General features: G+C 39.8%; 1 protein-coding gene across 1 annotated transcript; it reads right to left on the minus strand.

Annotated features, from left to right (window-relative positions):
- Positions 1 to 14,997: 14,997 nt before the first annotated feature.
- LOC130464789 (uncharacterized) lies at positions 14,998 to 57,373 on the minus strand. Its single transcript, XM_056834011.1, has 3 exons — positions 56,858 to 57,373; positions 55,609 to 55,866; positions 14,998 to 15,108 (listed from the first exon to the last, which is right to left on the minus strand). Exons 1-3 carry the CDS (start codon positions 57,371 to 57,373, stop codon positions 14,998 to 15,000), a joined length of 885 nt encoding a protein of 294 aa, XP_056689989.1.
- Between the last annotated feature and the right edge of the window lie 14,716 nt (positions 57,374 to 72,089).

A 72,089-nucleotide genomic window follows, 5' to 3' on the forward strand; every position in this document is an offset into this window, starting at 1 on the left:
ATATGAAATATCTACTTTGGAATGATCGAAGTCAATTAGTACTTGATTCGATCAATGATGAATCATAAAGACTTTTCCTATAATTTCTAAAACAAAATGTTCAACTACCACCAAACTAAACCAAATTCGTCAAAGCTATTGAAAAGTAATTTCAGAATATCTTTTCATAATTATATATCTAAAGAGTTGCTAAACTCAGTGGGAGCTTAATGTTTGTTATTCAACAAACTAAGGCCCAAGTATAGATGTATGTTTCATTGTGATTTATTCAAATGAGACACAAAGTTATTATTTCTACCACGAATTTTTGAGAACATAATGTTTGTTTGCTCGAAATGATGTCCTTTTGGAGATTCGTTTCCAAAATAACAAGTGGGAGAGAATAGACCTCGAAAGTCTTCGAGGCGAACAACAAACATAAACGGACATTCCGGAGGCTTTTCGAAGTTCTTCAGAAAATTCGAACACTTATCCTTTAAGGACTTTAGAAGTGGCTTTAAAGAATAGACATCTCTTAGAAGACTTTACAAGTGCTTCAAGGAGAACAGAATTCAAAGGACTTTCAAGTGGCTATTGATATTCTATTGTTTGATGTTCTATACCCAAGTAGGCATAGAGTTCAAATCACTGAAACTATAAGATTCTTCTATTAGATAGTGAAGAAAGATGGAGTTCAGGTCACTGAAGCTATGCGATTCTTCTATTAGATAGTGAAGAAACCTACAACTTGCAGTCAAACTATTATCATGTAGATTAATGAGTTTGTGACCTGTAAGAAAGCTATGAAGAAATCCAAATTCCCTAAAATGGTTAGAGGCCATATATAGACTCAAATGTTTTTAATGGTTAGAGGTCATAAAACATACTCAATGTTTTGATGACAAAATTGAAATTTTGTTGATTTGCAAGAATAGTTTCACACCTATTGGTTGCAAGTTTGTTTTAAGGATAAAAACCATCAAACATGGAATTGTGTTCACACACAAAGCTAGATTAGTTGCTAAAGGTTACAAGCAAATTCATGGCATGGATTTTGTTGAAACCTCATGCATAATCATAATGCTCAAGTCTATAAATCAAGCAATGATTTCATATTGGTACATATGGCAATTGGATGACAAAACGTATTCCTCAATCAAATGTTGGAATAAACTATGTACATGGTATGTCATAGGATTTGTGGATCCAAATAAATGCTTGAAAAGGAAAGCTAGCTTATGAAATCTAAGTACAGATTTAAGCAAGCAAGTGGGAATTGGAAATGTATTTTAGTGAAACTAATAAGTATTTCAGATTCATAAAATGTGCAGGATTCTTAAGATATATAAGAAGTTTAGTGGGAGTACGTAAAACTTAATTGGTCCTATGTGTATCACACACATATCTCTCTATTGTGAAATAACATTCAAATGCTAATGCCTTAGATTTGAAATTATTCATTAATGATGGACCATGGCGAAAATTAGTACATACTGGGTATTAAGATCTATTTACAAAGATCTTATAATATTGTTTTGGATTATGTAATGGCATTTACTAAATCAAAACACGAAATACTCTATTGGAGATATTCGACCCATGTGAATAAATCTAAGTAATGAATGTTTGAACTATGTATAAGCATTTACTAAGTTAAACATCAAAGGATCTAAGTGAGATTCTTAACCTGTATTATATGTCAAAGAATTTAGCTGGATTTAGTATCTACTGAAACTAGATGAGCTAAAGTTACCTGAATAGAATTCAATTGGGAATTATTCTGCAAAATAATTTATCATGTATAATATAATATGAGGATCGCCAAAAATGTATCGTATGGCTTTAGGCATGACGAACATATACCAATCTCTATTGATCTAAGTGAAGATCAACTAGATTGAGATCAAGGAAAACTTATGGTACTTGAAAAGGTACATAAGAGTAGTTCTTGATTCAAGGAAATAAAGATATGCTAAATATTGATGTTACATGCATAAACACTGGCAAAGGATCAAGCAAGATTCCTTTGGAGTTAACCATTGACAAGGATGAGCTAAAGATCATCGTGTTTTGAGATGGCAACATGGATTGGAGACCATGAGTTTTTGCATGGGAAATTAAATATTAATTTCTATGTTCTAAGATACAGCTGGAAAGTCTTCCACATATCTATGAACTGCTTGGATAAGTAAAATCCAAACAAAGCATCACTAGCAACCTAAACAGTTGAAGTAAAAGTACTTATTGCCTAAGAAGCAATAAACAGGGTTGTTTATGTTAAATAGTTCTTCTCTGAACTTGGGTGGATCACATGTCTGTTAGCTTAATGGTTTTTCATTGTGAAATGTGTAGAACCGCTCTTGTAGCAAGAAAGACTAGATCACAAAATAAACATACTCAAAAGATCTTATTATCCTATCTCGAAGAACATTCGATGAAAAGGATATTAAGATTGGCAAAGCATGATAACTAAACCTATGCAACATGTGAGAAACAACACTCACATTGTGGCACTGGAAATCAAGCATAGTCTTGAATTCCACTAATTGTTTTAAAGATGGGTTCGAGGCCCATGGTTGTAAAACATTGGGGTTGAACATTTATCATATATGAAATGTATTTTCATATTCCATTTAATCTTGGTTTAGTATTAAATGATGAGTCCCTTCAATTTGACGATATACATTCAAGATAGACTGTCGGGACCAGTCCTGTGACTAAGAAATGTCTATCAAGTGAACTTGAATGTCAAAAGTTGAAAATGGTCCCTGGTCGGAGTTTTCTATAAAGATGGACGCATAGAAAACGTCGGACGACTAGAATGCAAGATGACTAGTAGTTCTGTTTCTTGAACTATGTGGACGTGGCAATGTCATAATCATTTGCATAGATACTTACTTTGGGAAGACTAGTATCGGACAGACCTATGAAACTTTACTGTAAGAGATGAAAATCTTTCATAAGTAAATTTCATTAAAATTATTAGACACTAATCCTCAATACCTAAGTGATTAGAGATAACTTGTTTGAGAACTGCTTACTTTGACGTTGACCAACCGTCGCACCGTAAAAGGAGGCTATAAAGGCAACACTCAGGTAATCACCTATCAAACGAAGTCTAATCTCAAGATCGCAAGATTGGGATTGTCCTCCCATAAATCGGGATTAGATGCTTAAAAGTTGTACAAGGCCACTCGGAGAGCTAGAAACTGTGAAATGCATGGCCGTGCTCAGATGAATCATAGGCTATGATTATCTGTTTATTTGATCAGTTGAACTCTGAAACCGAGAAACACCTCTAGACGTAATAAGGATGACAACTCTTACCTTATGTTCGAGAGCAAGCATCGAGCGACGAAGGAATTAGGAAATGCACACTTGTCCCTAAGGACAAGTGGGAGAATGAAGGAAATAATGCCCTTGGTCCAAGTATGAATTTAATGTTAAGTCTAATAAATGCGGTTCAGTATTAATGAACAAGTTAATAATTCAGTGAGATCAAGTGAGCTGAATACCTAGCTAGAGGCCGCTTCAGTTCAATTGGAATTAATGATATTAATCCACAGCTTACTCTTGACTGAACCCGTAGGGTCACACAAATAGTACGTAAACGGATCAAGTATTTAATAGCATTAAACACTCCATCTATGGATATTCGTAATCGACGGATCTTGGTTTTAGTGGGAGCTGAGATCGTCAAAAGCAAGCAAGTGAATACTCCGGAAACGATGATATTGCCGGAAACGGAAATATGGATCGTATCGGAAATATAAATATTATCCAAGTCGTAGATGTTGCCGGAAATGGAAACATGGTACGTATCGGAAAATATTATTGGAAATGGAAATATTGCCGGAATCGGAAATATTGCAGGAAACAGGAAATATTGTCAGAATCGGAAATATTATCGAAATCCGAAAATAATTCCGGAAACGGAAATATTAAATATTTGTTCGAAACGGAAATTAATTCCGGAATCGGATATATTAAATATTGTTCGTATCGGAAATGAATTCCGGAATCGAGAATTTAATCGGAAGCGTATCGTACGAATTAGCATCAGACGAGGCCTGCAAGACGAAGGCCCAGCACGAAGCCGGGCCATCGCCCAGCAAGCCAAAGCGCAAACACACACCAAAGCCAAGACCAGGTCCAGCGCAAAGGCCAGGCCCAGCCAAGGCCTTGGGCGCGCGTCATCAAAGGCAGCGGCGAGCTGGGCCGTGCGCTGTGCGTGGGCCGTAAGGCCTGCGTGCGGTGCATTGTGCCACTCGTGTGTGTTACTCGGAATCCTAAGGCTACCGGGATTCGTAATATGATTAAGTCTAATCCTAATAGATAAAGTTTGTTTAATTAGAGTCCTAGTAGGATTATAATTAAATAGATTTGTATTCTAATAGGATTATAATTCCTTTCCATAAACTCTATAAATAGGTTCCTAGGGTCACATATTTAGATCGAGAATTGAAGAATTCAAAGTTAAGATTTTCAAGAAAAATCAGTCACCCTCTTGCCCCATAATAACCGATTTTCATACTACCTTAAGGGCGATTCTAGTTGGTCAAGCTTAAGGCGGATCCGGACGTGCTGTGGACTATCTACGGAGGGACGACACTTGGAGTCCTAAAGACTTGTTCTTGATCGGTTCGGGCGCAGCTAGGGAGGGCACGCTACAAAGTGTATGCACCGAAATTATGCTAAATGATTATGTGTAAATAATATGTTTCCTGGCATTAAGGTTTTCCGCATGATTTATGTTTTGTCATATGTATCATAACCTAACAGTCATAATGCCGGATTTTCGAGTCCAAATTTAAAATTCCAAATTCCAAGTTCAAAAATTCAACGGCGTCATAATGCCGGATTTTCGAGTCCAAATTCCAAATTCCAAGTTCAAAAATTCAATCCAACGGCGTCATAATGCCGGATTTTCGAGTCTAAATTCCAAGTTTCAAGTTCAAAATCCAAATCCAACGTCGTCAGAATGCCGGATTTTCAAATCCAAACTTCAAGTTTCAAAATTCAAATCCAACGGCGTCATAATGCCAGATTTTCTAGTCCAAATTTCGAGTTTCAAATTTCAAATTCAAAATTTTCTAGTCCAAAACCTCAATTTTCAAGTCCAATCCAACGGCGCCATAATGCCGGATTTTCTAAATCAAATTTCAAGTTTCAAGTTTCAAGTCAAGACTCAATCCAACGGCGTCATAATTCCAGATTTTAACTTCCATTTCCAAATTCAAGACTCAATCCAACGGCGTCATAATGCCGGATTTTCTAGTCAAAATTTCAAGTTCAAAACTCAAATCCAACGGAGTCATGCCGGATTTCCTATTTCAAACATTCAAGTCTTCAAACCTCAAACTCAAGTTGTCAATACCAATCTCAAAATCTCAAGTTCAAATGTCCAAACCCATACCGGCATAATGCCAACTTTCCAACTCGATCTTTCAAAATTTCAAACTTCAAGTGTCAAGTTCTAAATTCATGCCGTCGTAATGCCGACTTTTCTATTCTATATTTCAAACCTCAAGTTCGAAATTCTTAATTCAATCTCAAGTCCCATACTCCAAGATTCCAAGTCCACGGTGGCACAAGTCCGGACTTTCAAATTTTCAAATTCAATCCCTTAACTCCATGGCGGCATAATGTCGGAGTTTTCAAAATACAAAGCCTCATATTCTACATACGAAAGTGCACTCTTTCCATTTCAAAGTTCAAACTTCGAGTCAAATTCAAATTTCAAATTCATCTTCAAGCTACAAAAAAAGATCTTGCTTTCCATTGCTCCCCAGTACAAAATTCAAAACATTTCCATTGGGTTGAAAATCCCTTGAAATAATACAAGTTCCAATTTTCCAATGGGTTGAAAATCCCTTGAAATAATACAAGTTCCAATTTTCCAATGGGTTGAAAATCCCCTGAAATAATACAAATTCAAATTCCATATTCTATCTCTAGGTAGAAATTCCCCTAAAATACTTCGAAATCCAATTGGGTTGAAAATCCCCTAAAATATTCTACTTCCAACGGGTTGAAATTCCCTAAAATACTCCGAGTCCAATGGGTTGAAATCCCCCTAAAATATTGACGGGTTGAAATTCCCTTGAAATAATACAAAATCAATTCCCTTTCAATCGGGTTGAAATTCCCTTGAAATAATACAAAATCAATTCCCTTTCAATCGGGTTGAAATTCCCTTCAAATATTCCAAGTCCAACGGGTTGAAACTCCCCTAAAAAATTGACGGGTTGAAATTCCCTCGAAATAATACAAAATTCAATTTCCTAGTACAAGTCCAATTTCCAAATTCTCGAGCGGGTTGAAATTCCCTTAAAATAGTCCAATTTCCAATAGGTCGAAATATTCCTTTCTCGATATTTCAAGCTCTAGTACAAAGAGTCAACTTCCACAAAAGAATGAAGGCTACTCTCAAACATTTCCAACGGGTTGCAAGTCCCGGATACAAGTATAAACATCCAAAATTCTGAATCTTCGGAGTGGCACTTAGAGTCAAGTCTAGGTCTCATTCATTGCATGCATATCATATCATGTGTCGGGAAGTTCAAGTTCTAAAGTTCAAAATCATGTCCTAAATAGGTGCTCGGACTCCTCTCAAAATCCTATTCAAGATGACTTCACTAGCAGCAGCTGTAGCAGAGCTCTATGAACGTGTTGAGGAAGCGGAGGCTCGCATAAGGGCTCTCGAGGACAATCAAGAAACTCTTTTCTATGCTGTGGGCCCTTTCGAGGTAGAGGAAATATTTCACAACCAAAGGCATGTGCAACGCCTTGAGCAGCCAAGTGAAAACTCGAAATCTGGGTTACCTCAAGGAGACATTTGTGGGATCTGGGCCAGCGATGATGAAGACATATATTAGGATCCTTCTATTGAAAACATCTCTGAAGATGAATGCCGAGAAATCGTGAGCGCCGACTGGTACTTGGACCCTAAGGCAGAAAACAGTGTTCAAGTCATGACTAGGTCCGGTCGAATTCAAGAGCCAGCCAACAGAACGACACCGACAACTAAAGTTCCTCTACCCAGTGAAGAGAACCCTCTAATCAAGAAATTTAAGCGCACTAAGGCAGAGGTTAATATCTGGCAACTCATGGCTTCCTCTGTAGAGCACCACACTGCTCTTATCAATGCTCTTGTCAAGTTGATTGTCACCCCAGAAGTCACTCCTGACGAATTGATCGGGTTACTTACAAATCTGGAAGAAGGAATCACCTTTACCAATGAAGACCTCCCACCTAAGGGGGCAGGCCATCACAAGGCTCTCTATCTGACTGTTGAATACAAAGACAAGATCATCCCCATGACTCTAGTGGACAATGGATCAGCTATCAATGTGTGTCCTCTCCGCACTGCTGAAAATTTGGGTTTCACCCCTAGTGACTTTTCTAGTTCCTCCCAAGGTGTTCGTGTCTATGACAACACTCGCCGGGAAGCAATGGGAACTCTCACTCTACTACTCCGCACAGGGCCGATCGAGCGGGAAGTAAGCTTTCAAGTGCTCAACATCAAAGCAAGTTTCAATCTCCTACTGGGAAGACCTTGGATCCATGACCTCAAAGCAGTGCCATCTTCACTCCACCAGAAAGTCCGAATGGAGGTCCAAGGAAATGTCATTACCCTGCATGCGTCCTATCCAAGGACCAAGGTAGCCGACAAGGCTCTGATATTAATCGAACATGATGACAACGACGAAGACCTTTGGGGGTTCAGTGCTGAAGTTGGAGCCATCGAATCCAGAATGAATCCCATGGCAAAGCGCATGATGATCAAGCGTGGGCGCTTCTTGGGCACTACTCTGCCACCGCCCACTAAATCTCCTTTCAAGGCCCAAGGACAGACCAACTGTTGCGGCCTGGGATACAAGCGAACTTAGTTAGGTTCGATGACAAGCAGCAAGAGGCTAAGCTAAAGGCCCGTCGAGCTGGCAAAGATCAATTCAAGATACCTCCTCATCAACTCACGCTCAATGGGAAATTCGTGAAAGAAGGAGAGGATGACTTATACTTTGACTTCCCATAACCTTTCTATGACTCTTTAAAGGGGATCCTTTACCCTGGGTTCGAGATTTTTCAAGACGGTCATTTCCTAGAGGATGCTCCTCCAATACAAGACAAGGCTACCCCTGAATGCCTTGATTCATCAGCTTTAGGTCTATTGTTTGGCCAGGAAATAACCATGGTTCAAATGATCACTCAAATCAAAGATTTCGACCCATCTAAGCTAATTACTCCAAGCGAGAAGATGGTGAATGGCTGGAGAAAGTCTCTCAAGATATCTGCTCCAAATGGCAAAATGTTCAAGATTACTGTGGGCAAAGGATCTATGATGAGCGAGTCCGAGTCGGAGGATGAGTCTGGATCTGAGTCTAGCAATGAGTCTAAGTGTCTACAACTAGAGTCTTGCATCAATCAAGAGCCTCTAAAGGCTGAGCTTCAAGTCAAAACAGTCGATGTAATGATTGCTGATTTCAATAACACTTCAATTTCTACTTACTCTTCGAGTCCTAATTCAAAACACAATCCTAATCCAAACAACTTTGCTTCAAAAGAAACTGACTTTGAATTTCTAAAAGCTATCGAAAATCACGAAAACAGGACGCCCATAATTGAGGAAACAGAAAAAATCAACCTTTGTAACAACAGTGATTCAAAACTAGTTCAGATTGGTTTGACTCTTTCTCAAGCAGAGCGGAACGATCTTATCAAGCTACTTTCAGAGTATGTAGACGTCTTCGCATGGTCCTATCATGATATGCCAGGGGTTGATCCAAGCATCGGTCAGCATACAATTCCCCTTATTCCAGGTTCAAAACCCATCAAGCAGAAACTCCGTCGCATGAAACCGGATGTTTCCCTCAAAATTCAAGAAGAGGTCTCCAAGCAGCTAGAGGCCGGGTTTATTCGAGAAGCAAAATATCCAGAATGGATCGCAAATGTCGTCCCAGTTCCAAAGAAAGATGGCAAAGTACGAATGTGTGTCGACTACAGAGATCTTAACAGGGCCAGCCCTAAAGACGGTTTTCCATTGCCTCACATCGACATCTTGGTCGACAACACCGCAAATCATGCCTTACTCTCTTTTATGGACGGGTACGCAGGCTACAATCAGATTGCCATGGAAGAGGAGGGCATGGAGAAGACAACCTTCATCACTTAGTGAGGCACATATTGCTATACAGTTATGCCGTTCGGAATAAAGAACGCAAGGGCATCTTATCAAAGAACAGCCACAACCATCATGAGCGATATGATTCACGGGGAAATTGAGGTATATGTCGACGACATGATCATCAAATCCAAAGAGCGGCACGAGCATACCTATGTGTGCATTCGGGGTAACGTCAGGCAAACTACTCGGATATGTCATCAGCTCTCGGGGGATAGAGGTTGATCCTTCAAAAATCAAAGAAATTCTCGAGATGCAACCACCAACGAATGAAAAGGAAATTCGGGGTTTTCTCGGCAGACTACAATATGTCAGCAGGTTCATTTCAAGACTCACAATGATATGTGAACCGGTATTTTGAAAGCTCCGAAAAATCGAGCCCAAAGTGTGGGATGACGACTGTCAGCATGCGTTCGATACGATCAAGAGCTACCTTTCCAACCCACCAGTACTAAAGCCAGCCATGCCAGGGATTCCCCTCAAGCTCTACCTCACAACGACAGATTCAGCAGTGGGGGCTATGCCTGCCCAAGAAATTGAAGGCAAGGAGAACGTCGTATACTACATAAGCAAAAAGCTGATCGAGTACGAGATCAACTACACTCAGCTCGAGAAACTCAGCATCGCCTTGGTTTGGGCCACAAAGAAACTACGACACTACATGCTCTCCATACAGTACATGTGATCAGCAAAGCGGATCCTCTCAAGTATCTATTCGAAAAACCAGCACTCAACGGACGATTGTCCAGATGGTTGGTCATGCTAGCAGAATTCGACCTCAAATACATTCCACAGAAGTCTATAAAGGGTTCAGCAGTCTCAAATTTCCTAGCCGACTGTCCTGTCGAGGCAGAAGAGGAAGATTACGAATTACCCGACGAGCAAATCTTAATGACCTGTGATGACAGTTGGTCAATGCATTTCGACGGTGCTTCCAATCAGAACGGATGTGGTGTTGGAGTAATTCTCGTGGCCCCTGACGAAACTCACATTCCTATATCAGCAAAACTGCAATTCAACGTCACAAACAATGCGGTAGAATATGAAGCATGCATAATGGGCCTGGAAGCCGCCTTAGCATTGGGTGTCCAGAAATATCGAGTATATAGGGATTCCTCCCTCATCATCAATCAAATTTCTAGCAAATGGAAAGTAAGAAGCGAGAGCTTGGCCCCATACCAGTCCTATCTCGAGCACCTGCCTGAACAAGTAGAAGAGCTTCGCTATACATACCTCCCAAGAGAGGAGAATCAATTCGCCGATGCACTGGCAAAACTGGCCTCAATGATGAACATCCCAGGCGGCATGGCCGAAATGCCGCTTACAATTGAAACACGTCAAGAAGCAGCATATGTCCATGCTATTGACGATGTCGAGCAAGACAAAGATAAACCTTGGTTTACAGAAATTCAAAGGTATCTACAAAATCCAGAGTATCCCCCACACTTTTCAAGCAAGAATCAAAGGGCTCTACGATTACAATCAGCCAACTTCGTCATAGAAGGCGGTATTCTATACAAAAGTTCCCTTGGCGGTCCTAACCTCCGATGTGTTGACAAGACGAAGCTCAAAGAGACATGGACAACATACATGCTGGAGTCTGTGGCACTCACACGAATGGGAAGATGCTAGCCCTCAAGATCACCAGGGCCCGATATTACTGGACTACCCTCGAACGGGATTGCTACTGCTTTGTCAAAAATGTCCCACATGTCAAAAGTGTGCGAATCTGAAGCACGTTCCTCCATCATTGCTATACTCTCAGTCATCACCGTGGCCATTCTCAGCCTGGGGTATCGAGGTCATTGGCAAAGTCACTCCAACAGGCACCGGGGGTCATGAGTTCATACTGGTCGCCATCGACTATTTCACCAAATGGGTTGAGGCCAGGTCATTCAAAGTGTTGGGTTCCAAGCAAGTGGCCCAGTTCATACAAGAAAACATCATATGCAGATACGACGTTCCTCACGAGTTCATCAGTGATCAGGGAACCCATTTTCAAGGAGAGTGTGAAGATCTATTCACCGAGTACAAGATTCAACATCATCGCTCCTCACCTTATCGCCCACAAACCAATGGGGCAGTTGAAGCAGCCAACAAGAATGTCAAGACCATCATCATGAAAATGACTACCAACTACAAGGACTGGCCCCAAAAGATGCATTTCGCATTGTGGGGATATCGAACTTCAATTCGCACTTCAACTGGTGCAACTCCGTTCTCATTGGTCTATGGAATGGAAGCAGTACAACCTATCGAGCTGGAGATACCTTCTCTAAGGATAGTCCTCGAAAGAAAAATCCTAGAAGCTGCATGGGTACAAGCAAGATATGACGAGCTAGTCATGCTCGATGAGCGTCGGCTTCAGGCCGCTCCCCATGTACAAGTCTATCAGCGCCGAGTGGCCAGACATTTCAACAAAAGGGTCAGAACCCGAATCATCAAGGAAGGTGAGCTTGTCCTGAAAGCCCTTCGCAAAAGCACCATGGACCCAAGGGGAAAATTCAAACCCAACTGAGCAGGCCCATACATTGTCAAGAAGATCCTCTTCGGGGGAGCAGTCGAACTAACAGACATCGATGGAACAGAATTCAGATCTCTGACCAACCTCGATCAACTCAAGAAGTTATATGTCTAAGTTCCATGTTCAAATTCAAGAATCCAATTCAAAGTCCTGTAAGGTAGTCAGAACTACGTCCAGCCTGATTCCCTAACGGGACACGTAGACAACCTCATTTCGACGCCCGACCACTTTAATACAAAAAAAATGCAAAATTTCCTCAATTAAGGGCATCCTAAAAATCAAATCAAATTTCAAAAAAATTGTTGTTGTCTTTATTCCAAATGTGCCAATTCAAAGCAAAGCATGTTCAAGCGAAATTTAACACAATAACTCATTATTTGGCCCTAAGGCCTTCAAAGCCAATTCAAATACGAAGTCAGGATCAAGTGAAGCAAAGTTCAAAAGCCTTTTCCAAACACAATAACACATTTTCCAAACACTTCTTCCAAACACATTACAAACACAATTCATTCCAATACAATTTCAAACACATTTAGCCTACAAAGATCTAGGGTCAGTCGACTATGCTCTCGAGTCTTGGCACCTTAAGTACTATCCCTTGGCTCCTCCCGCAATCAATCATCAATCTTCCCCTTGCCCAAGCGGCGGGAGAAGGAACTTGCAAGCCTTCCAAGACGGGTGGACGACGAACCTCCTTTGGACTTCGAACGGTCAAGCACCGGACGGGCCACACTCCCGTTCCCTTCCTCATAGTCAGTTGATGCAGGACGTCTAGCTCTAGAACCTCGGACTCTAGCTGGTCCAGAGAAAGAAATGTCCCTCTGGCTTAGACCTCTCATCCATACAATGTACCCCGCAGACAGAGTAATTGGCTTAGGTGGGAACTGGATACTCAAGAATGGTTTGGCGACCCAATACCGCCTCCAAACTTCAAGTCAATTTGCATTCATCACAACAGGTTTCGGGTTCTCTTCATTACAGTCCAGGATCTCCTGTTTCAAGCCATACTGTCTCATCACTCGAGCTGGCGAGTAGAAGACCAGCATAGTGAGGCTTGGCACCCTCAAAGCAGTAGAACAAGGGGCATGTCTCATAGCAGCAATTCCCCACCAAGGAACTACCAACCTTATACAAGTTTCAATTCCAGTGAGTGCGCATCGCCACTCATCCAATGAAAGACGGCCATACAACATGGGCCGCACAGTGAATCCCTTCCTATTATAGCTCTCCATGTTCTCCGGTGGTGCCACCAGCATGAGCCTTTCCATAAGCCAAACCTTGGAAGGTACACAAGAAAGTGCATTTCAAAATTCAACATTCAAAATTCAAATACAAGTACAAATTCAAAATACAAGAAGGCTCTAGATCCTTACTTGGAGTAATACCGGACTTCCCGACGGCAGAGAAGAGGGGTCCGACTTCAGCATGTCAAGGCCCATCAATGTTTCGCCAATCACGAGCGGCATTGGGTCCCGACCATTAGCAAACTGCTCTACAATCTCTATTAGGGAGGCATCACCATTGCCAAACCCTTGCTTCGAAAAGAGGAAGCGAGCAAATATGCAGAAACTCAAGGCTCTTAGGCGGAAAACTTTGGGAACATCAAGCCCAGCAAAGTAGGTGACAAAGAGGGACAAATCCACCCCTCTGCCATATACAACAACACTCAAAAGTGGGGGTTTCAAGCCCAAATACCTTTCAAAACTCAAGAAAAAGTGTTCTTCAACACTGGACATGCATGACTCCAGCATAATAGGCCACCCTAATATGACACTAAATTGCTCAGGGAGGGGACATACCTCATTATTTCCAAAGCGGAAGACATGATGATTTGGGTCCCAAGCCTCCAGAGCAGCAAGAATGAAGTCCAAATCCAATTTTACAAACCGGAAAGAGACGAGCATCCCAAGATGCATGCCATCAAGCTCCCTTTTCTCCAATTTGCCTAGCGAACCAAGCCACAAGTTCAAGGCATTTTCAAACGACACAGCCATATTCTCTTTTTCTTCGTGAGGAAGCAGTATGCAATGATAGCAGGAAAGGGTTGATGCAAGAAGTGATCCAACAACCTCCCTATTTATACAAAAGTCGGCTTGCACGATAGCCCACAGGCGCCAAGCCTACGCCAGGCGCAGGGGCCTACACCAAAGGACGAGGCCACCGTCCTCTCTTATGGCTCCGAGTACACACTCTTTAGTGTTTCGGACAAGCAAAGTACAACCTCCATTATTCAAGATTCCAAAGCCGCAAGCCGCGCAATTTCAAGCAGTCTGGATCAACGCTTCGGGCAGATTTCGGGTCCATTTTTTCAAAGATTCAGCATTCTAGTCCTAGATCGGCGTCCCAAGTCGAGTCTGCATATGCACAAACAAAAGTTGAATATACTTTGACTTGCGCTTTTCCTAACCAAAAAACCTCAGTCAAAGTGGGGGCTTATAGTGGGTATATACACCCGAAAAAATGGGTAAATTTTTTCAAATTTTTTGCAAAATTATCATGCATGCATAGACCTGGCAAACAGGTCGTTTGGATCGGATTCGGGTAGGGTCCATTCCGGTCGGGTCATTTCGGGATATTTTTCTTGCGGGTCGGTTTCGGGTACGGGTCGGGTCCATTCGGGTTTCGGGTAACTTTGGTTTTTCATAATTGAGTCGGGTCTGGTTTCGGGTCAGAATTTCGGATCAATATCGGATCGGTCATATCGGATCGGGTCATAACGGATCGGGTCATATCGGATCGGGTTTTTCGGGTTATAATAATAAGAGTAATATAAATAAAATAATAATAATAATATGATAAGGTAAAAAAAACTTGTATTTTAAACTAATTGGTAAATTTAAGTTGCTAGGTTGATTTTCGGTTCGGATCGGTTCGGGTTGATTTAAATTTTACGGTTATTTTCGGTTCAGGTTAATTCGGTTTCGGGTGAATATCGGTTCGGGTATTTTGGGTCGGGTCGTTCGGGTATCGGGTCAATTCAGGTCAAATCTCTTTCCGGTCGGTTTCGGTTACGGGTCGGTTGTGTTTGGTTTTCGGGTTAATTTCGGGTCGTCGTTTCGGATCGATTTCGGGTTACGGGTCGGATCAATCGGGTCGGTTTTTCGGGTCCGGGTCAATTTTCAAGGCACACACAACGCATACAATTCCAAGCATTCAAACATACAAAAGTCAATCTTCAAAAATTTCAAGCCAATTCAAGTTCAAAGCCATAAAACCATACAAAAATTCAAGTTTCAATCCATACAAATACAATACAACCCAGCCTATACAAAATCTACCCAGGCAAGCTGGAACTCGCTACCATGCAGGGTCAGTCTGAGTCATCATCAACAGTGACATCAACCAAAGGCGCCTTGTCCTTGTTCCGCCTCCTAAGGCGCTCCAGCTCTTGATCCAACTCCATCCCAGGGGTACTAGGATCCTGCTCTGAGATACGAAGTGTGCTAGGAGAGGGATGAACTCCCTGCTGAGGAGAGGAATACTGATAAGGCGGAGGCATCGCCATATACTGGTACGACGCAAACATCTGAGCATGGCGCATCCTCTCATCTCCGCATAGTAAGCCCATGAATCTGCACCCCAAGGCTGAGGACCACTCCCTCCGAAGTACTAACCAGGGGAAGAAACAAGGGGCCGTGAGCTGCCTGCACCTCCAAACGAATGCCTGGTAGAATCCACATGTACAAAAGGGGAAGCTCCCCGCTCAGCATCAGAATGCCTCTGATGGGCATGAGCACCGGACCCCTGTCCCAGCTCCAAGCTCGGCCCCTCCTGCCTCAAGGACGTCTCCACCTGGGGCTCCCTATCAACGGACCCTCTACGGTCTCGACAACGCTCCTATACAAAATACAAGTTCAAGAATCAACATCCAAGTTCGAACTTCCAGAATACAAATTTCAAGATCAAGTAAGGCACCTCTCTGTTCCGGCAGAAAGCTTCCGGTTCAGCTTAGCACACTGCCTCTTCCAGGAATCAATCAAGAGCATCTAGCGACGCACTCTCGCCCGAGGGGCCTGCATACAAAATTCAAGATCAATTCCCACATACAAGATTACAAACAATTTCAAGGAAATGCAACAGTACTTACAGCGGCATAATGCTCAGGTATGGCATCATATGATTTCCGGTGCGGAGGAGAAGCTACAGGGATGGTCTCCACCACCTCTTCCCCGTCCGAGTTCTCATAGCGGAGGATCCTATCAGCATGGGGAATGTCCTCAGGATCAACCTCCTCCTCCTACATACAATCATGCAATCAATACAAGAATACAAGAATACAAGAATACAAGATACAAGGTTCAAAGCTCACCGGCAGTACGAAGCGTACTCGTAGAGCCAGCCTCCTCAAGAAGTCGTCATAGCTACCCTTCCTATATACAAAATCCCTCGAAGAACGGCAGACAACATCGCCCCTAGCCTCCGCATAGAGTCGGGCAAGCTCTTAATCCGACGCCAGCATGGACCCCGGTGGGTCCTTGAGGAGAAGTCTATCCCCCGAATTGTGCTGAAGGTACACTCGCTCCCCTAGATACCACATGTGGCGGTACACCCCTGGAAGAAAAACCCGCCGCCCAGACAGGAAATGGGCACGAGCAGCCGAGGCAGGTACAAGCGCGTTGGCAAAAGGACGCCATATCACTTGCAAAGCAGACAACTCAGGCAACAATACAAATACAAATACAAGAGAGCAAAACAGTACAAAAGATTGACTCGGTAGTAGGTAGAAATCTCCAAGCTCTGCGAGAGGCCGCCAGAGGCACCCTAGCACGCACCGCTCCTATCCAAGAGGCAGCATACGGGTAAGCCGCATCTCTAGTACGCTCCGGCGCTAAAGTCGGAAAGTGCTCATATATCCAAATCTTTCAAGAAGCAAGCAAAACATCAGTCAAGTTCAAATACAAACATACAAATACAACATACAAAGTACATGGAGTCTTAAATACCTCCAGCACACTCCACAAAGCAGCCATGCTCGGGTCCCTCCCCGGCGCAGTCCGGGAGGCCTGCTTCATCTCATACAAGAGGTGGTTATATGCCAAACCACCCCAGTTGCAGCTCGAAACAGCTCTCAAGTCCCGCAGAACGGACAAGAATTTGATATGCACCCAACTGTTCCTACTCGGGGCCATCACTCTGCTCACCAAAGCTAGGAGGAAGAGCCTAACCCTCTGCTCCGCAGACACACACACACCGCAGATAGCATCCACGATCACCGTCACAGAAGCATGGGTTTCGTCCTCCGACAAGTTAACAACAGGGCCGAGCAAGTCCCTCGCAGCGGCCGAGCGCCACGTCAGCTCTGGATCAAAGGTCACATTCCTCTCAGAAAAAGGAAGACTCGTAATCATAGCAAACTCAAAGGGGGTAATGGTGATCTCCCCCCCATGCCATGTGGAAAGTGTTGGTGGTATCCCACCATCTCTCCAACAAAGCCCACAGCCGGGATTTGATCCCCGTTCTCTTCGGAGTACCTCCCATGGTACGCCAGAAGTCAGCCAGGCCAGTCTGTGACCAAATCTCCATGGCCTCCTCATCAGCACGAAGAGCTTTAAAGGCCCTCTGAACCTCCGTCAAGGACCAGAAAGTACAAACGGCTTCCCATCAGCCTACAGGTGAACGAGTTAGCTCAAAGCCTATACTGAAGGAAATAATGCCCTTGGTCCAAGTATGCATTCTATGTTAAGTTTAATAAATGCGGTTCAGTATTAATTAACAAGTTAACAATTCAGTGAGATCAAGTGAGCTGAATGCCTAACTAGAGGCCGCTTCAGTTCAAGTGGAATTAATGATATTAATCCACAGCTTACTCTTGACTGAACCCGTAGGGTCACACAAATAGTACGTAAACGGATCAAGTATTTAATGACATTAAATACTCTATCTATGGATATTCGGAATCGACGGATCTTGGTTTCAGTGGGATCTGAGATCGTCACAAGCAAGAAATGAATACTCCGGAAACGATGATATTGCCGGAAACGGAAATATGGATCGTATCGGAAATATAAATATTATCCAAGTCGTAGATGTTGCCGGAAACGGAAACATGGTACGTATCGGAAAATATTTTCGGAAATGGAAATATTGCCGGAATCGGAAATATTGCCGGAAACGGAAATATTGTCAGAATCGGAAATATTATCGGAATCGGAAAATAATTCCGGAAACGGAAATATTAAATATTTGTTTGAAACAGAAATTAATTCCTGAATCGGAAATATTAAATATTGTTCGTATCGGAAATGAATTCCGGAATCGGGAATTTAATCGGAAGCGTATCGTACGAATTAGCATCGGACGAAGGCCCGCTAGACGAAGGCCCAGCACGAAGCCAGGCCATCGCCCAGCGAGCCGCACGCACCAACGCACGCCTCTGTTAGGTTATGATACATATGACAATTCATAAATCATGCGGAAAAAACCATAAAGCCAGGAAAGCATATTATTTACACATAATCATTTAGCATAGTTTAGATGCATACACTTTGTTGCGTGCCTTCCCTAGCTGCGCCCGAACCGAACAAGAACAAGTCTTTAGGACTCCAAGTGTCGTCCCTCCGTAGATAGTCCACAGCACGTCCGGATCCGCCTTAAGCTTGAGCAACTAGGATCGCCCTTAAGGTACTTAGAATTTTCGGCTAATGTAGGCAATTGTATGACTGGATTTTTGCTCTCAAAAATCACTTTGAATACTTGAATACTCTATAAAAAATAATGACCCTAGGCCTTTATTTATAGAGGTGGAAAGAGAATTGTAATCCTATTAGGATACGAATTAATTAAACTAGAATCCTAATAGAATTCTTATTTAATTAATTCATCCTTTTAGGTTTAGGAATTTAATCATATGTCGAAACCTTATAGCTTTAGGATTCGTATAGCACAAAAACACACACACGCACGCACATCAGCCCACGAGGGGCGCCATGCGCGCGCGCGCAGCCCGCGAGCTCGCAGCCCATTGCCACGAGGCCCACACGCTGCCGCAGCGTTGGCGCGCGCTGGGCCTGCCTTGCGGTGGGCCTGGCGCAGCCTTGGCTGGTGCGTTGTGGCGCGCTGGCTTGCTGGGCGATGGCCCGGCTTCGTGCTGGGCCTTCGTCTGGCAGGCCTCGTCCGATGCTAATTCGTACGATACGCTTCCGATTAATTTCCCGATTCCGGAATTCATTTCCGATACGAACAATATTTAATATTTACGATTCCGGAATTATTTTCCGTTTCGAACAAAATTTAATATTTCCGTTTCAAGAATTTTTTTCCGATTCCGATAATATTTCCGATTCTGACAATATTTCCGTTTCCGGCAATATTTCCATTTCCGATAATATTTTCCGATACGTACCATGTTTCCGTTTCCGGCAACATCTACGACTTGGATAATATTTATATTTCCGATACGATCCATATTTCCATTTCCGGAGCATTCATTTCTTGCCTGTGACGATCTCAGCTCCCACTGAAACCAAGATCCGTCGATTCCGAATATCCATAGATGGAGTATTTAATGCCATTAAATACTTGATCCGTTTACGTACTATTTGTGTGACCCTACGGGTTCAGTCAAGAGTAAGCTGTGGATTAATATCATTAATTCCACTTGAACTGAAGCGGCCTCTAGCTAGGCATTCAGCTCACTTGATCTCACTGAATTATTAACTTGTTAATTAATACTGAACCGCACTTATTAGACTTAACATAGAATGCATACTTGGACCAAGGGCATTATTTCTTTCAGTCTCCCACTTGTCCTTAGGGACAAGTGTGCATTTCCTAATTCCTTTGTCGCTCGATGCTTGCTCTTGAACATAAGGTAAGAGTTGTCATCCTTATTATGTCCAGAGGTGTTCCTCGGTTTCAGAGTTCAACTGATCAAATAGACAGATAATCATAGCCTATGATTCATCCGAGCACGGCCATGCATTTCACAGTTTCTAGCTCTCCGAGTGGCCTTGTACAACTTTTAAGCATCTCATCCCGATTTATGGGAGGACAATCCCAATCTTGCGATCTTGAGATTAGACTTCGTTTGATAGGTGATTACCTGAGCGTTGCCTTTATAGCCTCCTTTTACGGTACGACGATTGGTCAACGTCAAAGCAACCAGTTCTCAAACAAGTAATCTCAAATCACTCAGGTATTGAGGATTTAGTGTCTAATAATTTTAATGAAATTTACTTATGACAGATTTTCATCTCTTACAGTAAAGTTTCATAGGTCTTGTCCGATACTAGTCTTCCCAAAGTAAGTATCTATGCAAATGATTATGACATTGCCATGTCCACATAGTTCAAGAAACAGAACTACTAGTCATCTTGCATTCTAATCGTCTAACGTTTTCTATGCGTCCAATTTTATAGAAAACTTCGACTAAGGACCATTTTCAACCTTTAACATTCAAGTTCACTTGATAGACATTTCTTAGTCACAAGACTGGTCCTGACAGTCTATCTTGAATATATCGTCAAATTGAAGGGACTCATCATTTAATAAACCACAAATTAAATGGAAAAATGAATTTTTTTCATTTGTTGTGAATGATTAACCAATAATGTTTTACAAAGATTTAAACTCTAAAACTTTAAAACATTAAATAGGGATATCAAAGCCATTCTCCAATATGCTTGATTCCCATAGCTGCAGTGTGCGAGTTGTGCTTCGCCTGCGGCAGAGGTTTAGTCAATGGATCTGATATGTTGTCATCAATTCCAATCTTGTTTATCTCGACTTCTTTTCTTTCAACGAACTCTCGTAGAAGGTGAAATCTACGAAGTACATGCTTGACTCTCTGGTGGTGTCTAGGCTCCTTTGCCTGTGCAATAGCTCCGTTATTATCACAATACAGGGCTATTGGTCCTTTAATGGAGGGGACTACACCAAGTTCACCTATGAACTTCCTTAGCCATATAGCTTCCTTTGCTGCTTCATGTGCAGCAATGTACTCCGCTTCAGTTGTAGAATCCGCAATGGTGCTTTTCTTAGCACTTTTTCAGCTTACTGCACCTCCGTTGAGGCAGAAGACAAACCCAGACTGTGATCTGAAATCATCTTTGTCGGTTTGGAAACTTGCGTCTGTATAGCCTTTAACAATTAATTCATCATCTCCACCATAGACTAGGAAGTCATATTTGTGCCTTTTCAGGTACTTCAGAATATTCTTGGCAGCAGTCCAATGCGCCTCTCCTGGGTCTGACTGGTATCTGCTCGTAGCACTGAGTGCGTACGCAACATCCGGGCGTGTACATATCATAGCATACAATATTGAACCAATCAATGATGCATATGGAATCCCATTCATTCGTGTACGCTCATCAAGTGTTTTTGGGCACTGAGTCTTGCTTAGAGTTATTCCATGAGACATGGGTAGGTAGCCTCGCTTGGAGTCTGCCATCTTGAACCTATCAAGCACCTTATTGATATAAGTGCTTTGACTAAGTCCAATCATCCTTTTAGATCTATCTTTGTAAATCTTGATGCCCAATATGTACCGTGCTTCTCCTAGATCTTTCATCGAAAAACATTTCCCAAGCCAAATCTTGACAGAGTTCATTATAGGAATGTCATTTCCGATAAGTAATATGTCGTCGACATATAATACTAGGAAAGCAATTTTGCTCCCACTGACCTTCTTGTATACACAAGATTCGTCTGCGTTCTTGATGAAACCAAAGTCACTGACTGCTTCATCAAAACGTATATTCCAGCTCCTGGATGCCTGCTTCAATCCGTAGATTGACTTCTTTAGCTTGCATACCTTTTTAGCATTCTTTGGATCCTCAAAACCTTCAGGCTGTGTCATAAACACAGTTTCTGTTAAAACGCCGTTTAAGAAAGCAGTTTTGACATCCATCTGCCATATTTCGTAATCGTAATATGCAGCGATTGCTAACATTATCCGAATAGACTTTAGCATTGCAACTGGTGAAAAGGTTTCATCGTAATCCACACCGTGGACTCGCCTGTAACCTTTTGCAACCACTCTAGCTTTGAAAACTTCAAGTTTCCCATCCTTGTCCTTTTTCAGTTTGAAAACCCATTTGCTTCCAATGGCTTGGTAGCCATCTGGCAAATCGACCAAATCCCATACTTGGTTTTCAGACATGGAGTCTAATTCAGATTGCATGGCTTCTTGCCATTGCTTGGAGCTAGGGCTCGTCATAGCTTGTTTGTAAGTCGCAGGTTCATCACTTTCAAGTAATAGAACGTCATAGCTCTCGTTCGTCAAAATACCTAAGTACCTTTCCGGTTGAGATCTATATCTTTGCGATCTACGCGGGGTAACATTTCTAGATTGACCATGATTCTCACCAGATTCTTCTAAAGATCTCTGAGTTTCATCCTGAATGTCATCTTGATCATTCTCTAGAGTTTGTTGTTCGACTCGAATTTCTTCGAGGTCTACTTTTCTCCCACTTGTCATTTTGGAAATGTGATCTTTCTCCAAAAAGACACCATCTCGAGCAACAAACACCTTGTTCTCAGATGTATTGTAGAAGTAATACCCCTTTGTTTCCTTTGGATAGCCCACAAGGATACATTTGTCAGATTTTGGATGAAGTTTGTCTGAAATTAATCGTTAGACGTATACTTCACATCCCCAAATCTTAAGAAAAGACACATTTGGAGGCTTTCCAAACCATAATTCATATGGAGTCTTTTCGACAGCTTTAGACGGAGCTCTACTTATCGTGAGTGCAGCTGTATTTAGTGCATGTCCCCAAAATTCTAATGGAAGTTTGGCCTGACCCATCATTGACCTGACCATGTCTAGCAAGGTTCTGTTCCTCCGTTCCAACACACCGTTCCATTGTGGTGTTCCAGGAGGAGTCAATTCTGATAGAATTCCACATTCTTTCAGATGGTCATCAAATTCATAGCTCAGATATTCACCGCCTCTATCAGACCGCAGTGCCTTAATCTTCTTGCCTAATTGATTCTCTACTTCACTCTGAAATTCCTTGAATTTGTCAAAGGATTCAGACTTATGCTTCATTAGGTAGACATAACCATACCTACTGAAGTCATCAGTGAAAGTGATAAAGTAGCTGAAACCACCTCTAGAATTTGTACTCATTGGTCCACATACATCTGTATGGATTAAACCCAATAGTTCATTTGCTCTTTCTCCAACTTTAGAGAAAGGTTGCTTTGTCATTTTGCCAAGTAAACATGATTCGCATTTACCATAATCCTCTAAGTCAAATGGTTCTAGAATTCCTTCCTTTTGAAGTCTTTCTAAGCGTTTCAAGTTTATATGGCCTAATCGACAATGCCACAGATAGGTGAGATCTGAAGCATCCTTTTTGGCCTTTTTGGTATTTATGTTATATACTTGTTTGTCGTGATCTAATAAATAAAGTCCATTGACTAATCTAGCAGATCCATAAAACATCTCTTTAAAATAAAACGAACAACTATTGTCTTTTATTAAAAAGGAAAATCCCTTAGCATCTAAGCAAAAAACTGAAATGATGTTTTTAGTAAGACTTGGAACATGGAAACACTCTTCCAGTTCCAAAACTAGCCCGGAGGGCAACGACAAATAATAAGTTCCTACAGCTAATGCAGCAATCCGTGCTCCATTTCCCACTCGTAGGTCGACTTCACCCTTGCTTAACTTTCTACTTCTTCTTAGTCCCTGTGGATTGGAACATAAGTGTGAGCCACAACCTGTATCTAATACCCAAGAAGTTGAATTAGCAAGTATACAGTCTATAACGAAAATACCTGAAGATGGAACGACTGTTCCGTTCTTCTGATCTTCCTTTAGCTTCAAGCAATCTCTCTTCCAATGCCCCTTCTTCTTGCAGTAGAAGCATTCGGATTCAGAAGTGGGTTGACTGACCTTCCTCTTTACAGATTTGGCGCCAGTTTGCTTAGTTGGGCTGGCCTTGTTGCCACCTTTCTTAGCATTCCTCTTCTTTCCAGATTTCTTGAACTTGCCCCCACGCACCATAAGCACATCCTGCTTATCACTTTTGGGCGTCTTTTCAGCGGTCTTCAGCATACCGTGAAGCTCAGTGAGCGTTTTGTCCAGACTATTCATACTGTAGTTCAGTTTGAACTGATCATACCCGCTATGAAGAGAATGGAGGATGGTTTCTATAGCCATTTCCTGAGAAAATTGCTGATCCAGCCGACTCATATTCTCAATGAGTCCAATCATTTTGAGAACATGTGGACTTACGGGCTCGCCTTTCTTAAGCTTGGTCTCAAGAATTTGCCTATGAGTCTCGAATCTTTCGACTCGAGCCAGATCTTGGAACATGTTCTTCAACTCACTGATGATTGTGAAATCATCTGAGTTGATGAACGTTTTCTGAAGATCTGCACTCATGGTGGCGAGCATTAGACATTTCACATCCTTGTTGGCATCAATCCAACGATTGAGGGCTGCCTGAGTGACCTCGTCGCCTGCGGCTTCGGGCATCGCCTCTTCTAGGACATACTCCTTTTCTTCCTGCATAAGAACTATTTGCAAGTTCCTTTGCCAGTCAAGGAAGTTTTTCCCGTTCAACTTCTCCTTTTCGAGAATTGATCGAATGTTGAATGAATTGTTGTTTGCCATATTTAAAACTACAATTGAAAAGAATAAACAAATAAATAACCATTCACAGTTTCTCTTAATAAACTTAAATTCTAGCATACATGCATAATTCAATGTTCATTAAGCATTTTATTCAAGTTATGTGTTCCGGGAGGTGTGAATAAAATGATTCCAAGATCCTAAAATCATTGAAGAACTAAGCACAGTTTGTCGACTTAATCCTAAAACATCTTAGGTAAGCAAAAGCCTTTTGCTAATAGTCTAGAAACTATTCTTGGTTGATAGGTACGTCTAAGAACTTATTAGGTAAACCTATCGATTTTGCCACGACATAAAAGGACTCCTTACTTATATCGTTGAGTTTCACCAAAACTAACATGTACTCACAATTATTTGTGTACCTTGCCCCTTTAGGACCAATAAGTAACACCTCGCTGAGCGAAAACTATTACTAGATTGATGTAAAGGATATCCAAGCAAATGTATATTTTGGCATGGCACCTTTTAACTCAATTTTTAAGTTTGGAACTTAAGGCTCTTACTATGTTGGTTAGATTTTAAGTGAACTAAAATCCTTAATCATGCAACATAATCAAGCTTTTGATCTCATGCATTTTAAGACATATTTAAAAGCAATAATAAACTTAAAACATGCATAAGATAAATGTGATCTAGTATGGCCCGACTTCATCTTGAAGCTTTAACTTCAAAGTCCGTCTTGAAAATCTCCGTGGGAGGCACCATTTTCTTCAAATAGGATAAGCTATAATTAAAACTAATTACAACTATTTGATGGTACGCAGACCATATTTGAATTGAAAAACAACTTTGGTAATTTAGACCAGTTACATTCAAATTAATGGTACGCAGACCATATTTTCTATCCTATTTGGGCCATACTAGTCACTTCATAACCTGCAAAACAGTACATATACAATATATACCATTCACCCATTCATTATCATGAATGGCCCACATAGCTGGTTAGTAAATCACATTATGCATCACATAAACATTTGCAGCAATTAATCAAGGGCACCAATAATCTACAAATTATCCAGTCCTATTAATTCTAATCAAGTTGTTTTAACCTTAAGGATTTGTAGACCTAATCAAGAGTATATGACTAAAAAGGACTCCCACTTAAACCAATAAATTCATATGCTTTACTAATTTTAAACATAAAAATGTATTTCTAGTATAACCGGAATCATACAAATTTAATTAAAATTTAAAGCTCATATAAATTTATAATTGAATCCAAAAAGTTTAATTTAATTTCAGTCGTATTAAATTAATTCATGATTTTAATTTTAGTAAAATAATTAGAATAAATAAAATTTATTATAATTACAATATTCAAAATTAAAATCCAAGAAAATAATTTAAATTATTAATTTTAAAATTAATTAAAATTACGTAAACTGAAAATTTCAAATTAAAATTTCAAAATGATCTAATCGCAACACAACAATCCCACGCAACGCACGCCCATGGGCCACACGCACACAGCCATCGCTGGCCATGTGCGCGCATCCCATGCACTGCGTCGCATTGCTGCTGCTCACCATTGCAAGGCATTACGCGAGCTGGTGCTCGCTGCGCGCGCCAGCGCTCGACGCAACAAGCATGCTGCCGCAGCCCATCGCTGGGCGCAGCGCTCGTCGCACGTCGCAACAAGCAAGCTGCTCGCCATCGCTGGGCGCAGCGCTTGTCGCACGTCGCAACAAGCACGCTGCACGCCATCGCTGGGGGCAGCGCTCGTCTCAACAAGCACGCTGCACACCATCGCTGGGCGCAGCGCTCGTCTCAACAAGCACGCTGCACGCCATCGCTGGGCGCAGCGCTCGTCGCACGTCGCAACAGCGCTCGCTGCGCGCGAGGCTCCGCATGCTTGCGCGAGGCAGTGCGCGCTGTGGCGCAGCTCGCTTGCTGCCCACACGCGACTGCTCGTGCCTTGCTCTCGTCCTCGCCCATTCGCCCATCGCACACAGCCCACGACACAAGGTAGGGCTGCTGCCTTGCCCTCGTGCACCATGGCCTTGCTCATTGCATTCGTACCGCATGGGCGACGAGCTCCCTTGCTCGTCGTCACATGCCCGCACTATACAACACCCCTTAAGGGTAACACGTAGCGTCCATTGCTTTGTGCGTGCAAGTTATATGAGCGAATCGCATAAAAATTTAAAATTTATATTCAAAATTAATGACAAATTAATATATAATATTAATTTCATAATTTTAGGGCGAAAAATTGAAAATTTATTATTTAATTGATTTCCGATTAACATGGATTCAAGTCTAGGTCATAAAAATTTAAAATTTAACATAAATTTACAATTTTATGGTGGTTTTTAATCACAGGTGCCTAATTAAATTATAACTAATTATGAAAATCAAATTAATTCTAAATTATTCCAATTTTCAGCAAATTAATCATAATTACAAATTAGATTGCATAATTAACAAGGCTAGGCATTCAAACTTGTTAAACATATACAGTAGGTCAATCAAAAATTCAAGATTTATCAACAAGAATCGCAAATATTTAATTTAACATCTTAAATTTACGAAATTTTGCATTCGAAAAACTAAATCCTCCGAAAAGTCATATTTAGGCTTCGAATTTGAGAATTCTGGGTTCGGCCGAAAAATACTAGTTTTGTCAAAATTTTAGAATGCCTTTTACATGCGGAATTGACACAAAAATCACTCGATTTGGATGAGTAACGAAGAAACTGCCGAAAAACTGCATACGTATAATTAAATTAACGCAATTTGCAATTAATTAACAATTACGAAAATTAATCACCCCTTTTAATTCTTGCAAATTTGTAATATTTAACCATGTTCATGCAATTTAGATTATGAAAATAATAAGAGGCTCGTGATACCACTGTTAGGTTATGATATATATGACAATTCATAAATCATGCGGAAAAAACCATAAAGCCAGGAAAGCATATTATTTACACATAATCGTTTAGCATAGTTTAGATGCATACACTTTGTTGCGTGCCTTCCCTAGCTGCACCCGAACCGAACAAGAACAAGTCTTTAGGACTCCAAGTGTCGTCCCTCCGTAGATAGTCCACAGCACGTCCGAATCCGCCTTAAGCTTGACCAACTAGGATCGCCCTTAAGGTACTTAGAATTTTCGGCTAATGTAGGCAATTGTATGACTGAATTTTTGCTCTCAAAAATCACTTTGAATACTTGAATACTCTATACAAAATAATGACCCTAGGCCTTTATTTATAGAGGTATGGAAAGGGAATTGTAATCCTATTAGGATACGAATTAATTAAACTAGAATCCTAATAGAATTCTTATTTAATTAATTCATCCTTTTAGGTTTAGGAATTTAATCATATGTCGAAACCTTATAGCTTTAGGATTCGTATAGCACACAAACACACACACGCACGCACATCAGCCCACGAGGGGCGCTATGCGCGCGCGCGCAGCCCGCGAGCTCGCAGCCCATTGCCACGAGGCCCACACGCTGCCGCAGTGTTGGCGCGCGCTGGGCCTGCCTTGCGGTGGGCCTGGCGCAGCCTTGGCTGGTGCGTTGTGGCACGCTGGCTTGCTGGGCGATGGCCCGGCTTCGTGCTGGGCCTTCGTCTGGCAGGCCTCGTCCGATGCTAATTCGTACGATACGCTTCCGATTAATTTCCCGATTCCGGAATTCATTTCCGATACGAACAATATTTAATATTTCCGATTCCGGAATTATTTTCCGTTTCGAACAAATATTTAATATTTCCGTTTCCGGAATTATTTTCCGATTCCGATAATATTTCCGATTCTGACAATATTTCCGTTTCCGGCAATATTTCCATTTCCGATAATATTTTCCGATACGTACCATGTTTCCGTTTCCGGCAACATCTACGACTTGGATAATATTTATATTTCCGATACGATCCATATTTCCGTTTCCAGAGCATTCATTTCTTGCCTGTGACGATCTCAGCTCCCACTGAAACCAAGATCCGTCGATTCCGAATATCCATAGATGGAGTATTTAATGCCATTAAATACTTGATCCGTTTACGTACTATTTGTGTGACCCTACGGGTTCAGTCAAGAGTAAGCTGTGGATTAATATCATTAATTCCACTTGAACTGAAGCGGCCTCTAGCTAGGCATTCAGCTCACTTGATCTCACTGAATTATTAACTTGTTAATTAATACTGAACCGCACTTATTAGACTTAACATAGAATGCATACTTGGACCAAGGGCATTATTTCTTTCAGCCTCGACCAGGCCCAGCGCAAGGCCAGGCCCAGCCAAGGGCGCGCGCGCGCGAGAGCACAGCAGCGTGGGCTGTGCGCCTGTCGTGGGCCGCAAGGCTTGCCCGGGTGCACGGCTCGTGCAATGCTTGTGCGGGAAATCCTAATCCTATTAGGATTTGTGCAAAGATTAAATCCTAATCCTATTAGATTGGTTTTGTTATTTAGAGTCCTAATAAAGTTCTAACTAGCAAATCCACATCCTAGTAGGATTACAATTCCTTTTCCATACTCCTATAAATAGGTGCCTAGGGTCACAATTTACGGTACGATTGAAGTATTCAAAGGGTAAGTTTTTGAAATAAAAATCAGCCATACACTTGCAAACACTAGCCGAAAATCCTAAGCACCTTAAGGGCGATTCTAGTTGGTCTAACTTGAGGCGGATCCGGACGTACTGTGGACTATCTACGGAGGGACGACATTTGGAGTCCTAAAGACTTGTTCTTGTTCGGTTCGGGCGCAGCTAGGGAAGGCACGCTACAACATGTATGCATCTATTCTATGCTAAATGATTATGTGTAAATAATATGCTTTCCTGGCTATATGGTTTTTTCCGCATGATTTATGAATTGTCATATGTATCATAACCTAACAGTGGTATCACGAGCCTCTTATTATTTTCCTAATCTAAATTGCATAAACATGGTTAAATATTAAAAATTTGCAAGAATTAAAAGGGGTGATTAATTTTCGTAATTGTTAATTAATTGCAAATTGCGTTTATTTAATTATACGTACGCAGTTTTTCGGCAGTTTCTTCGTTACTCATCCAAATCGAGTGATTTTTGTGTCAATTCCGCATGTAAAAGGCATTCTAAAATTTTGACAAAAATAATTTTTTTCGGCCGAACCCAGAATTCTCAAATTCGAAGCCTAACTATGACTTTTCGGAGGTTTTAGTTTTTCGAATGCAAAATTTCGTAAATTTAAGATTTTAAATTAAATATTTGCGATTCTTGTTGATAAATCTTGAATTTTTGATTGACCTACTGTATATGTTTAACAAGTTTGAATGCCTAGCCTTGTTAATTATGCAATCTAATTCGTAATTATGATTAATTTGTTGAAAATTGGAATAATTTAAAATTAATTTGATTTTCATAATTAGTTATAATTTAATTAGATACCTATGATTAAAAACCACCATAAAAATTGTAAATTTATGTTTAATTTTAATTTTTTTATGACCTAGACTTGAATCCGTGTCAATCGGAAATCAATTAAATAATAAATTTTCGATTTTTCGCCCTAAAATTACGAAATTAATATGATTTATTAATTTGTCATTAATTTTGAAAATAAAATTTTAATTTTTATGTGATTCGCTCATATAACTTGCACGCACAAAGCAATGGACGCTACGTGTTACCCTTAAGGGGTGTTGTATAGTGCGGGCATGCGACGACGAGCAAGGGAGCTCGTCGCCCATGCGGTACGAATGCAGCGAGCAAGGGCATGGTGCACGAGCACAAGGCAGCAGCCCTGCCTTGTGTCGTGGGCTGTGTGCGATGGGCGCATGGGCAAGGGCGAGAGCAAGGCACGAGCAGTTGCGTGTGGGCAGCAAGCGAGCTGCGCCACAGCGCGCACTGCCTCGCGCAAGCGTGCGGCGAGCATTGCGCCCAGCGATGGTGAGCAGCGTGCTTGTTGCGACGAGCGCTGGCGCGCGCCTTGCGATGGTGAGCAGCAGCGATGCGACGCAGCGCATGGGCTACGCGCACATGGCCAGCGATGGCTGTGTGCGTGTGGCCCATGGCTGTGCGTTGCGTGGGGTTGTTGCGTTATGATTAGATCGTTTTAAAATTTTAATTTGAAATTTTCAGTTTACGTAATTTTAATTAATTTTAAAATTAATGATTTAAATTATTTTCTTGGATTTTAATTTTGAATATTGTAATTATAATAAATTTTATTTATTCTAATTATTTTACTAAAATTAAAATCATGAATTAATTTAAATACGACTGAAAATAAATTAAATTTGTGGATTCAATTATAAATTTATATGAGCTTTAAATTTTAATTAAATTTGTATGTTTCCGGTTAGACTAGAAATACATTTTTATGTTTAAAATTAGTAAAGCATATGAATTTATTGGTTTAAGTGGGAGCCCTTTTAGTCATAATTCTTGATTAGGTCTACAAATCCTTAAGGTTAAAACAACTTGATTAGAATTAATAAGGACTGAATAATTGATAGATTATTGGTGCCCTTGATTAATTGCTCTAAATGTTTATGTGATGTATAATGTGTTTTACTAACCAGCTATGTGGGCCATTCATGATAATGAATGGGTGAATGGTATATATTGTATATGTACTGTTTTGCAGGTTATGAAGTGACTAGTATGGCCCAAATAGGATAGAAAATATGGTCTGCGTACCATTAATTTGAATGTAATTGGTCTAAAGTACCAAAATTGTTTTTCAATTCAAATATGGTCTGCGTACCATCAAATAGTTGTAATTAGTTTTAATTATAGCTTATCCTATTTGAAGAAAATGGTGCCTCCCACGGAGATTTTCAAGACGGACTTTGAGGTTGAAGCTTCAAGATGAAGTCGGGCCATACTAGATCACATTTATCTTATGCATGTTTTAAGTTATTTATTGCTTTTAAATATGTCTTAAATATGCATGAGATCAAAGCTTGATTATGTTGCATGATTAAGGATTTTAGTTCACTTAAAATCTAACCAACATAGTAAGAGCCTTAAATTCCAAACTTCAAAATTGAGTTAAAAGGTGCCTTGCCAAAATATACACTTGCTTGGATATCCTTACATCAATCTAGTAATAGTTTTCGCTAAGCGAGGTGTTACTTATTGGTCCTAAAGGGGCAAGGTACACAAACAATTGTGAGTACATGTTAGTTTTGGTGAAACTCAACGATATAAGTAAGGAGTCCTTTTATGTCGTGGCAAAATCGATAGGTTTACCTAATAAGTTCTTAGACGTGCCTATCAACCAAGAGTAGTTTCTAGACTATTAGCAAAAGATTTTTGCTTACCTAAGATGTTTTAGGATTAAGTCGACAAACTGTGCTTAATTCTTCAATGATTTTAGGATCTTGGAATCATTTTATTCACACCTGCCGGAACACATAACTTGAATAAAATGCTTAATGAACATTGAATTATGCATGAATTTAAGTTTATTAAGAGAAACTGTGAATGGTTATTTATTTGTTTATTCTTTTTAATTGTAGTTTTAACTATGGCAAACAACAATTCATTCAACATTCGACCAATTCTCGAAAAGGAGAAGTTGAGCGGGAAAAACTTCCTTGACCGGCAAAGGAACTTGCAACTAGTTCTTATGCAGGAAGAAAAGGAGTATGTCCTGGAAGAGGCGATGCCCGAAGCCGCAGGCGACGAGGTCACTCAGGCAGCCCTCAATCGTTGGATTGATGCCAACAAGGATGTGAAATGTCTAATGCTCACCACCATGAGTGCAGATCTGCATAAAACGTTCATCAACTCAGATGCTTTTACAATCATCAGTGAGTTGAAGAACATGTTCCAAGATCTGGCTCGAGTCGAAAGATTCGAGACTCATAGGCAAATTCTTGAGACCAAGCTTAAGAAAGGCGAGCCCGTAAGTCCACATGTTCTCAAAATGATTGGACTCATTGAGAATATGAGTCGGCTGGATCAGCAATTCTCTCAGGAAATGGCTGTAGACACCATCCTCCATTCTCTTCATAACGGGTATGATCAGTTTAAACTGAACTACAATATGAATAGTCTGGAAAAAACGCTCACTAAGCTTCACGGTATGCTGAAAACCGTTGAAAAGACGCTCAAAAGTGATAAGCAAGATGTGCTTATGGTGCGTGGGGGCAAGTTCAAGAAATCTGGAAAGAAGAGGAATGCTAAGAAAGGTGGCAATAAGGCCAGCCCAACTAAGCAAACTGGCGCCAAGTCTGAAAAGAGGAAGGTCAGTCAACCCACTTCTGAATCCGAATGCTTCTACTGCAACAAGAAGGGGCATTGGAAGAGAGATTGCTTGAAGCTAAAGGAAGATCAGAAGAACGGAACAGTCATTCCATCTTCAGGTATTTTCGTTATAGACTGTATACTTGCTAATTCAACTTCTTAGGTATTAGATACAGGTTGTGGCTTACACTTATGTTCCAATCCACAAGGACTAAGAAGGAGTAGAAAGTTAAGCAAGGGTGAAGTCGACCTAGGAGTGGAAATGGAGCACGGATTGCTGCATTAGCTGTAGGAACTTATTATTTTTCGTTGCCCTCCGGGCTAGTTTTGGAACTGGAAGAATGTTTCCATGTTCCAAGTCTTACTAAAAACATCATTTCAGTTTTTTGCTTAGATGCTAAGGGATTTTCCTTTTTAATAAAAGACAATAGTTGTTCGTTTTATTTGAAAGAGATGTTTTATGGATCTGCTAGATTAGTCAATGGACTTTATTTATTAGATCACGACAAACAAGTTTATAACATAAATACCAAAAAGGACAAAAAGGATGATTCAGATCTCATCTATCTGTGGCATTGTCGATTAGGCCATATAAACTTGAAACGCTTAGAAAGACTTCAAAAGGAAGGAATTCTAGAACCATTTGACTTAGAGGATTATGGTAAATGCGAATCATGTTTACTTGGCAAAATGATAAAGCAACCTTTCTCTAAAGTTGGAGAAAGAGCAACTGAACTATTGGGTTTAATCCATACAGATGTATGTGGACCAATGAGTACAAATGCTAGAGGTGGTTTCAGCTACTTTATCACTTTCACTGATGACTTCAGTAGATATGGTTATGTCTACCTAATGAAGCATAAGTCTGAATCCTTTGACAAATTCAAGGAATTTCAGAGTGAAGTAGAGAATCAATTAGGCAAGAAGATTAAGGCACTGCGGTCTGATAGAGGCGGTGAATATCTGAGCTATGAATTTGATGACCATCTGAAAGAATGTGGAATTCTATCAGAATTGACTCCTCCTGGAACACCACAATGGAACGGTGTGTCGGAACGGAGGAACAGAACCTTGCTAGACATGGTCAGGTTAATGATGGGTCAGGCCGAACTTCCATTAGAATTTTGGGGACATGCACTAAATACAGCTGCACTCACTATAAATAGAGCTCCGTCTAAAGCTGTCGAAAAGACTCCATATGAGTTATGGTTTGGAAAGCCTCCAAATGTGTCTTTTCTTAAGATTTGGGGATGTGAAGTATACGTCAACGATTAATTTCAGACAAACTTCATCCGAAATCCGACAAATGTATCCTTGTGGGCTATCCAAAGGAAACAAAGGGGTATTACTTCTACAATACATCTGAGAACAAGGTGTTTGTTGCTCGAGATGGTGTCTTTTTGGAGAAAGATCACATTTCCAAAATGACAAGTGGGAGAAAAGTAGACCTCGAAGAAATTCGAGACGAACAACAAACTCTAGAGAATTCTCAAGATGACATTCAGGATGAAACTCAGAGATCTTTAGAAGTATTTGGTGAGAATCATGGTCAATCTAGAAATGTTACCCCGCGTAGATCGCAAAGATATAGATCTCAACCGGAAAGGTACTTAGGTATTTTGACGAACGAGAGCTATGACGTTCTATTACTTGAAAGTGATGAACCTGCGACTTACAAACAAGCTATGACGAGCCCTAGCTCCAAGCAATGGCAAGAAGCGATGCAATCTGAATTAGACTCCATGTCTGAAAACCAAGTATGGGATTTGGTCGATTTGCCAGATGGCTACCAAGCCATTGGAAGCAAATGGGTTTTCAAACTGAAAAAGGACAAGGATGGGAAACTTGAAGTTTTCAAAGCTAGATTGGTTGCAAAAGGTTACAGGCAAGTCCACGGTGTGGATTACGATGAAACCTTTTCACCAGTTGCAATGCTAAAGTCTATTCGGATAATGTTAGCAATCGCTGCATATTACGATTACGAAATATGGCAGATGGATGTCAAAACCGCTTTCTTAAACGGCGTTTTAACAGAAACTATGTTTATGACACAGCCTGAAGGTTTTGAGGATCCAAAGAATGCTAAAAAGGTATGCAAGCTACAGAAATCAATCTATGGATTGAAGCAGGCATCAAGGAGCTGGAATATACGTTTTGATGAAGCAGTCAGTGACTTTGGTTTCATCAAGAACGCAGACGAATCTTATGTATACAAGAAGGTCAGTGGGAGCAAAATTTCTTTTCTTGTATTATATGTCAACGACATATTACTTATCGGAAATGACATTCCTATGTTGAACTCTGTCAAGATTTGGCTTGGGAAATGTTTTTCGATGAAGGATCTAGGAGAAGCACAGTACATATTGGGCATCAAGATTTACAGAGATAGATCTAAAAGGATGATTGGACTTAGTCAAAGCACTTATATCAATAAGGTGCTTGATAGGTTCAAGATGGCAGACTCCAAGCGAGGCTACCTACCCATGTCTCATGGAATAACTCTAAGCAAGACTCAGTGCCCAAAAACACTTGATGAGCGTAGACGAATGAATGGGATTCCATATCCACCATTGATTGGTTCAATAATGTATGCTATGATATGTACACGCCCGGATGTTGCGTACACACTCAGTGCTACGAGCAGATACCAGTCAGACCCAGGAGAGGCGCATTGGACTGCTGCCAAGAATATTCTGAAGTACTTGAAAAGGCACAAAGATGACTTCCTGGTCTATGGTGGAGATGATGAATTAATTGTTAAAGGCTATACGGACGCAAGTTTCCAAACCGACAAAGATGATTTCAGATCACAGTCTGGGTTTGCCTTCTGCCTCAGCGGAGGTGCAGTAAGCTGGAAAAGTGCTAAGCAAAGCACCATTGCGGATTCTACAACTGAAGCGAAGTACATTGCTGCACATGAAGCAGCAAAGGAAGCTATATGGCTAAGGAAGTTCATAGGCGAACTTGGTGTAGTCCCCTCCATTAAAGGACCAATAGCCCTGTATTGTGATAATAACGGAGCTATTGCACAGGCAAAGGAGCCTAGACACCACCAGAGAGTCAAGCATGTACTTCGTAGATTTCACCTTCTATGAGAGTTCGTTGAAAGAAAAGAAGTCGAGATAAGCAAGATTGGAACTGATGACAACATATCAGATCCATTGACTAAACCTCTGCCGCAGGCGAAGCACAACTCGCACACTGCAGCTATGGGAATCAAGCATATTGGAGAATGGCTTTGATATCCTTGTTTAATGTTTTAAAGTTTTAGAGTTTAAATCTTTGTAAATCATTATTGGTTAATCATTCACAATAAATGAATAGAATTCATTTTTCCATTTAATTTGTGGTTTATTAAATGATGAGTCCCTTCAATTTGACGATATATTCAAGATAGACTGTCAGGACCAGTCCCGTGACTAAGAAATGTCTATCAAGTGAACTTGAATGTCAAAGGTTGAAAATGGTCCCTAGTCGGAGTTTTCTATAAAATTGGACGAATAGAAAACGTTAGACGACTAGAATGCAAGATGACTAGTAGTTCTGTTTCTTGAACTATGTGGACATGGCAATGTCATAATCATTTGCATAGATACTTACTTTGGGAAGACTAGTATCGGACAGACCTATGAAACTTTACTGTAAGATATGAAAATCTGTCATAAGTTTATTTCATTAAAATTATTAGACACTAAATCCTCAATACCTGAGTGATTTGAGATTACTTGTTTGAGAACTGGTTACTTTGACGTTGACCAACCGTCGCACCGTAAAAGGAGGCTATAAAGGCAACGCTCAGGTAATCACCTATCAAACGAAGTCTAATCTCAAGATCGCAAGATTGGGATTGTCCTCCCATAAATCGGGATGAGATGCTTAAAAGTTGTACAAGGCCACTCGGAGAGCTAGAAACTGTGAAATGCATGGCCATGCTCGGATGAATCATAGGCTATGATTATCTGTTTATTTGATCAGTTGAACTCTGAAACCGAGGAACACCTCTGGACATAATAAGGATGACAACTCTTACCTTATGTTCAAGAGCAAGCATCGAGCGACAAAGGAATTAGGAAATGCACACTTGTCCCTAAGGACAAGTGGGAGACTGAAGGAAATAATGCCCTTGGTCCAAGTATGCATTCTATGTTAAGTCTAATAAATGCGGTTCAGTATTAATTAACAAGTTAATAATTCAGTGAGATCAAGTGAGCTGAATGCCTAGCTAGAGGCCGCTTCAGTTCAAGTGGAATTAATGATATTAATCCACAGCTTACTCTTGACTGAACCCGTAGGGTCACACAAATAGTACGTAAACGGATCAAGTATTTAATGACATTAAATACTCTATCTATGGATATTCGGAATCGACGGATCTTGGTTTCAGTGGGAGCTGAGATCGTCACAAGCAAAAAATGAATACTCCGGAAACGATGATATTGCCGGAAACGGAAATATGGATCGTATCGGAAATATAAATATTATCCAAGTCGTAGATGTTGCCGGAAACGGAAACATGGTACGTATCGGAAAATATTATCGGAAATGGAAATATTGCCGGAATCGGAAATATTGCCGGAAACGGAAATATTGCCAGAATCGGAAATATTATCGGAATCAGAAAATAATTTCGGAAACGGAAATATTAAATATTTGTTCGAAACGGAAATTAATTCCGGAATCGGAAATATTAAATATTGTTCGTATCGGAAATGAATTCCGGAATCGGGAATTTAATCGGAAGCGTATCGTACAAATTAGCATCGGACGAAGGCCCGCTAGACGAAGGCCCAGCACGAAGCCAGGCCATCGCCCAGCGAGCCGCACGCACCAACGCACGCCTCGACCAGGCCCAGCGCAAGGCCAGGCCCAGCCAAGGGCGCGCGCGCGCGAGAGCACAGCAGCGTGGGCTGTGCGCCTGTCGTGGGCCGCAAGGCTTGCGCGGGTGCACGGCTCGTGCAATGCTTGTGCGGGAAATCCTAATCCTATTAGGATTTGTGCAAAGATTAAATCCTAATCCTATTAGATTGGTTTTGTTATTTAGAGTCCTAATAAAGTTGTAACTAGCAAATCCACATCCTAGTAGGATTACAATTCCTTTTCTATACTCCTATAAATAGGTGCCTAGGGTCACAATTTACGGTACAATTGAAGTATTCAAAGGGTAAGTTTTTGAAATAAAAATCAGCCATACACTTGCAAACACTAGCCGAAATTCCTAAGCACCTTAAGGGCGATTCTAGTTGGTCTAACTTGAGTCGGATCCAGACGTACTGTGGACTATCTACGGAGGGACGACATTTGGAGTCCTAAAGACTTGTTCTTGTTCGGTTCGGGCGCAGCTAGGGAAGGCACGCTACAACATGTATGCATCTATTCTATGCTAAATGATTATGTGTAAATAATATGCTTTCCTGGCTATATGGTTTTTTCCGCATTATTTATGAATTGTCATATGTATCATAACCTAACATATACAAGTACAAAATACAAACTCAAAACACAGTACAAGACTCACCAAACCAGCGCGAGGCCGCTGAGACAAGTGTCACTCTGGCCGAAACACCAGGTCGGAAGGATTCCAACCAGTACCAGCAAAAGTGAGCGCGTCTCGGGGAACCATACCCCCATCTGGCGCGTTTATTGCAGCCGCTTCATCATCCGAAGCATCCTCCTCAGCAGTTCGAACCGCCGACGATTCGGCGAGCTTCCTCCGAGTGTCAAAAGGCATACCAAATCAAGGGGAGTACAAAGTGTAAAAACTCTAAACTGGGGGCTATCCTATACTAGCTTATGCAATGTCAATTCAAAACAAATTCCCAATGGACCTCTAGTTCAAGGTACAAGTTCAACACCAACGCCTAGGCTACCCACGCCGAAGCAGGTATACAAGTTCTACACCAACGCCTAGGCTACCCACGCCGAAGGAGGTATACAAGTTCAACACCAACGCCTAGGCTACCCATGCCGAAGCCAGCATTTCAAAACTCTACAAAACAACACCCAGGCATCCTAGCCTATTTCTCTACCTGAGACCCCGCTAGGTCACCAGTGAGGCTACTATCTACAAATACCCGGTACAACGTTCAAGAAAATTTTCAAAAGTTCAAAACTACAAGTTCCATCAGTTCAAGTTCGAGTGGCTATCAAACAATTTTCTACAAGATTCAAGAAGCTTAAGCATGCAAACATCATTTCAAAGTATGAGAAAATCAAAACTACATGCAATCCTAGAGTTATTTCATAAGCAAAACATGAAAAACTTACATGGACAAGGCAAGAACAAGACCAAGGGAAGACAATTCGACCTTTGAGAGAGAAAGAGAGCAAGAAAGAAAGAGATTGCTCCTCAAATGGCACGGCAAGGGGCGCTTATATAGCGCAGCCCCGCGCCAAACGCAGGCCCAGCGCCCAGCGCTGCCTGCTGCATGCGCGAATCTTCAGCGCGCGCTGTCTCCCGTGCTGATTGCACGCCCTTTGCTGCTACGTGTGAGGGGGCCGAAAAAGAACGAGGCTAATGCGTGACCTCGTCCCTCGTGGGTGTGACGTTTCTTTTTGTCAAATCAAGTGTAATTGGATTTCCTGTGAGTTTACACCCAATTGACTAGTAATATAGGAGTCGCCATTCAGTTTTTAACGACAATGAGAAAAACTGACAAAACCCGGTTATCGTGACATAAAGGGAGTGCAATTATGTTTGACCACGACGGCCATAGGTTCCCTTGTGATCCCTGGTGTGGGGATCTCTCAACATACACCCGCAAGGTAGAGATTGAGGGTTCGGGGGACTGTAACTACCGAGAGGAGTACTCGCTCGTCGATAACTCCAGAGGCAGGATATCTTTACTAGCTCAGCATAAATAATTGAAGGGACATGCGTTAACTATTAAACTATTCTGAGTTGATTTTAACAATATGCAACATATAAAACTAGATCGATCGCGATTATCTGATTTAGATTGTTTTAAGGGACCTAGCATGATAATCCAATTTCCCAAAATATTATCTTTATTAGGGGTGATAGAAAAATCAGATTTAATTAGTTTAACAGTTTATAAAAGGGTGAGGAAAGCAATTAAATCATGCAAAGGGACACATTACGACGCACCCTTGAGAGGTGCATCACGGTTCTCAGAAAACTAACCACTTTGACTTTTCTATTTCTCCTTTTATTTAACGAATCTCAAATTATTTGGATCGATTGCGACAGAACGCGTGATCAATTTCGCAGCGTGAGGCTTAGGCTTAGGGGTTGGAGTCAATACTCAGAATATGAATTGTGTGTGTTCCTTTCACGTCGAATTTGGGGCTATATTTATAGAGAAGAGTTCGTGGAAAGATAGAATTGTAGAGCTCTAATCCAAGAAGAATTAGGAGAGAACACGTCCCAGGTATTTTCAGCGCCCAGGGCTGGGCGCCGAAGATTTTGGCGCCCAGAGCCAGGCGTTGAAAATAGGGTTTGGGCCGTTTTCTTTGTCAGATTCGGACTCTTAGAATCCGGAGTGTTCGAGACTTGTTCGAGTCTTTTAGTGCGTATTAACTTTATGTCGGGATGCGTCTGGGCCCGTTACGAACTCTAGGCTCGTTAGGATTTTAATTAATACGTAACTCTTATTTTCGAATCATATTAGGAATAGGATTCCTCTCACAATTTCTATCTCATTTAGGATTCATGTTGGAGTGCAACACCTAATTCTGACAGGTTTCTATCTTTTATGACTTGCCACTTTTAACAACTACCCATTACGGCAGTTACTATTTTTAGCAGGTTTCCATAAATAGCAGGTTTCGGGTGAAATGAAAAGGGTGATTGAGATTCGTTATTTTATAGGAGATGCGTTGCCAAGTGGAGATTTATATTCTTATCATCGAACCTTCCCTTTCGGGAATGGGGACAAAAGTAGGTGTCTACAGTTAGCCCCCACTTTGACTGAGTCTCGAGATGAGACGATGGTCAAAGTACTGGACGGAGTGCGTCACACAAGCCATAGTGTATGTGACTTGTTTTGCGAGGGTCTCACGAGCCCCCGAGTGATAACATTTGACTTAAGGGTCATCACTTGAAGTGTCGACATATCCCTCACGTGTCATTGGGATTTGTCAACGGATAGTATAGAAACTCCCTCACTTTGTCATTGGAAGTATCTAAAGATGCGTAGAAACTCCCTCACTTTGTCATTGGAAGTAGCTATAGATGATTTCGAAATCAAAGCTACAAAGTGTAATCGGGCCTGGCCAAGCCCAATCACGAGGTAAAATGTTTTTAAAGATTCTCATTTTCAGGGTTAGCTAAATGAGAAAACCCCCTTGTTTTTATAGGACGTAAAACGAAGGAAAATCCAGCACATCGTTCTTTTTTGGAAAAACGGAAAACCAATCCTTTAATTTTTGGAAAAAAGGAAAACTACTCACATCGTTATTTTTTGGAAAAACGGAAAACCAATCCTTTAATTTTTGGAAAAAAGGAAAACTACTCACATCGTTCTTTTTTGGACGAATCTGTTTTGAAGTTTTTTTTTTTTTTTTTTGAAAATAAGGACCTACGCGGTTTGTGACGTAGACCCCGCCGGCTAAAGATGGCGAGCCTATTTTGAATTTAAAGATTTTATTTTTCGAAAATTGAGGACCTGTGCGGTTAGTGACGCAGACCCCGCCCGCTGAAGGTGGGCGAGCCTGCTTTTGTTTTTTGAAGAATTTATTTTCTTTCGAGGGATGCTCGGATTTAGTTGCAACCTGAATGTGGGTTGACAACGTGCTTAGACGGACCATTGTCTCGTGGTCATCATCTTTCATGGTTTTAAGCTAGTCTTTACGGCTCAATTTTGCCACTACTTGGGTCCTTGATTAGGGGACTATGTATAAGTATCAACGGCGACCTTTGTCTTGAGGTCGTAAACCGGTTTTATTTTTTGAGACATCCAAACACGGGACTTCGTACAGCGTAGTCTGGGAATATTGTTTTAACTTTGCATAATATATATATTTTCCTTCGAGCCCCCAAACACTCGTGCTTGGCGGTCATTTTTTGTCAAAGAGGTTCCTTGGGGATACGCATTCTGTAATGTCCTTGATCGTGTTTGGGATTGTGCTCGTAAGTGCGAGCGACCATTGTAGTGGTGTGCTACTCTTAACAAAGCCGTGAGGTGCGACTTTCAGTAAAGAAATCGGCAATTTTCAAGTCGAATGGATATGGCAGGGCCCTATAGAAGTCAGAGCTGTTTTTTGGGTATGGGTTCATTTTCGGCGCCCAGGCCTGGGCGTTAAAAATAACTCACGCCCAGGTGGGGCGTTGAAAATGTTGTTTGGGCTGGTCTTTTGATGACACATTTGGCCTCTTTTATACTTGGAAATTCTATGTATTCTCTTCTCTTTTGTTTTTCTTTATTTTTAGAACGTGATGATTTTCTCGAGAAGCCGTAGCCGATTGGTGGACTACGGTGCTTGTCGCTTTGGGGCGATTATTTTAAGGAACTGTTGCTCTTAAGGCGTACAGTTATTGCAATAGTTAGGCGAGTCTATATGGCCCGAGGAACATACCTTGAGACGTAAGACTTTGACCTCTCTTGTTGTTGTATATTTTTCCTTTTGAACGCGTTCGTGAATGTTCGATACTTAGAATGATGATATGTATGTGCGAATGAGCGTTCATAGAATGGCCGTTGCGTGCGGTCCATTAATCGGTTTGCTTGAATCAATATTTTTTTTTGAGCAATGACTGATTTTGAATAGTTTTCTTAGAAGCTTTGGTAGGGTTCAGGCCCATTCATGAAGTGGGCTCAAACATCGTGCCCTTTCGATTGTTCAAACATTTGTTTCGAGATTTTTTTTTTCTATGGTTGTTTCGTAGCTTGGAGCCCCCAAGTATGCATGTTGGGATGCTTCCTTTTGGCGTACGATTTTTGTAGGTTCTTTCGAGAAAGATGCCTTGGGGTTCCGCTCGTGTAGGTGCGAGCTATCCCTTCCGTGGTAGGTAATGTTTTGCTACCTTTAATCCTTGATGTAGAAGTCGTGTGGCTTGCATTTTGAATTTGGGGGATAGGTAGTCTTTGCCTCTTTTACACATGCTCTTGGTTGTGTCTGCATTAGTGCAATATGCCTTACTCTTTTTTTTTGACTTGTACCGTGGGATGGTTGAACTTACGGTGCGACGTAGGCTTGTGTGGCCTAACAGCGTGTCTTAGAACATTCCTCCAGATGTTGGGATATCATTATTTTATGCATTGGAGTACTTCATCACGCCTCATTCAGGTGCTCGAACAAGTGTAGCACCTTCTGCGTGGCTGTGCACGGCCTATTACTTCGTTCGATGCGAGGATTCATAGATGTTTCTTTCTTGTTTTTGTATCTGGGCAAAATTTGGCAGCCAAGAGAATCAGCGCCCAGGCTGGGGTGTTAAAGATATCGGCGCCCAGCTCTGGGCGTTGAAAATGATTTCTGGGCAGAATTTGACAAATTTTATCCTTGCTTTTTCTTTCGCTTTTGCTTTGGAACGACGTAGACTGTGTAACGGGTGCTTGTAGGGCGAGCGTTATGTGCAGTAGTTTGATCGGAGTTTTGGTGACTCGCGATTTTTTCAGTTACCCTTGTTAGTGGGGTGACTTTATATATTCTAAGTAGTGCTTAGAATTTGGGAGGGGTTGTAGCCATTCTAAGGTTCGTTTTACACGATTAAACCTTTAGGATTGTGCCCCTATGACGTGTTGTATAGCATTAGCGTCGAGAATTTGCGATAAAATCGTCATTTCGAGCATTTTTAGAGTGTTTTTCTCAAGCCCCCAATTGTAGCTACAGGATTGGCTTGGTGCTATAATGCTTGGCATACGTTTTTATGCATTCATGGTGACATGGATCATGAATAGTTTGAATTAGACTCGTTTAGTGCGAGGTACGTTCGAGTAGTGATTTGCTACTTCTCTTAAAAATGTCGTATTGTGCGACATTGCCATGGTCAAGGTAGTCACATGTTGAAGTGTGCCTTGACCAAAAGCTAGGTGCCTTTCTTTACCCATAACCATATTTGGAAATCTTTTGACTCACTTGCAACATCGAGATAAACGCATACTTAGCTTAAACCAACGACACTTTATTATGTTCGAAGAAGTTTTTGAAAATTATTTGAAGTCCGAGTCCTACTGTGTACAATCCGAGGTATCCTAAGTAAGTTGACTTATAGAAGGGTTCGTACAGGATTACATGAGTGAATCAAAATACTGTTACGATTTTTGGAATGCTGTCTAAGGAGTTGCTGGAAGCCAGGGTGCAGGCGTTAAGGTATTACTTGTGCCCGTGTGGCAACATGTTTTAGGCTTTTAGGGCCATATTTTCCAGAATTGCGGGAATATAAACCGTTTTCAAATTGACTTAGATTTACTTGGTGTATGTCTGCACAAAAGGTCAAAGTATACTTAGTTCTTTCCCTAGCTCTTTCATTTCAATTTTTAGCCCCCAGTTGCTGTTATGTCTTCTCATTAATGATGCTTTTAGATTTCGATTTTAGATGCCCGTGTCATATGTCTGACTAGGGTGAGCCTTGGTTAAGTGCCAAGTCCTATTGACAATGTCTGATATTTTTCAAAGGGGATTCGCAAGCATTTGAATTACCATGAACGGGTGCCCTGAGTTCGAAGGAACGATGGGGCGACGCCGTAGACCCATCCTCTTTATTGCAAGCTTACTGCCTTTACTACTTGTTGGCGATTATGACTGTGTCTAGTGGTGAAAGAAGGTCTTTAAGCGAACAACTATGTCTAGTGGTGAAAGAAGGTCTTTAAGTGAGTTAGTTTTCTTTAGGGAGGGTCGAGTCGAGTACTTTAGAGGTCATGGACGCTTGCGCTAGCCCCCATTCAATTGAGGGAAAGCGATCTTTTGAGTCTTGGCTAAGTGCCTAGGAGTGTGAGTGCTCCTTCTGGCAAGAGTACGTGCCCTTATTATTTTTCGATGTGTGCTCGTTTTGGCATCTTGATGACTTGGATTCTTCCTTTGACTTAAATTTTTCTTTCGACTTGGGTTGCAAGTAATTAAATTTCAATAAGGGACTCTATTTCTTATTCTTGTTATTCTATAGGCTTTAACATTTTTGCAAATTGGTTGGACCGAATCATGGATTGCCTACGTATCCGCCTTAAATAGATTTAATTTGGAATCAGGTCTTGCGTAGTTCTTAGCCTAGAAAATGGTTTCTTAGAATGCCGATTTTAAACAAGTACGTTCTGAGGTGGAAACATATTATTTGAAACGGTAGAGTAAGTGAAGTTTATTATTATTTTAATCTGCCGCTTTGCCGTAAGCCAAAATTTCGTTTTATTTTTTAAGTACATGTATTTGCACAAAAATCTTTTCATGTGTTTTTTGGTACGTATATCTGAATAAGTGTTGTACCCCTCCAAGTGTTCGTTATTTTTCCGTGCATGTGCGGATAAAATGACGAGCACTTCTGGACAAAATTTAGCAAGCAAAGAGATTCAGCGCCCAGGCTGGGGCGTTAAAGATTTCGGCGCCCATCTGTGGGCGCTGAAAATGATTTCTGGGCGGATCTTCTTTGGTGCGCTAAATGCTTCTTTTTCTTTTTAGATGAACTTTTAAAGGGGCTTTGCAAAGTTTGCTTTTTTATTATTATTTTTTTTTGTACTTTTCATTTGTCTTCTTTTTTTATTCGTGACTCAAGACGGCTTGAAAGATGGGTTGAATGAGATAGGATAATTTGTATAGGTATTTAGTCAAGCACGAGGATTACATCAACCAAGGCCAATGAATAGCATAGGGACGGCTCAAGGATGTATCCAAATAAGTTCTATGGTCATTATACTAATGGTGGTGTAATAATGGGTATGACGCACGTGTCAATGGCCGTACGTGGTTTGCAGTTGATAACAAGTTCAAGAACAAGAGTCGAGGTAATGATTTCTTGGGTTATGGCAATGAGAACATGGATGGCTTAAATGAGATGAATAGGGGCCCCAGAGTGAAGGCGTCTAAGAACATAAGGATTGGAAAGGGTAGACATCGTAGAACCTTATGTAGTTTTTGTGGCATGATTTGGATTGGTTGACTCAATTCTTTTCCTTCGTTTACTTGGGTAAATTTCGCACTTTGGGAGGTACGGGCTAAGTATTTCATGGCTCACTCTCTTCGCTCTACCTTTTCTCTTTCTATATTCTCTTTTTCTTGGGATTTCTCCCCAACATAAATCCTTCAAAAAAATTTATTTGGGCTAAAAGGTAGATGGTTGTGGTCTTTGAGTCACGAGGCGAGACTGAGTGAGCCTCGTTTGGTAGGCCTATAGTGGACCTTTAACTTTAGTAGGCCTAGGGTGGACCGTTAAATCGTCTTACTTTGCAAGCGTATTTAGTCGTTTCTTAAAATGTGCAAATAGCGTAGATTCGAAATCTTGTTTTTACCTTATTGAAATTTAACGAAAGAATTGCATCGAAAATAACTTTTTTTGCTTCTTTTCAGATTCCAGTTTCTGGGGTTTAATTGGAAGTTGTGATTTAGACTCGAACTTTTATTAATCTTTCTGATTATAACCCGTGTATGAATACAAGGAGGTGGCCTAGACTCAAAATAATGACGTGGCGTAAGCCTATAATACTTGACCAAGCAACTCTCAGACTTAGGCTAATTGGACCATAACTTTCGTTGGTTGACACTTTAGATTTTAACCCTTGGGTGTCCATTTTTCATGTGCCATTTTGCTTAATGTGGGCAAGGTAGTTAGTTGGGGAGATCGAATTTTTATTTTTGCAAGACTGGAATCATTAGTGCGGCTTCCCTCTTAGTGTGTATTGCTTTACCCCAATGGTAGCTTTATGGTATGCCGAATTGGGTATTTTCATGGTTGGTCATATTGCATTCATGGAAAATCTTTTAGTCCGTACTTAGTAGTATTTCAAGGAGCGAGTGGCTCGAGAGGACTATGATAGTCGTGACCCAATGTGATCATAAGCCTTGAGGCCATTAATAATTTTTTGCCAATGGTATTGATACCTTAGGTTCACTTTGGGGGTTGTGCGACTATGGAGGAATGATTTTCAGAATGTGACTGTTTCCATTTTGCAAATACTATAATATATTCTTTTTATTGGTGAGAGAGAGTATTGAGGCCGTAGATTCTTAGCAAGGGATGACAATTACATATGGGTGCTTATTGATTTAAATGTTAGGAAGGGAGGCTCAATATGGTTTAACCTTTTAACTTGTAGAACGACACCAAGCATTAGGACCGATTCTATGGATAAGACAACTAAGACTTAGGATTTAGATTGTACTTTGGCATAGCCAAGTCTAGACTCGGATTTTTTTTTTTTTTTTTTATTCGAACATTATTTTTCCTTGAAAACTTCATTTGAACATTATTTTTTGAATACTTTGCCCATGTGTCATTCAAGGTTATTTCAATTAGTGTGTTCGGTTTTGGAGCCGAACATTGTCGTCATAGGAGGCCTAACAACGACACAAAGAGTTATTTTATTTTTTACCAGTCGCTTTTAGAATCGAGTGCCTTTTCATACGCCCTCGTAGCAATTTTCACGAATTTTCTTTTACTGCTACGTATACTTTATGCGCGGGCACCGAGGCTGATGTGCCTGACCAAAAGGCCAGGCAGCAACTTCAGCGCCCAGCGTAGGGCGTGAGAAATATTGGCGCCCAGCCAGGGGCGTTGAAAATACGTCCCTGGCTGGTGCTCGTTTTCTTGTTTGTGTATATTTTTTGTTTATGCGACTTTGATTTTGCGTGCTTGCCTAATAACGTCCTTTACGCGTTACAGCGTTTTGTGGGATTCGTTACGGGCCATCCCGAGCGTCGCTTATTTTTGTGGCGATCGTTCGGGTTTGCGGAACACGTATCTTGGTATAACTCTTTGGCCAATTGGTCTATGAATGTTTGGGTAGTTTTTAAGGTCGTTGTTTTTCTAGCATTATTTGTCACACACAATCACATATTTCGCAACACATAACTAACATTACATCATGAGGCAAGATAATAATATGTCATGTAGTTTATGATGGGCTTCTATGGGTAGTATTTACGCCGGCTTGGTACCGCTTCTATCGCAGGTCCAACACATGCCCCGGTCGAGGTAGTGTCTTCAACAGATGAATTTCGTCCAAGAGGTCAATCACGATGTAAGCCAAGGGGGCATGCACCAATGAGAGGGACCTAATGGGCGAGCGATTGGGTTTGGGACGGGTGTACTACTAGCGAAAGTGTCGAGTGGACAACATTCGAAGCGTATGCACCCCCAGGTTGGCGATGGGTATCCTTAGTCCCAACTCCCGAGACGAAACATCCAAGGGAGCCAAGATTCGTTATGCGGTTCTGTCCGTTCACATTAATATGCTGATTTTCAGGTCGTCCCAACTTGATGGGGAAATAAACGCGGGGTAGGATCGTTTCACCCTTCGTCTATTTTGATTACCTACGAGCACGAGTATTTCCTTCACTATCCCCAGTGGAGTCGCCATTGTGAGGGGGTCGAAAAAGCACGAGGCTAATGCGTGACCTCGTCCCTCGTGGGTGTGACGTTTTCTTTTTGTAAAATCAAGTGTAATTGGATTTCCTGTGAGTTTACACCCAATTGACTAGTAATATCAGAGTCGCCATTCAGTTTTTAACGACAATGAGAAAAACTGACAAAACCCGGTTATCGTGACATAAAGGGAGTGCAATTATGTTTGACCACGACGGCCATAGGTTCCCTTGTGATCCCTGGTGTGGGGATCTCTCAACATACACCGGCAAGGTAGAGATTGAGGGTTCGGGGGACTGTAACTACCGAGAGGAGTACTCGCTCGTCGATAACTCCAGAGGCAGGATATCCTTACTAGCTCAGCATAAATAATTGAAGGGACATGCGTTACCTATTAAACTAATCTGAGTTGATTTTACAATATGCAACATATAATACTAGATCGATCGCGATTATCTGATTTAGATTGTTTTAAGGGACCTAGCATGATAATCCAATTTCCCAAAATATTATCTTTACTAGGCGTGATAGAACAATCAGATTTAATTAGTTTAACAGTTTATAAAAGGGCGAGGAAAGAAATTAAATCATGCAAAGGGACACATTACGACGCACCCTTGAGAGGTGCGTCACGGTTCTCAGAAAACTAACCACTTTGACTTTGCTATTTCTCCTTTTATTTAACGAATCTCAAATTACGGGACAGGATACGTTTTGGTCGATTTTTGGATCGATTGCGACAGAACGCGTGATCAATTTCGCAGCGTGAGGCTTAGGCTTAGGGGTTGGAGTCAATACTCAGAATATGAATTGTGTGTGTTCCTTTCACGTCAAATTTGGGGCTATATTCATAGAGAAGAGTTCGTGGAAAGATAAAATTGTAGAGCTCTAATCATAGAAGAATTAGGAGAGAACACGTCCTAGGTATTTTCAGCGCCCAGAGCCAGGCTTTGAAAATAGGGTCTGGGCCGTTTTCTTTGTCAGATTCGGACTCTTAGAATCCGGAGTGTTCGAGACTTGTTCGAGTGTCTTAGTGCGTATTAACTTTATTACGGGATGCGTCTGGGCCCGTTACGAACTCTAGGCTCGTTAGGATTTTAATTAATACGTAACTCTTATTTTCGAATCATATTAGGAATAGGATTCCTCTCACAATTTCTATCTCATTTAGGATTTATGTTGGAGTGCAACACCTAATTCTGACAGGTTTCTATCTTTTATGACTTGCCACTTTTAACAATTACCCATTACGGCAGTTACTATTTTTAGCAGGTTTCCATAAATAGCAGGTTTCGGGTGAAATGAAAAGGGTGATTGAGATTCGTTATTTTATAGGAGATGCGTTGCCAAGTGGAGATTTATGTTCTCATCATCGAACCTTCCCTTTCGGGAATGGGGACAAAAGTAGGTGTCTACACTACGGTCTTCCGCACCAAGCATCAAACGTCGCATCGGGCTATCCATCGAAAATAAGGGTATACACCTATATGTCCAAGTACAAACAGATGAATATTTTGAGAATACAAAGTCCAAAACATACAACGACTCGGGCGTTCAACTCCCAACGGACCCAAGCTCCGGGAATGTCAGTCGAAATTTCAAAATTCTAAGGGCCAGTAAAAAGCTCTTATCCCCAGCAAAGCACATCCCCAACGGATCAACTCCGGGTGTTCAAATTCAAAAATTCAAGATTCGAAATTCAAGATTCAAAAATTCAAGATTCAAAATTTTCGATGCCAAGCTCCGTCCTGAACCAAAGGCGGAAAAGTAAAAGTACAAGCCGGAGTCATCGCCATCGCATCGAGGTAGACTCTGTCCTTTTTTCTAACGCCTGTTTTATGCAGGTACCGGCGTACAAAGAATGGTCTTGATTGCAGAACATCTTGACCATTCTCCGTCACTTTCGAAATACTTTGACTTGCGCTTTCCTAACCGAACGCTCAGTCAAAGTGGGGGCTTCTATAGACACCTAATTTGTGTCTCCCCTCTGGGATGATGACGATACCTATATCCTTACTAGGTGGTTGGAATAACTCCAGACGGAAATCCCAATTTCTAAGAACATCTACAAAATTCAAGATCCAAAATCCAATCCCCGAGATCGTTCCACTCCCGGAACTCTGTACAAAATACAACTTTCAAAAACCAATTTCAAAATCCAAATACAATCTCATCTAGTAGACCATCCCATTGGTTTTACTAGGCCTTTTCCACTCAAAATCATATAGGGCAAGTCAAATTCGGGCGCCGACCCACAAAACCGAGCATGTCGGGCCCCGTCCCGTAAAACCGGAATTCAAAACCCGAGAAAGGCTTGTTTTTAGACCAAAAAATAGTGCCTTAACCTCCAAGCAAACACAAAACACCAAGCCTAGTACTATTTGTACAAAGGTACATCACTACAAGACGAAACAAGGACGGAGCCCGCGTCCTTGCTTTGGCGGCATTCAAGCCACGTCACCAGCGCCCAGCGCTGCTTCAGCGTTCTGTACTGGCGCGTGCTGGCGTTTTGCACCAATTTTTCTTATAAATACCCCCTCATTTTCAGCATTAGGGGAGGAGACAACATAATACAACGTCGTAATACCGACATTACGCCTCAAAATACAAATCAAAAACCCTTCAAAAACACATACAGCATTTCAAATTCTAAGCAATTGGGAGCTCTAAATGGAATTCTTGCCTAAACCTAAATAGGTAATTCCGAGTCCCACCATATTCAATCATGTTGCTTTGATTTCAAAAATGATTAGCAAGTTGGCATTTTTATTATTAAAAATGTCACTTGCAAAAATCATACATCTTTTCAAAATCCAAACTTTTCAAAATACAAAAATGCAAACTTTCAAGATTCAAGGATGTTCAAAGTTGTTTGCAATCACCTCTTTGAACTAGAATCACCTTCAAGTATGGAGTAATCAAAGATGACACCTTTTTAACTATTAAAGGTTTAATCTTTTGAGATTCAAAACTCCATTTTTCAATATACAAGTTCAAGTTTTCAAATTTCAAGATCCCACCTTGTTTAGGGTTGTTCATGACTACTTCCTTAAACTAGGATCCTTTCAAGTAAGAGCATATCAAAGATTTAACCTTTTCAACATTAAAAGGCCCGATCTTTGAGATTCAAGTCTCTTAAGTTTTCAATATTTCAAGTTCAAGTTCAAGTTCAAGTATTTCAAGTTCAATATTTCAATATTCAAGTTTTCAAGTTCAAGTTCAATATGCAAAGTCTAGGATACTTGGGTTGAGCAACCTCTCCCAAGTTGAGATTTTTGGCTTTGAATTCGTGTCGGGCGCACTTATTTTTAAGGAGCCTCTTAGCGTTCGAATCTCATGTGCCCAAGTACAATTTTCAATTATGCACCTTTCAATATTGCAATTTCAATCATGCACCTTTCAATTCCGCAATTTCAATACCGCAATTTCAATATCGCACTTTCAATTCCGCAATTTCAATTCAGGACTTTCAATTCCACATCTTTACTTGCCTAGTCCATTTCTAGGCAATGTGAACCTACTCCCTAGTCCTTTTCTAGGGGGTCTTGTATTTACTAATTCCGCACTTTATTTAGTATTTTGATGTTGCTCTATTTGCTTTATTGCTTTCATCACCGCACATGCTAAATACAACAAAATACAAGGTTACATCATGCTTAACAAAGATAATTTCTTGGACAAACCGGCCTTAGGTTCCTTAAATTAATCTTTAAAGCAAAGTGACCACCATACAAAGTAGAGATTCTATTTGCTCTAAATTCAAACCCACGTAGTCTAATCTAGGGTATATTTTCGAAAATGTTGTGCCAACGTACTTGAATATTTCTAAAGCTCGCCGAATAAGCATTTCGTTCCCGTGCCCGGATCTCACCCATCCGTTTCGAGGATTCAAAGCCTTATCCAAAAAAGAGTCACTTGCGGTCTTTCCAAACGAGACTAAAAACAATGTTTGGTGGCGACTCCTTCGAGGTACAAAAATACAATGGTTCTCTAAAGAACCGCCCCTCTTGTAGAACGGGAAACAAGTTGTATTTACTACAACGAACACAAAAAAAAAACCCTACAACAGTCTAAAGCTATTGCTACTCAGTTTCACTTTACATGATTTACAAGTTAAAACTCTGTTATGACTCAACAATCACATAAGTCGTATAATCAACAATTATTCTCAACTGTTTTTATCTTGGAATTAAGTAAGTGATCACAGAGGTATCAATCAAGACTTATTCCAATTAATTCAACCTTTCCTTTAATACTAATCAACCCCTCTATATGGGTATAAGGTTTCAACTTACTAAACAAGGTCCTCGACCCTCATTAAGTAGTGAAAAGCTAAAAGGGAACAACGATCAATTGATCTGAATCAATATATATATATATATATATATATATATATATATATATATAAAAAATAATCTAGTGATCGCAACCAACATGATTGCATCAATCATTCATACTAACATGTTATAATTCTCATAACGAAATATATGTTCAACATGTCCATCCAACAATATTAAACATGTAATTTCAACATAACCAAGTTCATCAACAATTTCAACATGGTTTCAACAAATAACACACATCTGCAAGCACATAGGTATGTACGTACCTTGTGTAAACAAACTGATAGGCCACTTTAACACTTTCAAAAGTCGCCTAAAGAGAATTCTCCGCCTAAAACAACCAACAAATAATCCCAATCAATTCCTAATCATTCACGACTACAATAAAGCATTCTAAATACATCCTAAACATATTTAGAACCTTCCCCAATATCAAAACTTGAATATTTGATTTCCTAGAATAACAATTATTGAGTTAGTGATTGAAATTCGTTGAAAACTCTTTGCAAACATCGTACTTTAAATTTTCAGCAATATAAACTTATTTAAAAACTTCACCAAGGCCAATCTACGTTCTTAGAACATCGAAACAATAAATTTAATAATCCACAATCGTCCTACCATGATTTACAACTATTAAAACCTTGAAATTCATACTTTAGATAATCAAAAATTAATATTTCCATGTATATATATAATCTAAAAATTAAATATATTATTTAAACATAATATAAAATTCTGAAATTCTAATTAAATCATAAATTCAATTTAATTAAAAATATAACTTAAATTAATAACATTTAAATTAAAAAATGTAATTCAATTTCTTAGAGTTCAAGAAATAAACAAGAAAGAGGAGGGTTTGGACGGCCAGCGGACGGAGTCACGGCGGCAGGTGGTCGCAAGGGCGTCTGCGAGCAAGGACGGCGGCACACGCGATGGTGCGGTGGCTGCGCGGATGAACAAAGACCAGCCACGAAAAATAAGAAAGAAAATAAAAAAAAGGGAAAGAAAGAAGGAGGAGGAGAGTTCTACCGTGCCGTGGACGACGGTGGAGCTTTCGCGGCAGGTGGGCTGGCGGCGAGGAAAGACTCGCGGAGCTGCTGTGACTGCGTGCGAAAACAGAAAATTAAGGAGGAGATAAAAACGATTAGGGAAATAAGAAAAGAGAAGAGGGACGAAAGAGAAAGAGAACGACGGAGAAGGGCTTACCGGCGGCGACGAGTTGGTCCGGCGGCTGGCAGAAGCAACGACGGCAGTGAGGAGAGAAGGAAGTTTTGAGGGTTTTGGATTTCACGTGAATTGCTGAAGGAAGAGAGGGGTTTGGTGTTTTGTGTTTTGTGTTTTGTGTTTTACGTGGAAAGAAGTACGGGGTTATGGGTTTGTAATATTGGGCTTTACCCAATTGGGCTAGACTTAGGAATTTAGTTTTAGGCTTCGAATCCAAAACCGAATAGGATCGTTTTCTAAATTCAATCAATTTTCGTAATTCGATTTCTTTTCAACGTAAAATTCTAAAATTACTTTTGATTTCATAAATCATTAAAAATATTTTAAATGTAATAAAATAAATATATGTTAATTATATATTTATTTCTAAAATTCGTAAATTCTTTATTAAATATACGTTAAAATATATAAATAACGTTTATAAATTTACGGGGGATTACAATCTACCCCTCTTAAAAGAAGTTTCGTCCCGAAACTTGACACGAAAATTCACATATATTTTCCCAAACTTTTCAACTTATTCTTATTGGAGAAGTACTTTGTGCCACTCTTGTGCACTCTTTTGCCAACTAAAAGTTACTTGAAATGTTCACGAACATATTTCCTTACGCAAAGAATCTATTTACTTGCATCAACATGTACAATTTGCTAAAATAAGCATAAGAATGCATAAAAACACCATAAAAATAGGTAAAAAGCGCGAATTTCTATCGCATTCTACCCCCCTTAAAGAAAACGAGTTACGCCCTCGTAACTGACCTCAGAGAATAACTCTGGATACTTGATCTTCATTTCAGCTTCGGCTTCCCACGTTGCCTCTTCGTACTCATGGTTCGACCAAAGCACTTTCACTATGCTGACGTCCTTATTGCGTGTATTACGCACCTTCCTATCAAGGATTTTCACAGGCCTTTCCTCGTATGTGAGGCTACTATCAATCTGGATTCTCTCGGGCTCTAAGATATGACGCTCATCAGGGATATAGCGCTTTAGTTGGGAAATGTGAAACACGTCGTGCATCTTTTCGAACTCCATTGGCAAGGCTAACTTGTATGCTACTTTCCCTATTCGTTGCAGAATCTCATATGGGCCTACATATTTGGCACTTAGCTTGCCCTTTTTCCCAAATCTCATCACACCCTTGGTTGGTGATACTTCCAAGAACACTTTATCACCTACTGCAAACTCATCATCTCTTCTTTTCAAATTAGCATAACTCTTTTGCCTATCCTGGGCGGCCAGAATTCTAGCCTGAATCATCTTACATTCTTGACAGTCTCCTCAATGAATTCCGTTCCCAGAACTATATTTTCACTGAAATCATTCCAGCAGGTGGGACTTCTACACTTTCTCCCATATAGTGCCTCGAAAGGTGCCATCTTAATGCTTGCATGGTAACTATTGTTGTATGAAAATTCGATCAAGTCTAGATGGTCTTCCCAACTACCCTTAAAGTCAATAGCACAAGCCCTTAACATATCTTCCATAGTCTGGTTAGTTTTCTCAGTCTTACCGTCGGTTGTAGCGTGGAAAGTAGTGCTCATTTTCAATGTTGTCCCAAGGTTCAACTTGACCTTTTGCCAAAATTTTGAGAGGAATCTTGAATTACGGTCTGAAATAATATCGGTTGGGACCCCATGCAACCTCACTACATGCTTAATGTAAGTCTTTGCAAGCTGTTTCTTTTTCCATGTCTCTTTAATTGGAATAAACACGGCTGATTTTGTTAGACGGTCCACAATCACCCAAATAGTATCATTCCCATTCTTTGATCTAGGCAAGGCAGTAACAAAATCCATAGAAATGGAATCCCACTTCCATCTAGGCACTTATAAAGGTTGAACTTCCCCATGGGTATCTTGTGGTCTATTTTGACTTTCTGACAGGTTAGGCATCTAGACACAAACTCAGCAACTTCTCGCTTCATATTGGGCCACCAATAGACCTGCTTAAGGTCTTTGTACAACTTGTCACCCCCAGGGTGCACAAAATATGGAGTATTATGCCCCTCATAAGACGTCTCTTAAGTTCTTCACACTTCTGCGGTACACACCATCTCCCTTTGAACCTCAAACTACCATAATCATGAATCATGAAATCTACTTCCTTCCCTTGCCCCATCTTTTCTTTGATCTTCTCTAAGTATTCATCCCCATCTTGACTTTCTTTAATCTCCTCGAGTATGGACAACCCCAATGATGATGCACTCAATCTTGCTTTGGTCTCCCTAGGATTCACCATTTCCAAGCTAAGTCTCTGCATATCTCGACACAACTCCTCAGGAACTACCAAGACATTCATACTATGGCTCGATTTCCTACTCAGTGCATCAGCAACCACATTTTCTTTCCCCTCATGGTACTGGATGTCCAAATCATAATCCTTGATCAACTCTAACCATCTTCTTTGTCTCATGTTGAGGTCGTTCTGGGTGAAAATGTATTTTAGGCTTTTGTGGTCTGTAAAGATCTTACATGTTGCCCAATAGAGGTAATGTCTCCAAATTTTCAAAGCGAAAACAATCGCAGCTAGCTCTAGATCGTGGGTAGGGTAATTAGCCTCATACGGTTTCAATTGACGCGACGCATATGCAATCACCTTCCCATTTTGCTGTAACACACACCCCAACCATTCTTCGACGCATCACTATACACCTCAAACCCTTCATTCCCATCAGGCAAGGTCAAAACAGGTGCGGAGGTTAAACGCTCTTTTAGAATTTGGAAATCTTCCTCACATTTTTCACTCGACTAAATTTTTGATTCTTTCTTCATCAAATTGGTCATGGGTCTTGCTATCTTTGAGAAATCTCTCACAAATCTCCTATAATAACCAGCTAGGCCTAGGAAACTCCGGATATCAGGCACATTCTTTGGAGTAGGCCACTCACTCATAGCTTGAATCTTGGCAGGATCCACAGAGACTCCTTCCTTTGACACATAATGACCCAAAAATGCTACCTTTTCTAGACGAAACCCACACTTAGAGAACTTTGCATACAAATGGTTCTTCCTGAGCGTCTCCAAGATAACCCGCAAGTGCTCATCGTGTTCCTTTTCACTCCTCGAATAGATCAGAATATCATCAATGAATACCACAACAAACTTATCTAGGAATTCGTGGAAGATCCTATTCATCAAATCCATAAATATGGCCGGTACATTGGTTAACCCAAAAGGCATTACTGTAAACTCATAATGACCATAACGAGTCCTAAATGCAGTCTGTCTCAGCTACTCTCAGTTGGTGATACCCTCGAATGTAAATCGATCTTTGAGAACACACTCGCCCCATTCAACTTGTCAACCAGATCATCTATCCTAGGCAAAGGATATTTGTTTTTGATGGTTACATTGTTCAACTCCCTATAATCGATACATAACCGTATACTCCCATCTTTCTTTTTGACAAACAATACTGGAGCTCCCCATGGTGATGCACTAGGTCTAATATACCCCTTGTCGAAAAATTCTTGCAATTGAGTTTTCAACTCACTCATTTCCGGAGGTGCCATTCTATAAGGTGCCTTGGATATGGGTGACGTTCCGGGATTCAACTCTATAGTAAACTCAAGGGCTCTAGCAGGTGGCATACCCGAAATCTCACTCGGAAATACATCCATGAATTCATTAACAATTGGGACATCCTCTATCTTCACCCCAACTTCTTTACTTACATCCTGGACACTACAGAAAAATAATTCACACCCCTTCTTGACCAACTTCCTTACTTGCATCGCAGAGATCACCCCAGCGTTTTTGGACTTCTCAAAACTCCTATATGATATTGATTTCCCAATAGGGTTCCTTAGGCTCACTTTCTGAATCTCACAGTTTATCCTAGCCTTGTATAAACTTAGCCAATCCATACCCAGAATCACATCTAGGTCCCCCAAACTAAATTCTATCAAATTAGATGGAAAAGTGCAATCTTTTATCTTCAAAGGCAAGTTCTTGAATAATTTTGTACACCTTATGGTTACACCAGTAGGCATACTAACATGTAAATCAATAGCCTCAAAATCTACTAACTTCAAACTTTTAACAATAGAGGACGAAATAAAAGAATAAGTTGCCCCTGAATCAAACAATGTTTTAACAAGTAAGGAGTTAATAGAGAAAGTACCCGAAACTACATATGCAGAACGTTCAGCTTCATTTCTGCTCATTACGAACAGTTTCCCTAGAGCCTTGTTGTTATTGTTGTTCCCATTGGCAGGTTTATTTTGGTTTCCCTGGTTACTTGGGGCCCCAGCAGGCTTCGAAACTTGGTTCCCTGAATGGTTAAACCCTGGTTTCCCTTGGTTACTACTCCCACTACCATTCTGCTCTCTCTTCTGCTTAGTATAGCACTCATACTCCCTATGCCCTCTTTTCTGGCAGTAATTGCAGGTCACCAATTCTCCCCTGCAGTTTCTACCAGGATGGTTGCTATTGCACATCTTACAGTGATGCACTGTCATAGATTGGTTTTTGTTGTTGTAGTTATTTCCCTGGTTATTTCTTCCCTGGAAATTACCATTCCTATTACCATTTCCATTCTTATTTCCATTTCTATTCCTTTTGAAGTTCCCCTGACTTCCCCCAACATTAAACTCTTTCCTTTTATCCCCAACAACAATATTCTTCTTGTCTCTCCTTGTCTGCAGGCCATAAATATGAGCAGCTCTCCCATACACAATGTCTAAGGATGTAAAGGTTTCCCCACCTGATCCCAGTTGGATCTCATCGGTCAACCCTTGCTCAAACCTCTGAGCCTTTAGCTCCTCAGTAGCTACAACCTCAGGTGCAAGCCTCGACAAAGCTATAAACTTGCTATAGTATTCAGCAATGGTCATATTCCCCATCCTAAGGTTGATGAATTCCTGCGCTTTCTGCTTTCTCATAAAAGGAGGATAAAACTTCCCCCTTAAGGCAACAATGAATGAGTCCCAATTGAACTCCTCAGCAGCACTTAATCTGGTTCCATTTTTCCTCCACCAAAGGTCGGCCTCATCTTTCAGGTAAAGGACAGCTTGGCCTACTTTCATATTTTCAGGACAGTTTACCGCCCAAAATAGCTTTTCAAACTCCCTAGCCCAATTTTCCAGGAAGGTCGGGTCTGCTTACCCCTTAAAGTATGGTGGCTTAACTTTCGCAAGCCTTTCAAACATAACCCCTGCAGAATCGGGGCGCTTAGTTCTTTCCTGGGTTAATCTTTCCGCCAAGCTAGAGGCGAATAGCAGCAGCTAGGTCATTATTGTTGGCCATCCTAGAGCGCGACCTGAAATTAATATACTCTAATTCAGGTTCAAAACTTTACTTATATTATCCTCTAGCAGTGTAATGTCACACCAACATCCAAAATTCATATAAAATAATCAATCATTTACGAATGATATTCGCATATAGTGTTAGGTTATGATACATATGACAATTCATAAATCATGCAGAAAAACCATTTAGCCAGGAATACATATTATTTACACATAATCATATAGCATAGTTTAGATGCATACTCTTTGTTGCGTGCCTTCCCTAGCTGCGCCGGAACCGAACAAGAACAAGTCTTTAGGACTCCAAGTGTCGTCCCTCCGTAGATAGTCCACAGCACGTCCGGATCCGCCTTAAGATTGACCAACTAGAATCGCCCCTAAGGTACTATAAATTTTCGGCACTTTTGAGCAAGATGTGTGACTGAATTTTTCTCTCAAAAACTCACTTTGAATACTTGAATAACTCGTTATAAATTGTGAACCCAGGCCACATATTTATAGGGGTATGGAAAGAGAATTGGAATCCTATTAGGATACGAATTAATTAAATTAGAATTATAATAAAACTCTTATTTAATTAATTTATCAAATAGAATTAGGAATTTAATCATTAAACGAATTCTGCACGTTTTAGGTTTCGTATGCGAACACAAACACTTACGCGAGCATGACCCGCAAGCGTGCAGGCCATGCCCGCGCACAGCCCACACGGCCGCACGGCCCACGCGAGCTACAAGCCCACGCGAGCTGCAGCAATGCTCGCAGCCCACTGCTCGCAGCTGCGCGCGCTGCGCGCGCTGCCACGGCCTGCTGGGCCTGGCCTTGCGCTGGGCTTGGCGTGGCCTTGGTTGTTCGTGTGGCGCGCTTGGCTTGCTGGGCGATGGCCTGGCTTCGTGCTGGGCCCTCGTCTGGCAGGCCTCGTCCGATGCTTATTCGTACGATACGCTTCCGATTAAATTCCCGATTCCGGAATATATTTCCGATACGAACAATATTTAATATTTATGATTCCGGAATTAATTTCCGTTTCGAACAAATATTTAATATTTCCGTTTCCGGAATTATTTTCCGATTCCGATAATATTACCGATTCTGACAATATTTCCGTTTCCGGCAATATTTCCGATTCCGGCAATATTTCCATTTCCGGTAATATTTCCCGACACGTACCATGTTTCCGTTTCCGGCAACATCTACGACTTGGATAATATTTATATTTCCGATACGATCCATATTTCCGTTTCCGGCAATATCATCGTTTCCGGAGTATTCATTTCTTGCATGTGACGATCTCAGCTCCCACTGAAACCAAGATCCGTCGATTCCGAATATCCATAGTTGGAGTATTTAATGCCATTAAATACTTGATCCGTTTACGTACTATTTGTGTGACCCTACGGGTTCAGTCAAGAGTAAGCTGTGGATTAATATCATTAATTCCACTTGAACTGAAGCGGCCTCTAGCTAGGCATTCAGCTCACTTGATCTCACTGAATTATTAACTTGTTAATTAATACTGAACCGCATTTATTAGACTTAACATAGAATGCATACTTGGACCAAGGGCATTATTTCCTTCAGTCTCCCACTTGTCCTTAGGGACAAGTGTGCATTTCCTAATTCCTTTGTCGCTCGATGCTTGCTCTTGAACATAAGGTAAGAGTTGTCATCCTTATTATGTCCAGAGGTGTTCCTCGGTTTCAGAGTTCAACTGATCAAATAAACAGATAATCATAGCCTATGATTCATCCGAGCATGGCCATGCATTTCACAGTTTCTAGCTCTCCGAGTGGCCTTGTACAACTTTTAAGCATCTCATCCCGATTTATGGGAGGACAATCCCAATCTTGCGATCTTGAGATTAGACTTCGTTTGATAGGTGATTACCTGAGCGTTGCCTTTATAGCCTCCTTTTACGGTGCGACGGTTGGTCAACGTCAAAGTAACCAGTTCTCAAACAAGTAATCTCAAATCACTCAGGTATTGAGGATTTAGTGTCTAATAATTTTAATGAAATTTACTTATGACAGATTTTCATCTCTTACAGTAAAGTTTCATAGGTCTTGTCCGATACTAGTCTTCCCAAAGTAAGTATCTATGCAAATGATTATGACATTGCCATGTCCACATAGTTCAAGAAACAGAACTACTAGTCATCTTGCATTCTAATCGTCTAACGTTTTCTATGCGTCCAATTTTATAGAAAACTCCGACTAGGGACCATTTTCAACCTTTGACATTCAAGTTCACTTGATAGACATTTCTTAGTCACAGGACTGGTCCTGACAGTCTATCTTGAATATATCGTCAAATTTGAAGGGAATCATCATTTAATACTAAACCAAGATTAAATGGAATATGAAAATACATTTCATATATGATAAATGTTCAACCCCAATGTTTTATAACCATGGGCCTCAAACCCATCTTCTAAAACAATTCATGGAATTCAAAGCTATGCTTGATTTCCAGTGCGACAATGTGAGTGTTGCTTCTCACTTGTTGCATAGGTTTATCATGCTTTGCCAATCTTAATATCCTTTTTCATCGAATGTTCTTCGAGATATGATGATAAGATCTTTTGAGTATGTTTATTTTGTGATCTAGTCTTTCTTGCTACATTAGTGGTTCTACGCATTTTGCAATGAAGGACCATCAAGTTAGCAGACGTTTTCTTGCTTCAAGAGTGGTTCTGCGCATTTTTCAATGAAGAACCATCAAGCCAGCAGATAGGTGATCTACCCAAGTTCAGTGAAGAACTTTAAACAACTCTGTTTTATTGCTTTGTAGGCAATAATTACTTTTACTTCAACTTTATAGGTTGCTAGTGATGCTTTGTTTGGAATTACTTATCCAAGCAGTTCACAGATATGTGGAATACTTTCCAGCTGTATCTTAGAACATAGAAATTAATATTTTAATATCCCACGCAACAACTCATGGTCTCCAATCCATGTTGCCATTTCAAAACACGATGCTCTATAGCTCGTCCTTATCAATGGTTAACTCCAAAGGGTCTTGCTTGATCCTTTGCCAGTGTTTATGCGTGTAGCATCAATATTTAGCATATCTTTATTTCCTTGAATCAAGAACTATTCCTATGTACCTTTTCAAGTACCATAACTATTCTTGATCTCAATCTAGTTGATCTTTACTTAGATCAATAGAGATTGGTATATGTTCGTCATGGCTAAAGTCATACGATACGTTTTTGGCGATCCTCATATTATATCATACATGATAAATTCTTTTGCAGAATAATTCCCAATTGAATTCTATTCATGTAACTTTAGCTTATCTAGTTTCAGTAGATACTAAATTCAGCTAAATTCTTTGACATATAATATAGGTTAAGAATCTCATTTAGACTCTTTGATGTTTAACTTAGTAAATGCTTATACATAGTTCAAACATCCTTTACTTAGATTTATTCACATGGGTCGAATATCTCCAATGGAGACTTTCGTGTTTGATTTAGTAAATACCATTACTTAATCCAAAACAATATCATAAGATCTTTGTAAATAGATCTTAATACCCATTATGTACTAAGTTTCGCCATGGTCCATCATTGATGAATAATCTCAAATCTAAGTCATTAGCATTTGAATGTTATTTTACAATTGAGAGATATGTGTGTGATACACATAGGACCAATTAAGTTTTTATGTACTCCCAGTAAACTTCTTATATATCTATAAGAATCATGTATATTTTATGAAACTAAAATACTTATTAGCTTCATTAAAATATAATTCCAATCCCCAATTGCTTGCTTAAATCTGTACTTAGATTTTATAAGCTAGCTTTCTCTTTCAAGCATTTATTTGGATCCACAAATCCTATGACATACCATGTACATAGTTTATTCCAACATTTGATTGAGGAATACGTTTTGTCATCCAATTGCTATATGTACCAATATGCAATCATTGCTTGAATTATAGACTTGAGCATTACGATTATGCATGAGGTTTCAACACAATTCACACCATGAATTTTCTTGTAACCTTTAGCAACTAATCTCGCTTTGTGTGTGAACACAATTCCATGTTTGATGGTTTTTATCCTTAAAACAAACTTGCAACCAATAGGTGTGAAACTATTCTTGCAAATCAACAAAATTTCAATTTTGTCATCAAAACATTGAGTATGTTTTATGGCCTTTAACCAATTTAAACATATAGTCTATATATGGCCTCTAACCATTTTAGGGAATCTATATTTCGTCATAGCTTTCTTACAAGTCACAAACTCATTAATCTATATGATAATAGTTTGACTGCAAGTTGTAGGTTTCTTCACTATTTAATAGAAGACTCTCATAGTTTCATTGACCTGATCTCTATGTTTCTTCACTATCTAATAGAAGAATCTCATAGTTTCAGTGACTTGAATTCTATGCCTACTTGGGTATAGAACATCAAACAATAGAATATCAATAGCCACTTGAAAGTCCTTTGAATATTCTGTTCTCCTTCAAGCACTTGTAAAGTCTTCTAAGAGATGTCTATTCTTTAAAGCCACTTCTAAAGTCCTTAAAGAATAAGTTCGGTTTTTCTGAAGCACTTCGAAAAGCCTCCGGAATGTCCGTTTATGTTTGTTGTTCGCCTCGAAGACTTTCGAGGTCTATTTTCTCCCACTTGTCATTTTGGAAACGAATCTCCAAAAGGACATTATTTCGAGCAAACAAACATTATGTTCTCAAAAATTCGTGGTAGAAACAATACCCTTGTGTCTCATTTGAATAAATCACAATGAAACATATATCTAGACTTGGGCCTTAGTTTGTTGAATAACAAACACTAAGCTCCCACTGAGTTTAGCAACTCTTTAGATATATATAATTGAAAAGATATCCTGAAATTACTTTTCAATAGCTTTGACGAATTTGGTTTAGTTTGGTGGTAGTTGAGCATTTTGTTTTAGAAATTATAGGAAAAGTCTTTATGATTTATCATTGATCGAATCAAGTACTAATTGACTTCGATTATTCCAACTACGATATGCCATATCTTATGGACCTAGATTGTGAAATTACAACACACAATCATTGATGATCATATTTGGTCTCAAGTAATCATCAACATGATCTAACCTAGATCTTTATGATTTCTTGCCAAGTGGATTTTATACTTCTGAATCTTGGAACTACCCAAACAGATTCAACTTATATCACATTTGAGTCAATAAACCTATATTCACTCAAATCCATGTGAAATAATAAAGTCATAAAATCTTTCTTTAGCTTTGAACTCTATCGTCTAGGCGTTCTAACAATAGTTCATATCTTTTGTTACTTTCAACAAGTAAGACTAGCTTGTCTTAAGTTGATCTAGAAATCAACCAACTTTCAAAAGTCCATTAAAATAGAGCTTTTGAATGTTAACTTGTTGATATGGTCTAAGCAACAATGCCAAAGATTAGTGGAACTCAAATCAAGGGGTTGATTTGAACCTAGTAAAGTTCTTTAAAGAGTTGTTTGTTTTAATCAAGCATATTGACTCATCCCGTAAATGACCATTTCATTCAAATAAACAAACAAACAAGCATTGTTTTTGTTCTTCTGAATGTGAGTCTTTTTGTGTTTGAAGCAGAAATTTAGGTATGCTGATTATTGAACAAAATAGCCATTTAGTTCCAGCCTTTGAAAGGACTTAAAACAAACTAGATGACCCTACAACTAATGTAGCATTGCCATGCTTCATTTCCCACTTGTAGGTCATTAGTGTATCCTAGCTTCCATTGTTTGAGTTATTACCGAAGTAAGAACCTCAAGCGGTATATGATACCAAGGAAGTTTGATTGCTAGGTCACTTCTCTTTAAACATAAACTTATAGGTAGAAACGGAATCGTAAATTCCTTTCATTTGTTCCTCGTTTTCCTATTTCTTGTACCCTTTCTTATAGTCTTAAGAATTGAATTCTTTAGTGTTGAATTTTATACTTTGTTAGACATGTCCAATGTCACCAACAAGGTTCTTTACCATTTTAATTTATGTTGAATATTTTGTTTCAACTAGATGATCTTACCAGAAGCTTCTAAAGTTCTCTAAGCATCGATCTATTCGAATGTCTAGGGACTAGACTCATTCGAGAATTAAATGGACAAAGATATTAGGTTGTTAACCATTGGTAAAGCTGAGCGTATTAAACTCAATGCTTTATGATCTCAAAACTACATTGTATTTTGAATTCACAAGCACCAATTGGTTTGCCATTCGATTTTGATATTCGAAAACAACCATAAAAGTCGCTAAAAGAAACGTACATTTTAAATTGCTCACTTTCTCTCATTTCCGTGAATCGTTCTTGGATTCACTACCAATCGAGGAAATTTACTGTTACCTTTCTAAAAGGATTTACTGCAGTGCAAGATATTTAATTATAAACAATAATTAAAACATACATTGAAGCATGCAAAGTCTAAACATTTATCATGAATAATAACTTGAAAATGAAAGCAATCATGCAATTTAAACAAGTCATTAGCATTTTATTCGAATTATGTGTTCCGGCAGGTGTGAATAAAATGATTCCAAGATCCTAAAATCATTGAAGAACTAAGCACAGTTTGTCGACTTAATCCTAAAACATCTTAGGTAAGCAAAAGCCTTTTGCTAATAGTCTAGAAACTATTCTTGGTTGATAGGTACGTCTAAGAACTTATTAGGTAAACCTATCGATTTTGCCACGACATAAAAGGACTCCTTACTTATATCGTTGAGTTTCACCAAAACTAACATGTACTCACAATTATTTGTGTACCTTGCCCCTTTAGGACCAATAAGTAACACCTCGCTGAGCGAAAACTATTACTAGATTGATGTAAAGGATATCCAAGCAAGTGTATATTTTGGCATGGCACCTTTTAACTGAATTTTTAAGTTTGGAACTTAAGGCTCTTACTATGTTGGTTAGATTTTAAGTGAACTAAAATCCTTAATCATGCAACATAATCAAGCTTTTGATCTCATGCATTTTAAGACATATTTAAAAGCAATAAATAACTTAAAACATGCATAAGATAAATGTGATCTAGTATGGCCCGACTTCATCTTGAAGCTTTAACTTCAAAGTTCATCTCGAAAATCTCCGTGGGAGGCACCATTTTCTTCAAATAGGATAAGCTATAATTAAAACTAATTACAACTATTTGATGGTACGCAGACCATATTTGAATTGAAAAATAACTTTGGTACTTTAGACCAATTACATTCAAATTAATGGTACGCAGACCATATTTTCTATCCTATTTGGGCCATACTAGTCACTTCATAACCTGCAAAACAGTACATATACAATATATACCATTCACCCATTCATTATCATGAATGGCCCACATAGCTGGTTAGTAAAACACATTATACATCACATAAACATTTAGAGCAATTAATCAAGGGCACCAATAATCTATCAATTATTCAGTCCTTATTAATTCTAATCAAGTTGTTTTAACCTTAAGGATTTGTAGACCTAATCAAGAGTTTATGACTAAAAAGCGCTCCCACTTAAACCAATAAATTCATATGCTTTACTAATTTTAAACATAAAAATGTATTTCAAGTCTAACCGGAAACATACAAATTTAATTAAAATTTAAAGCCAATATAAATTTATAATTGAATCCAAAAATTTTAATTTGATTTCAGTCGTATTTAAATTAATTCATGATTTTAATTTTAGTAAAATAATTAGAATAAATAAAATTTATTATAATTACAATATTCAAAATTAAAATCCAAGAAAATAATTTAAATTATTAATTTTAAAATTAATTAAAATTACGTAAACTGAAAATTTCAAATTAAACATTCAAAACGATCTAATCGTAATGCAAACACCCTACGCATCGCACGCCCATGGGCCACACGCACACAGCCATCGCTGGCCATGTGCGCGCAGCCCATGCGCTCGTCGCATAGCTGCTGCATCTACCCATCGCAAGCCATCGCACAAGTTGGTGCTCGCTGCGCGCGCGCCAGCGCTCGATGCACGCGAGCCATCGCTCGCTGTGCGCGCTCGCCAGCGCTTGCTGCGCGCGCTCCAGCGCTCGATGCATGCGAGCCATCGCTCGCTTTGCGCGAGCCATCGCTCGCTGTGCGCGAGCAATTGCTCGCTACGCGCGCTTGCGCAAGGCAGTGCGCGTTGTGGCGCAGCTCGCTTGCTGCCCACACGCGACTGCCGTGCCTTGCCTTCGCCCATGCCTCATTCGTCCATAGCTCGTGGCCCACGACACAAGGCAGGGCTGCTGCCTTGTGCTCGTGCACCATGCCCTTGCTCATTGCATTCGTGCCGCATGGGCGACGAGCTCCCTTGCTCGTCGTCACATGCCCGCACTATACAACACCCCTTAAGGGTAACACGTAGCGTCCATTGCTTTGTGCGTGCAAGTTATATGAACGAATCGCATAAAAATTTAAAATTTATATTTAAAATAATGACAAATTAATAAATTAATATTAATTTCATAATTTTAGGGCGAAAAATCGAAAATTTATTATTCAATTGATTTCCGATTATCATGGATTCAAGCCTAGGTCATAAAAATTTAAAATTTATCATAAATTTACAATTTTTATGGTGGTTTTTAATCATAGGTTTCTAATTAAATTATAATTAATTATGAAAATCAAATTAATTCTAAATTATTCTAATTTTCAACTAATTAATCATAATTACAAATTAGATTGCATAATTAACAAGGCTAGGCATTCAAACTTGTTAAAAATATACAGTAGGTCAATCAAAAATTCAAGATTTATCAACAAGAATCGCAAATATTTAATTTAACATCTTAAATTTACGAAATTTTGCATTCGAAAAACTGAAACCTTCGAAAAGTCATAGTTAGGCTTCGAATTTGAGAATTCTGGGTTCGGCAGAAAAATACTTTTTTTGTCAAAATTTTAGAATGCGTTTTACATGCGGAATTGACACAAAAATCACTCGATTTGGATGAGTAACGAAGAAACTGCCGAAAAACTGCGTACGTATAATTAAATAAACGCAATTTGCAATTAATTAACAATTACGAAAATTAATAACCCCTTTTAATTCTTGCAAATTTGTAAATTTTAACCATGTTCATGCAATTTAGATTATGAAAATAATAAGAGGCTCGTGATACCACTGTTAGGTTATGAAACATATGACAATTCATAAATCATGCGGAAAAACCATTTAGCCAGGAATACATATTATTTACACATAATCATATAGCATAGTTTAGATGCATACTCTTTGTTGCGTGCCTTCCCTAGCTGCGCCCGAACCGAACAAGAACAAGTCTTTAGGACTCCAAGTGTCGTCCCTCCGTAGATAGTCCACAGCACGTCCGGATCCGCCTTAAGATTGACCAACTAGAATCGCCCCTAAGGTACTATAAATTTTCGGCACTTTTGAGCAAGATGTGTGACTGAATTTTTCTCTCAAAAACTCACTTTGAATACTTGAATAACTCGTTATAAATTGTGAACCCAGGCCACATATTTATAGGGGTATGGAAAGAGAATTGGAATCCTATTAGGATACAAATTAATTAAATTAGAATTATAATAAAACTCTTATTTAATTAATTTATCAAATAGAATTAGGAATTTAATCATTAAACGAATTCTGCACGTTTTAGGTTTCGTATGCGAACACAAACACTTACGCGAGCATGACCCGCAAGCGTGCAGGCCATGCCCGCGCACAGCCCACACGGCCGCACGGCCCACGCGAGCTACAAGCCCACGCGAGCTGCAGCAATGCTCGCAGCCCACTGCTCGCAGCTGCGCGCGCTGCGCGCGCTGTGCGCGCTGCCACGGCCTGCTGGGCCTGGCCTTGCACTGGGCCTGGCGTGGCCTTGGCTGTTCGTGTGGCGCGCTTGGCTTGCTGGGCGATGGCCTGGCTTCGTGCTGGGCCCTCGTCCGGAATATAGGACATTCAACTGAGAAACAAGGAATAAATTCAATCATCACGAGTAATAAGGTAGAATAAAAGAAGAAAACATTCCCCTTGTGTGCCCATAATAAACTCTTGACCCTTTGGATAGTCAATAATCTAACTTTTATTCCTTAAAAGAATGTCAATAACAATCCTAAATATTAACACACACCTGTCCTCAAAATAAAACAAAAAGTTCTATGATATAAACATAAACCAAGGTTGGGAGAATTTTCCAACATTATTCTCAAACACAACTAAATAAATAAAATCCAGAGAGAAACATCGTCATTTTTATCTTTGGACTCATCATAACTTTCTGGAATAAATAGATCATAATCAGTTTCATCCTCATCGTCGGCATTATAATAATAGACTCGTCTTATTCCTCTTGCGGATCTCCGCGTAACTTCATGTTGAGGCTCCTCAACGTACCAGTACATGTTTAACTCAGGTTCAGAATCAGTTTCAGCCCTCAGAAAAGCATTGTAGATATCCATTTTTGTTTGACCCACAACACGGTCATACTCACAAATCGCCTCATCATCACTACCATACGCACTTACTTTCATTACCTCGCGACAAGTGTGCTTTAGCCTACGAATTCTACTGTTGTCAGATTCATAATTCATAACATTTTCATCGTCGCTCAGAACAGTAGGGCTAGAGTCGTCGTCGCTCAGATCAATAAGATTAGAGTCACCATCACTCAGAACGGTAAGGCTGGAGTCATCATCACTCAGAACGAGAGGGTTAGAGTTGCTCCCTACTCTATTTTCTTCTATGTCAGACATGATTAGTGATCTATAACAATTAAACATAGTTTTTATGTTAGTAATTAGTACTCTCACTTACCGTATGATCCCACAATACACAATAAGTAAGAATAAATAACCATCGTAAAGCATAGGAAAGACATGAGCAATTAGCAGGCAGAGAAAGTACAATCATGTTGACATAATGTAGACATAATGCTTTTATTCTATATACCCTTTCCTATACTATCCGTCTCTCAAACTAATCATAATAGGTCAAACATTGAACCATTTAAAGAATAAAACAAGAATGATTTGTAAGAAATAATTTCATTAAACAAATAATTATTAAACGAATAAATAATTAACGAGTAATTTTTTTTTACGTTACTGTAGCAGCAGCAGATTTTTTTTTTCCTTTTTTATAAAAAAAAAATTGAAAAAATTGATTTATTTTCAAAAAAGGAAACACACGTAATTCACATAAACGAGAAAATTTTTCAAAGCACATAATCCAAGAATTGAACTTAAAATAAATTCGAACATTTCTAAGTAATAACTGAAATATTTCAATTTATTTACTAGTTGTAACTTAATTCAACGAAATTATTTTTATGTAAATAATTAGTTAGTTAGGCGCCTAAAAATTTAAAAAGTAGACACGAAAAGTCAGTAAAACCTTTAGCCCTGATACCACTTTGTAACACCCCGAGAATTCACCTTTTTCTAAAATAACCCTTTTTATAAATATAACTATGGAGAATTACCAAAGTATTATCGCCCGTGTAAAAACGTAACGGCTTATTCAGAATTTTGCAGGGGAAAACATAAAACTAACTTTAGGTTTATAAATAATCGATTACATATTTAATCCCAAAAACCAATCAACGAAAATAAGGAAATGTAAATAGTACGACAAGTTTAAAGTCCAAATTAACAAAACCAAAACACATAGCAAAAAAAATAATACAAGCTCTCTAATCCCGATCCCAATGATGCATCATCTTCAAACCTGTAGATGGACAACGCTTATTGATCCTTAGAGACTGCTCACCAAAACTGGGTCATCACATGATCAATAAGGCATAGCCATGATCAACACACACAAACAAAGCACGTAATAAGCAAAGCTGAGTACTACATACTAAAATAATAATAATCCTAACATGATTATATTAAACGAACAACCCTAACATGATACTAATAAAACATAAGTAAGGATAAACAAAACATATTGACTTGAAGACTATATTTGACTAAACTAGACCTTTGTATCATTAACATTATTTTAATTGAAATAGTCAATGGACTGAGTTGTCTACTAGAAGCCTTCACTAAAGAAGACGGGGTACGGGCGCGACTCCGTAACCCCAATGACCTACGATATCGAGGAACTTTTGACTAAAATAGAACCGGCGATCAATCCGCAAAAGCCATAGGCGACCCATGACCCCATATCCTGATTGTTCGTTACTTCAGACGTGCACAATCTAAAGCTATTGCTACTCAGTTTCACTTTACATGATTTACAAGTTAAAACTCTGTTATGACTCAACAATCACATAAGTCATATAATCAACAATTATTCTCAACAGTTTTTATCTTGGAATAAAGTAAGTGATCACAGAGGTATCAATCAAGATTTATTAAACGAGGTATAAGGTTTCAACTTACTAAACGAGGTCCTCGGCCCTCTATATGGGTATAAGGTTTCAACTTACTAAACGAGGTATAAGGTTTCAACTTAGACTGATCAACCCCTCTATATGGGTATAAGGTTTCAACTTACTAAACGAGGTCCTCGACCCTCATAAAGTAGTGAAAAGCTAAAAGGGAACAACGATCAATCGATCTGAATCAATATATATATATATATATATATATATATATATATATATATATATATATATATATATATATATATATATATATATATATATATATATACAACAATCTGTACAATAATCTAGTGTTCCCAACCAACATATTTGCATCAATCATTCATACTAACATGTTATAATTCTCATAACGAAATATATGTTCAACATGTCCATCCAACAATATTAAACATGTAATTTCAACATAACCAAGTTCATCAACAATTTCAACATGGTTTCAACAAATAACACACATCTCCAAGCACACAGGTAAGTACGTACCTTGTGTAAACAAACTGATAGGCCACTTTAACACTTTCAAAAGTCGCCTAAAGAGAATTCTCCGCCTAAAACAACCAACAAATAATCCCAATCAATTCCTAATCATTCACAACTATAATAAAGCATTCTAAAAACATCCTAAACATATTTAGAACCTTCCCCAATATCAAAACTTGAATATTTGATTTCCTAGCATAACAATTAATGAATTAGTGATTGAAATTCATTGAAAACTCTTTAAAAACTTGTTTAAAAACTTCACCAAGGCCACCTACGTTCTTAGAACATCGAAACAATAAATTTAATAATCCACAATCGTCCTACCATGATTTACAACTATTACCTTGAAATTCATACTTTAGATAATCAAAAATTAATATTTCCATGTATTTATATAATCTAAAAATTAAATATATTATTTAAACATAATATAAAATTCTGAAATTCTAATTAAATCATAAATTCATAAATTCAATTTAATTAAAA

Source organism: Spinacia oleracea, unplaced genomic scaffold (genome assembly GCF_020520425.1).
Source record: "Spinacia oleracea cultivar Varoflay unplaced genomic scaffold, BTI_SOV_V1 SOVchr0_001, whole genome shotgun sequence".
Classification (NCBI taxonomy): domain Eukaryota; kingdom Viridiplantae; phylum Streptophyta; class Magnoliopsida; order Caryophyllales; family Amaranthaceae; genus Spinacia; species Spinacia oleracea.

Excerpts from the sequence above, each read along its gene's own strand:
- LOC130464789 (XM_056834011.1), bottom strand. The coding sequence starts at position 57,373 with ATGGATTGGCTAAGTTTATACAAGGCTAGGATAAACTGTGAGATTCAG. Across the intron at positions 55,867-56,857 it reads ATTATAGGGAGTTGAACAAT|TACCATGAGGGGAAAGAAAA; the intron begins GTAACCATCAAA and ends TTGGACATCCAG. Across the intron at positions 15,109-55,608 it reads AGATGGGGCAAGGGAAGGAA|GATCCTAGTACCCCTGGGAT; the intron begins GTAGATTTCATG and ends ATCTCAGAGCAG.